Genomic DNA, 72089 nt, shown 5'->3' with positions numbered 1-72089 from the left:
CAACCCTGAGTAATAAGTTAGCACATTTGCTGAGGATTTTGTGTACTCCCAGTAAGATACTGATCTGCTGCTACTGACCTGTTTCCTAGACCTTCTATCTGTAGCCTTGTAGCATTTAGTGGAGGTTACTGTGTGTTTACTAGTTGTTTATCTAACAAATGTAGTGGTTAAGCTGCTTCTTCACACTCTTGTCTCCCAGTATTTCTGGTTTTACTCTTTAAAAGACCAATGACACCATTTATACTGTTCACACTCCTGTACTCTCGGTCTGTAATTCCTGCTTTTAAAATGATTCAACAAAAAGCATTCACTGGACAAGCACAAAGTTCCCTCAGGCAATTATTATGCGTTTTATATTGATTTATGCCAGCTGAAGTTTTGGACTAATATTTTAAATGTACAAAATATGTGTATCAAGATGACGGAGCAGATTGTAGCCAGACTGTGGAGGTGTATATATAGCACAGTGAATATTGCTCAAAGAAACTTCTAAATCTGTCTTGCTGAGGACCAACAACGAGAATCAAAAGCCCCTAAATTCAGCAAGTGCTAATCTCTCACTGATTTTGAGGCACAGTGGGATATGCATTTTCATTAAGTGTTCTGAATACTGGTAAAATAGTTTGAAAAAGGGAAATCTTCCTTAGTTTACAATGAGCCATGCAACAAACACTGCACTTAATACCTGGTTTAGAGGCAAAGAACAGTCTGAGGAGTAAAAATCAATTTTGATTTTGTAGAAATAGCTTTACAGAATCTCGTATTGTATGTGCTGTCTCTGCTGATCTACAGTGCCCTACAAGATCTCTAGCACAAGGCTAGTGTGGCTGCCAAGACTGAATCAGTCTTTTCAGTGGCAACATAATCAAGTTTATATGAATCACTTAACAAGAGAAATGTTTGTGATAATAATAATCCAGTTCCACTGCTTAGGAGCTCTCATTTCACATTGTTGTTATACTTACAGTCTATTACTATTACAGGAAAAATTAATCCAGTTTACAATCCACATATAAACACACATAAAGAATAAAACACATCTAAGCACATTATATAGAACTAGATTTTAAAGACAAAATTTGGCTCTACTAAATGTATTTTAATGTGTATGTGCTGTGTTTTTTCTCCGATAGCACATTCTGGTATGTGTTGTTTCACATGAGCATACAAACAGACTGGGAATGCATCGTTGCGTTAAGGTATGAGGAATTATCTGTAGTCTTGACAAGTTTTCAAAATTTAAGGGAATATAATTCAAATTTTAATTGGTTTGCAATGAAGTAGTTGTTTTGTAATCTTCCTTCTTAATAAATCTGTAGAACAGCTCTCAGAGCCTTAAGGAAAAGTACTTGGCCTTTTCCTTATCCTCAGTATCTTCATGCATAGGTGTACATCTGCATCAATTGTCTCAGACTAATTATCTCATTTACATATTTCATGCTTTCTGCTTAGAATGCTCCATGGTATAGCCAAGATATAAATCATGTGCTGTCAGACACAACTGCTTAAGGGGGTGTACATTTTTATTTTATTAATATTATTATGAATTGCATGGTGCATTTTGTATGAACAGGATGATGTATTATGTAGTGCTTCATATAAAATATTATGTTAAAGAATTGTTGCAAGGCAGAGCTCCCAGAACCTAAAAAGTGCTGAACTAAAGGGGTTTGTGTAATCTTTCCTGGTTACTTCTTCTACCTTCTGATATTATTCCCCATGCCTTTTGAGAGGCTTGAGTTAATGAACTCTTTTATCTTTTCCATTTTCATTTAAGGTAATAGAAAGACAAGAGAAAATGTAGTTAGTTCCCAGCTGTAGATCAGTCCCACCTAAAGATATATCTTTGGTTTCTTTCATTATCTGGTGCTTAAGAAGAATGTATAGTTAAAGAGTGCCTCAATATATGAAATTCTATGGGAATTCGGGACCCTTGCTATCACCTAAATGCTAATCAAAGTTTCTCCTTAAAAAATGGTGACCCCTTGAGGTCTCCAGGGAAGCAGGCATGTTGCTATTGTATCCCTTAAGATTAGGTGCCTTAAGACAAGAGTGCAGGTAGGCTGCTTTCTCTCAGAGATTCCTTCAGGGAATCATGTACTCCTAACTGCTGCAAAGCAGAAACCTTGGTAGTCTGCTTGGTGCAGGCTGTGTGACACACATTCTGCTTTACAGGTTTCTGTTGAGTGAGTTACTTTAGATGCAGAGTGAAGAAATGTCATGGTTCACTGACTAATGGCTGCTAGCCCACTTCCTTGTATAAAGATTAATTTGCTATAGGATGAACCAAATAAGCACCCATGACAGGCAGGATGTGTGTCCTTTCAGTAGCTGAAATGAATAGTTATTCCATTAGTGTTGACCTTTCAGTTCTGTTGAAAGGCAGCTTGGTATTGTTCCTTCATTTGAGGATAGATACTGCTACTTTTCCTCTGCTAAGTGATGCTGAAGAATAGCAAGATATGGCCTCTAATACTGCATCTCCACAGAGATGGTCAGTGATCCTTTGTGGCCCTTTTCTCCCCTGAACTGTACAATCAGTCATTTTCTTAGATCTTTCTTTATACTTTACCACTGATCCATAAAAAGTAGTTTGATGATAAATGAGTGAGAAATTTCTGAAGACTACCTGTCTGCAGACATCATGCATGGATTGATGTCCTTAAAAAGAAAGCCCCATCTGAACAGCTTCTAATAAGGAAATCTCAGATTCACATAAAAGGCTGAGGTCTGTGTGTATAGCTATAAAATCAATAGGCAGTCTCTGAAGACACCACACATAAAAGGCCAAATGTTATAATGCATATTTGTCTGCAGCCCTGGGAAAAGCATTCTGCTCCAAACAGCATCAGTCTGAATAACAGAGGTAATGAAAAAAAACCCCAACACAACCGGAAACAACCAAACATCCTCCAGCTCCCCCCAACAAAACAGAACAGCATTTTGCAACATTGTAGCTCATTGAATCTTCCAAAACCATTTTCCTTTACTCTTGTCAGCACTGTGTAATGCTTTGTATTGCCTCTAATAACAAAGAAGGCACTCAACTGCACTTCAGTGCACTCTTAGATTCAAGGTATGTGGAATTTAAGTATATTTATGGTACCTTCGCATACAGTGGCTTTTTCACATTAAAGAAAAAAAAGTGTTGAAACACACTAAACATTTCACAGCCATAAAATCAGAATCAGTGAGTTGAAATCATTACTGTTCGTTCCTTTCTTCTTTCAGAAAAGATTATACTATGCTCATCCCCGATCAGTTGAAACTATAAATACATTAAACACAGAATCAGCTAATTATAACCTAGGGTATACTTTATTTTAAAATATGTAGGGCCTTAATAAATACAATATTCATTACTTCTGGTATTCACTTCATTTCAGTAATTCCAACCAGCAGCGCTGTTTTCTTCATCTCCATTTTACCCTCACAGTTGTCTGATTCTGACTTCTTTTGTGCTCAGTAATTTCTGTCAAGAAAGAAACAAGAGTTGCCAGGGCCTAATGGCTTTAACTTTAAATGTCCTGTTTAATTACAATTTCCTAGACATTTATGCTGTTCCATATGTGTATTTGGCAGCTCTAAGAAAAAGATATTCATCTAGTAATAGCACTGAAAAGTGTGTCTATTTTTAGACCAGATTTTGTAGATTCCAGTATTTGAATCTGTGAAAGGCTGTCTGTGTCCTGATAAATTTCCCTCTCTGTATTTTAGTTGTTACTTTTCAGTTTTAAAACTAATTCTACTTTCCACATGGCATTTTACCCTTAAAGGACTATGTGGCTTATAGACAGATGATTTTAAATGTTGTTATGTTCAAACCTTAAATGCTGATCTAGTACCATAGAATCACAGAACAGTTTGGGTTGGTAGCGACCTTAAAGATCATCTAGTTCCAACAGCCCTGTCATGGGCAGGGACACCTCACACTAGACCACGTTTCTCAAGCCCTGATCAACCTGGCCTTGAACATTGCCAGGAATGGTGCTTTTTTAGTTGTCTGACATTTCTTTGGACACTTTGTGAAACATGGTAGGCTTCTCTCTGTAGTCCTAGGCATACTAGAAATTACATTGCTGAAACTGAAAGCTGCTAAGCATCAAAGTAATACCTTTTCTTCGTTTTTCCTCAGTCAGGCGTTCAGATCCACAGATCCTTATTTTACTGATTATATTCAGGTACAATTTTCACTTAAGTGGAAACTAAGTCTGCACAAGGATGTTAAAATTTGGCCTGGCACTATCTGCCCTTCTGCCAAAGGAAGCAAACAGTAAATCCATGTTGTTTCTGAAAGGACAAATATAAAATTATTTACCACTAGTTTAGTGCTATCTTCTTAAAAGTCAATAGTGAAACTTGTATTGATTTTAATATGAATAATTAGGTCAATTCTGAAATTCTGAGAATCTAGAGTGACTGGCCTCTGTAATGCACTTTAGTAATTTCCAAAATAAGCATAAAATTCATAGTGAGGTCTTCAAAAGGAGGCTGGATTCCTCTAGCTCCTGTTCAAGGTTAGTAATCCACAATTTTCTAATTGGTATGAACCTGGAGTTCCCTGTAGTGCATGTGAAGAATTTGATTTTAGATTAGGTCATGAGCTGCTGTGCTCCGCTAGTTCAGAAGCAAATTATAATCATACCTATTTTAAAAAAGCACACTCTTATCATTCTGAGCAATCGAGTAAAATTACACTGCTTGTAAGAACAGCTTTGTGAATAAATGCCAGAATACCACGGTAATAATGAGCTTAGTAAAAATGCTTAGACTGAATGTGATCTCACAAATGCAAAATGTGGCATTAGGCTAATTTATAAAATTGTCTCGTTAACTGAAATTATTTGTAGCTTGTCAAACATTAAGTTGCTCAAATAAGTTCCTTGTAATTGAATTTCAGAGAAATTAACTTTGTTGTAGCAATGAATTTAGTAGAATGAATGTCTTATGTATTTTATCTTGACAAATTTTGCCTTTCTTAATACCTAAAACATTTGAAAAGTTAAACTTCTCTCTTACTGCATTACACTTAAAATTAATTTAAGGGTTAAGTGAGCTTGAGAAAACCAAAAGTCATCAGAAACAAATTTTATAGGATGGTGTGTATTGTGATATTCGGTTTGAATATGAAATAACTCTGCCTGATAATGGTTTCTGCTATTTGCTTAGAGTTTGCTTTAAATTGTATTTACTTTACTTTTCTAGTCTAAAATGTATCCACACATTTAGTTTTACCTGACAAATAGAAATTCATAATAGAAAACCCAGTTTTAGCACTGTCCTACAAGACAATCTTCAGTAAATTTCATTATAAGAGTATGGCAAAAAAAGTGGAAGGACACGGGCCTGAGATTTGCCTTTGTAGTGCATGGGTGACTTTTTGAAAGTGCTTAGGATATGAATAATGAGTAATGTCCTAAGTTGCTATTAATTCACAAATACATCTTTGCCAATGATATCTGTTCTTCAAGCATGCATAAAATGTTGCTTCTAGGCTTGCATGTGAGCATTTTAACTTCTCTGTGATGCCTAAGAAAACTGTGTTTGAGATCCATTTTAAGATGTCCCTAGGGCTCCTGTAATGAGTTTGCCTCCCTCATATGTCTGCTGCAGAGCCAAGTATGGCAAAGAAATTTCAGACATCTGCTGTAAAAAGCCCATCACATTGTCTGGATTAAGGAGCTTTATGCAGCATATGAACTTGTGCTGCAGTACAGCATCTTTTAAATAAAAATAATCTAAAAGAAAAAGATAGGAATTGAGGAATTTGCTTTTTTTTGTCCCCAGTGTAACATGTCACTACCCTATAAAAGATACTCTGTTATCATGTGTCGCATGACTACTGATATTTTTTGTTAGCAAGATTAATAATATTTTCAGATAGAATGTCCATTGTTATGTGGTTTATTATGTAATATGGGGCTTCAGTTATAAAATCTGATCTTGTTCAAATACAACTATATATATAGACTAGCATCGATACGACTAGACAGAAAAAATAACCCAGCTCACCTCTGAATAAATAACTAATGCGAACTAAGAAAAGACAAAAGGTAATTGAAAATTATGTTTAGTTGTCTGGGTGATGAAGTGGAACAAATTCCTCCTCAGTGCTATCACTGATAGGAACCATAGGCCTTTGTGGTTAACCAACCATCCTGGGCACACAACAGACACACTTAGCTCCTTCAGAGAGTCTCTAAGTGTATAGCAAGTATCACCCAGGACACTGTTCTGTCCCTAATTGCATCATGGGTGACATCTGTGGTCTGGGATTGTTGAAAAAAAACTTTATATCTCTATAAGTTTAAGTCACAATATGAAGATTGTTATTAATGTTTTCGCAACAGTCAGTTCTTTACTGTTGAACAATATGGTGTAGGGTTCAGTTTTGGAGAATACTTTAATAGCGGTTGACCTTCTATCCAACGGATGCAGTTTTCTTGCTCACCCTATTAAAGCATCATCAAGTTGTTTTATGCAGAGTTGTGAGGCTTTGTAAGCATTTGATTAAAGCTGTAGCCCCATATTTTGAAGTAATGTTTTTCTAATTATGCTCTCCCCTAACTGTCTGTGAAAAATGTAAATGTTTGTGGTTGTTTCTGCAAGTAAATAAAATAGACATAAATAGTAACTATGAGCAGTGGAGGGATGATGTTGTAACTGTTGTTTCTTTAATAATACAATACTACAATGCACAAGAAAAAGTATTTTTGTTCCTGGGTGAAACAGTTTAGTCAAGTTATGCATTGTAAGACAAAACTGAGAGTTGTGTGGTGCTTATTGCCCAGCAGTGAATGCAAGAGCTTGTGACACACACTGAAAAGAGGGAGACGGGCAGGGGGCAGAGGTTTGGAGTCCTCAGTGTTAAAAATCAGATAGGAAAGCTTGGCTAAAGCAAAAAAAAAACAAAAAAATCACTGTTGCTTTAAGGCTATATTGAAAAATTTTGCTGTCGTCTCAATGAAATTCAAATAACATGGAAATAGAACTTTTTGGAGTTTAATATTTCATGTGAAGTTTTCTCTGTACTTCATTGTGAAGCACAGACTGTGGAATCATAGAAATAGTGGGAAATGTACATCTAGATTTATAGTCTTCAAAGAAAAATATTTCAAAACCTATCAAAACTTTAGATCAGCTGAAATATTGTGTATGCATAAATACATAGCATGACTGAATTTTATATCAACATTTTTTTCCTGTAAGTCTACTGTTCCTTCCTATTTGTATGATTAAACATGTAATCAGTTATGTTTTTGCCAAGTGCATTTTTCACATGCATTCTTCCAGGCAATTTAGGCAGTAGCAAACATTTCTTTTTCATTTTCTTGCAGGAAAAATGGGCTAAATCACTGATCTAAAAATGGATATCACCATATTGGAATAAAATAAGATCCTTAAACAGATTATGTAATGAACTAGCAAGATTAGGTAGTAACAAAACATTTTTTGCAATGGTGGTGCTTTTTCAGGAGCTGCTGCAGCTGTTTAGGTCACTGAGTGAATGTAGTAGTGTGTTAATGCTGGAAGGGCTCACTCTCATCTGTTTGGACAGGCGAGGGTCGAAACGGTAGGTGACAAGGTGCATGGGTAGCTTCAGGTCCAACCTTGCATGTGGGCGGACCAGCGCATGCGCAGCTCGAAATCGCTCAGGAGATGACAGTCCTGGTCGAACACTTCCTGATTGCCTAAGCACCCTTTTTTTCCAACCAGATTTGCATATCCCACTTGCACTTGGTCATCGTGCTTGTAGCAAGCGTGGTTAAAGCCCTTCCCAAATCTTCGCTCGCGAAGCCAAGCTATCAATCATTACCATGTACCCATGGTAGCTCAACTCATTCTGCCTCTGAATGCCTTTTGCATGCAAGAGTCTGATACTGCAGTTCAACAGGGAACTGTGGTTTGCAACAAAAAATAAAGGACCGAAACTTCGGTGGGAAAAACATTTGACAAACAAAAGCATTTATGTTTATTGCTTCTAGTAGCAATAAATAAATAATAACAAAATAATAAGATACATAGACAATAAAATGTAGTTTAGTATCATTTTTGTTTTGAGCAGGATGCTAGTGGCCATTCCGGCTGGACAGCCTGGCCAGTATGTTGTTGGTGTAGAGGGTACTACCTGTTTTCCATGCCACATTCAACAAGGAAAAATGCTTTTTGGAAATAAATGTTGCTATTCTGAATTCTGCAAGCTGTCAGACTCTGCTAGCTATCTCTAAGTAATTATCACAGTCCCACAGAGAACACATGGGATCTGTGATGCAGCAGTAGAAACTGGGAGATAAGATAACGATGTGCACTTGAATTGAGAGACTAACCTTTAAACAGTTTCTAAGAGAAGGGTCAGACAGCTGTTTCTTTATAGATTGTCATATGACAAGTGCTGTAGCAATAACTTTTACATTTTTATCCTTTGCTTCTCATAGGACTGCTGGCAGAAAATACTGGACAAACAGAATCCAACTGTTTCTTACTAGCTATACATTTATTATAATCTTTTATTGCACAGTGAGATTTATAATTATTGATCATGAGGGGTTTTTATCTGTTTTTCAGTTTTCTACATTAGATATTCTGGTGATATTACATGTCACAAGTGACTGAATTCACCGACAATTTACCACTGACAGCTAGATAATGGGAGTTTACAAATGAACTAGATAATGGGAGTTAACAATGACACTGTTAAAGAGAGGAAAAAGTATTTTATAACATTATTTGATTGAGACAAAAAATCTGAAACAAAAAGCATTACACTCTAAATTAAAAAACTATTACCAGGGTAGGAACTGAGGTAATTTTTTTTGCCCCCCTTTTTTTTTTCATTTGGAGAAAATAACCTGAAACATGATTTGAAGACAGCTATTAAGCAATTTCACTTACATTACAGAATGTCTCACCTTCAACTCAGAGGAATCCCAAAGGCATTTACTTACTGCAAATTTAATATAATAAAAAATAGTGATTAAAAGAAGGCAGTATGTGCTAATGTACAGTCATTGAGGTTTGTGAAAATTGAGGTAGATGGCTTCAGATTAGATGAGTTCTATGTCATAGAATGTTTTTTACATTTATTTTTACTGTGACAATTCAGCTGATATATCAGAACTCTGCAATCTGTCTGAAGAGAGAAATGCACAGATGGAACTAGTCTTGAGTTTCACCTGAGTGATATTCAGGTTTTACTGGGTCCTTCTGCTATGAAATATTATGTAAGGTAGTTAAAAAAAAATCCTGAAGTTGCTGACTACTAATGAGCCTCATTTCTGAGTTCCCTTGTTAAAAAACACAAAGTACACAAAACAAAACCTAACAATAAAAGTAGCTCAGATAATTTAAAATTCCTCAGGAAACCTTTTCAATTGAAAGGTTTTACACAAGTAGATCTCTAAATGCCTAAAGATAGATGGGCTGTATTAATTTATTCCTCACTTGCTAGTATATTGTCACAGCATACTGACCACCTGCTGTCTTAGGTCTGGCTTCCATTGGAGGCTTTAAGAACCTTTATTGGTGAGAGTGTTTGTACTCCCATGAGGGTAGTTTTGAGGTCAGCATTTATAAGGAAAGACTGCTGAAGAAGGAATACATTTTTTTTCATCAAACCAACATTCTAGTGAGTATGAATAAATAGTGGCTGAACATTGTTCTACAGCTCATTAGGAGAAGGGGAAAATAAGAATTTTAGGATTCTGGACTGTAGAATGCGCAATTTACTATTTCGTCTGCCTTTCAAATCTAGATGGAAAGGGGTGGTATAATAACTGGGAATAGTTCTTTCTGTCCATCTTGGGACTTCCTACCAGTGCTGCGAAGAGTGCAGTCATTAAAATAAAACCATATATAATGGGTTTAATCTCTTCTGCCTGGAACTTACCTTTAGACAGATTCTTATAAAAATATTTAAATAATACTCAGGGTGTTAATCCAGGTCCTTGATTAGGAAGAACCCTTTCTTTTCAAAGTAAATAGCCTTCCTAGCAGTGTTAGGGAAAACTGAATGTTTCACTAATTACTTACTAAAATGTGTTATGTCTCTTGTCACTTTCTCAGGATTATGAATCATGGGATAATTCTTTAAAAAAGTTTTTTTTGATGTATTTTTTCTTATTTATCCCTCTGTGAGATTTAGTGTCACAAATTCTGGTGTCACAAATGCTGATAATGCCTTAGGAAACAGTAGAAAGATTATAATGAAGCATTGGTCTGGGATAGCAAATGAGACTGAAAGAACAAAAAATCATAGTTATAAGCAATCGAAGATTAACTACAAAAGAGTAAATTACAAAAAAAAAAATGTTTATATTTGATAGTGGAAACAATGCACATTGCAGACTTGTATCAGTGAGATATGAGTATGGCTTATCTAATCTGTATGTGTGGAAAAAAAGTCTGTTTTAATAAATTGTCAAAGGACATAGTGTTATAGTTGGAAGAAAAGGAAATTATGAGCAGTGGTAAGAGAAACAAACAGAAATTAAAGACCTTTGATTGAGCTACTCAGTTAATTCACTATAGTTCTTACTGCCTTTTTTCAGACAACACATAATTTGCTAATAAAACCGCCTTGTGAAAATACAGACTTAAGTAAAATGCATCCTGTATTGACAACAGAATAGTAAGAAGTGAAGGACCAGACCCCCAAGCTATAAAGATGTATGTCCTTAAGCTTGACAAAGCTTCTGTACCTACTGCTGTGGTTGTTTTATGACCGATTCCAGTCTGTGCTCCCAAAAAGTAACAAATACAAGCCACTGAAAGGTAGCCCTGCTTACTGCCAGGGCTGAAATGTGAAATTTGTTACTGGAAGCATAGATCCTGACATGCAAAGCAGAGGATTAATTACATTTTGCACTGCACGTAGCTGACCAGTAAGGGTAGATGTGTCTCACTCCCACAGCAAATATCATGGCACAAAATATGTACAAGTCTTAATCTTATCACTTCTACATCCTATACTCAAGACCTAAACCTAACCAAAGCAAGCCTACCATATGTTGGTTTTTTGTTTTGTTTTTTTTCCTCTCCAGTGCTTAAACCGTAACTAATCTTGTTTCTTCTTCTAGATGAGCCCCTTTGCTGTATGAATATAATCTCTCAAATATGTTTCTTAGGAAAGTCAGAAAACAATCCACTTATCTAATGTTATAAATTCCCAAAGATATCACTCTTGTCTTTGTCATTCTAATTTTTTCTAAACTTAATGTTCACATGATTAATATTTCAATTTTGAGGTTCAATCTTGTGTACACTGACTCCATACATGAACATGATCACCTGCAACTCATTGAGGAAAATCTTGAGTTTTTACTGAGATGACTCTTCTTGAGAATATGATACTCTGTGTATTGAGTATCAATTAAGCTGATAACATAGACAGAAGAATTCACTGATGTAAGTGTTTCTTGTTGGTTTTGCCATGATCTTTAAAAATCAGAATTAGTGTACTTTAGAAGATATGCGTTTTTCCCCACACAGAAATGCTTTGTAGTGAGTCATAGAGAAGCAATTAATGATTGCAGTAAAACATTGCAAAAAACCCATCTTCCCCATACAAATACTACATATTTATCAACATATTGCTGAATAGTTGCAGATAGTTAAAGCTATCAGGTTTTACTGAATGGTGTTTGATCATTGAGCTAAATTCCATTCAATAAATCCATGTGATAAAGTTTCTGCCTTTCAAGAAATAATGTGATTCTGCATTGCTGAAGTTTTCAAAACCATGCCCATTTATTCAAATATTTTAGTGACTATAATTAATGACGATTTTGGTTATATTCAGTAACTTACACACAGTTACTCTACAGCTAATGAAGGATAGCATTAGAACTGAAGCAATAATTTCTATAGATTTGAAAGTACAAAGTTACAAAATGTTTGTCGATTGAAAACCCTGACAGCAGAAAATAAAGTGACAAACATGCATATAAATCCAAGAAAATTTAAAGTTTACTGCAATATCAAGTACTTGAAACAAATAAACAGCTCCATAAAATAGTGAATCCTGATCAATGTGAAGTGAGAATCCGACTTTTTGTTTGTTTTAAGCTGATTTTCAGTATTTTTAATAATACTTATTTCTGGCTTGGGAACAGAAGTTGTAAAGAGCAACTGAAAAGCAATGTCTGTCATCTGAGTATGGAGGAACCTGGAGGCTGGTCTGTTACTTTGAGAAAATAATACACCTCCACAAGAGAAAACCACAACTGTTTTAGATTCACCCATTTTATTCCTGCAGTGGCAAATTGAGGTCTTCAGGTGGAAAAGCATGGAGAGTGTTTCATAGCCCACATCTAACAAGTACCTCTATTATTACTTTAATAATTTCAGTAATCACTTGTATATATGAATATACATCACAATTATTTTTACGGTTTCATTTAAGGGCAAAGGTGCATTATTCTCGTGATTATTGTAAAGATATTCAGCACTTTGGGAACAGTGGAAATGGATTAAATTGCCTATATGTTAAACAAGAATTATAAAATAGTTTAGACAAATGTGAATAATAAAATATGAAGCAGAACTATTAATTCCTATATGCTGTGAAAACTTAACAGAGAATTATGACTTCTGGGGTTTCTTTTCCTCATTTTGTTATCACATCGATACATAGCACCAATAGCTGCAAAGTCTAATTCAGGAAAACACCTAAGAGTATTTTTGCATTTAATGACATACTAAAGCATACTGTTATGCTGAAGTGAAATAAAAAAATATTTTATGCCTAGTATGCATGATTTTCCTATGGATATTTGGTAAGAAATGTACCTTGAAATCATATAGTCTGGAATTAAGTGGAGAAAAAGTTGTAATAGGGCACATGGAAACTTCACGGAGTTTCAACGTGATAGGCTAAAACCATGTGATCATTCCTGCTACCCACCTGAGGTCAGTGGCTTATCAAAGCAATATAATCAGCTAAATGTCTGCTGGCCACCAGTGATTTATATGGCCTACTGACAAAGGAAGGGAGAAACATCTTTCTCCAAAAGTGCACTAATATTGGCTGTAGTGAGTTAGGTAAATCAAAGAGGAAAAGGTTTCTCCACTTAAAGATACTTAAATAGAAAGGCAGAATCTGAAGGAGAGTCATCTGGTTTGGGCAAGGCTCAAGAAAAACAAAGTGTAGCAAGCACATTCCCTGTGAAGATATTTATTTCTGTTGTCCAGCATGGTGAGCGAATTGCTTTTTCAAGCTCAAACTCCTTCTTTATTTGCTATCAGTAACTCAGAAATGGAAACAGCTGAAATATAATTCACCCTACAAATTAAATAATGATTCCTTTTCTTGCAGTTTAATGCTTTTGTGTACTGAGATTTCAGCTTTGGTGTCCAGTGAATGAAAACTCAGTAAGAGTTATGTCCCTTTGTAAAAAACCTTTGTCAAGACAGCTTACCTAAGTAATAGACAATACAGAGCATGGATAAGAGTACTTTTTTTATTGTGTTTAGTGGTATTCTTAAGTGTACTGTTCAGTTTAACTTTTTCCATTCTGCTCACCACTGATATCACCCCAGATCTTCATAACACCTCCAAAATCTTCAGTTATGTAAAAAATAGTTCATCTCTAAACCCCAATAATACCTGTTTAAGGTAAAGAGGAGAGAAATTAATCTTTCATTAATTTATAGAGCCTCCACAATGACAGTATATTCTCGGGGCAAGAAATATATGCAATTAAATCATGATACACAGAAAAACAAACTGATTCTGCAGATAAGCTTGTTTGGCCAGCGGAAGTTTCCTTTTAAATTCAGACTTAGGAATTGCATGATCTTTAGGATACAAGCCAACTCCAGCCAGGTGGTGATAGAATTTGGTGTGCAGCCTTAGCAGTTCTTATCTACTTACTTAAAGATTCTCACAGGAACACATAATTATATAGTTTAACTGTTCGTGTTTGTGAAGAAAAGCTTGGTAATATAATCTTAGCCCTAAAGATAAATGAGAATGAAATCTTACCTGTGCTATTTTAAAAGCAGTCTCATTATAAAAATATTTGCTATTTTGGAAAGCTTTGGGAAAGCTGACGTGTCACTTTTGACTGTCACATCTTAGAAAACTTGTGATTTTCATTGCTGTAAATACTCTCCATGTCTCACTAATGTAACAACAAAACACTTATGTACAACTTAGTTCAGTGTGTCAGTGCAGAGAGGAAGTCTTAATATCACAGGAATTCAAGAATTTTTTACAAGGAACTAAGTTTTTTATTTAAGGGTTCAGGTGTCTGGTTGCTTATTCTTAAGCCTAATTGGTACATCGGCGAAGCATCCAAGTATCTTAGACATGTCCTAATTATGTGGTAGTTGATGTTTCTTGTAACTGTTTTCCTATATAAAGCATATTTGTTTATTAAAATGGAACATGAATAAGACAAAAATAAGGACTTTTAAAATTAGTTGTCTATGTTATAAGACTGTATGATACATGAAGGCCAACTTATTAAAAACCTGAAAGAAAATATTAATCTGTTTATCTAGGGAGCAATAAGAAACTCACTATCTAGTTACTACATTGATATGGTAGTGTGAATTCAAGAGGGTTATTGCTTGCCTTCATCTGTTTTGAAGAAGGAGACTATAAATGTAATTAAACAAATCCTAATGATAAATTCCAGCACAGTTTTCATTGTATTCTTATAGCAAAGTGCCCCCAAATGCTGATTTTGATAATATAGAGAATCTGTCAATAACTGCAAAACATTTGAGTGTATACAGTTATAGGCAAACAAATTTCAAATTGCACTGTATTTGTAAGACAGATCATGACAAAAGATCTGTGTATTTCTTTTCCTGCTTGCTTATGTGTCCTTTCATTGGGAGTCAAAACATTATTGCAATTCATGCAGTATTAGCAGTTACAGCTTAGTCCTTGGGTCATATACTTTCCTTTCACCCCTTTTAAAATGAGTGGGTTTGAATGATTTGAGTAAAGAATACAAGCGACTTCACAAATTAAGTGAAACAAATATGAAACACTGCCAGGTAATCAAGAAGCCATTTTGATGTAAAAAATGATGACAACTGCTTATTTGGAATCAGTAGATCAGCTGTTTTTAAGACTTAGAGTTTTTGGAATTAAATTATTTTAAATTAGTAATGATATTTAATTAGCGGCATTGCAGGCATGAAAATGAAGCAGCATGTTATTTATCGAAACCCCCAATTTTTCAGCTATTCAGAGTCTTAATGCTCATATAATGCGTTAAACCCCTGTTACCTTCATTTTATTATCTTGTGGAAACATTGAACTGGAACATCCAGTCATAATCATTTTTCATTTAAATTGATCACAGCTTTAAAATTTTTGCTGTGAAATAATCACATCATAAGAATGACAGACAAAAAAATAGGTCATTTGAATAAAAGGAAAATCATCGTACAACTAGAACACATTCGTATCTCTTTGCAAACAGACTTTCAGGCAAAGTTGCACATACAGCATTTTCATATTCACTTGAATGTTTTAAGTTTTAATGAATTATGAATGATATTATAGATGCTATATAGATGCCTTACACAGCACTTTGAAAAGAGTTTCTAATTATAGTGACCTGTGTCAGTTCTTACTAGTTTGTTGCTCTTGAGTGCAGTCTTTGAAGTTTGAATGTGACAGGGTTCAAATAAATATTAGTAATTCATAATAGAAATTATTTTTTGTTATAATGGCATGAAATAATATTTTCTGAGTGTAAATTTATTTCTCATAAAAGCACAGGAAGATATATTTTCTGAAAATCAAATATCAAAAATAATGACATTGCAAAGCGATATTCTAATTTCTAATAATGAAAATGCTTAGGTCTACTCAGACTTCATCTATAGCAGCCTGTAGGAGGATTGCAGAGAAGACTGATGTCAAAAGAGCCTACATCCCTCATTCTGTGTGATACTTTCTCTTCAGAGCTGGTGCAAAAGGATGCTCATCTATAGAGCCCCAGTTAAATGAAAGGTGAAATTGCCACAGCCTGGTCTCCTAGTAAAATGACATGACAAGATAATACCAAAGACAAAGTGCAGAGTAATTTATCTCAATTAATATATGGTAAAAAGAGTAGCTTTACTCCTGGAGAGATTTGGAAACTTTACTTTTTGCTACATATATTTTGCAGGGTAAAGAATAGACATAATTATATGTCATTTTGATGCACTGTTTCACTGGAGAGTATCCTAGGTTGTGTGTACTGTATTTGTGCAGGCTTGATGGTACATGTTGTCAAGGCTATGAAAAATAGGTGCTAAATTTTGACAGGTTTCCATCAAAACATTTACAGTTTTTCTACAGCAATAAGTTATGTTAAGGCTCTCTAAAATATAAAGAAATACCATATAGTAACATAAAGGTAGCCAACTAAAAAGAAAAAAGAAACCCCTCAAAATGCAAAATATTACAATATTAGGATATTATTTTAAGCTGAAACCAGGACAGGTGTCTCTTTTGAAGAAAATCCAATCCAAGTATTCCCCATTGCATGCTTTCTGAGTTGTCTGATAAATGGACTGTCTAAAGGGAATGTGAGATCTTCAGTTAAGACAACACTCTGGAGAGCTATCATGAAGGGTAAAGGTAAACTTTAAATCTGGATAGCTATGGCTTTTAAATAATGTTCATGTCCTCATACTGAAAAGTTAAGCCATTAATAAATTTTACTCACATGTAAAGATATGTATTAGCATATTATTTTAAGGTGCTTTGGTTTATCCTGCTGAAGGAATAAGAGTCATGACTTTAGAGCAGAATGACCTACCTCGTCTACTTAAGTGGCCTTGACTGCCATGCTTTGAAGCTGAATAGGTCTTTTGTTCACAGCATCATTTCCTCATTGCAGCAAAACTTACTGGCATTCTCAAAATTATCCTTCCACTATATTTATTGTTGCTTTTGCAGCTCTTCTGTTAAATAAGTGGTACCTGTACTGCCAAACAGAACAGGCTAGGAACCAGTCAGTGGCTTTAAGACTTAGTGGCATGGACATACCTACATCCAGCTGGCCTACAGCCAGCTTCTTTTACTGAATATTTTTCTTTGCAGTGATTAGAATATGCTAAAGTGGATGAAAGGGCTGTGCTAGCAGTTTAGCAGTGCCACTACTAAGTGGCCCAGAAACTGGACTGGTTTAATAGCCTTCTTATATTTAACGGTGCTTATGTGGATTTAGTTACCCTTTTCCTCCCAGATTAGCTCATATTTGTACCAGTAATCAGTTGGAAACTGCTTAGCTGTGTCAGCTTTTACTTTTCATCAGATATGACCCCTTTCTTTAATAGAGCCCTGTCCAGAGCAAGACTGTTTATCAGAAAGACCTGTCATTTTCCTAGGGATAAAAAATGGTATAAAGGGTTTTTCATGGTTTGGGAGTGCAGAGGTTGGGGGTTTTTTATTTTCTTATTTTATGTACACTAACTTCTCATCATTAAAAAGGTTAATATATTTCAGAAATTGGGAGGTAAGAATTTGTTCTCTTGATGGGTAGTATTTACTCAGTAGTTCAGATTAATAGTATTTTTATTGTTTGTTTTCCATTTCAGATTCTTACTATAAGAATATTTTGTACCTACAGACCTTAGAAGGGCCTTGGGTTTATTGCATTTTTCCAAAACAGAAGCCTAATGGTCTTATTCCATCTATCAGTGCTGCCAAAATACACAAATTAAAAATATTCCTGCTTGTCTCCCATGACAGTGCCAGCTCAACATGATAAGAATTGGACTGTAGAAATAAGCCCTGCTGCCATCGTGTTTGAAACAAGACTGTCATCGGCATTTGATTTTTTTGTCACTCTCTACTGTCCCATGTCTCACATCAAAATACCAGGAATATTAAGTCTATACTAAATATGTGGAAAGTGAATAATGCCATGTTGCCTTTGTGTAACTTACCTTTACTCTGAACTGTGTTGATATTCTGCTACCTTTTGATATGGCAGTACAGTGCATCTGTTGCACAAAAGAGCCATAGGCTTCTGCCTGTTTACTCTGCGCTCTACATAAATAGGGAAATCCTTGCAATGTGGGAACATGTTGAGAGATCTCACCCTGAACATATTTCCACTATATAAATCACGTGCAACTTGGCTTGTGTTTGAGTTCAGCCATTTAGAGAATAACATTATTTTATTTTTCCCTTCAACAAATGAAATGACAGAGAGATCAAATGAACATGATTCTTAGCTTCCTCATGCACCTTCATCTCAAATCGCAAAAGTCTTTTTTCTTGCTTTCAAAATAACAAGGAAATATCTCTATTTTACTTAATCCCTTGTGTACTAAAAATGGCCAAGAGTAATCCACATGAAAAAATACAAATGTGATGTTTGCATTAAAAAAGAAACCCAACAAGTTATCAGGGATATATTGCTTAAGTTCCTGATGAGGTCAGCTTTTAGAACTTTGTGGTCACAGGTGAAGATACTCTGTACTGAAAAACGCTTCAGTTGTGCAGTAGTGATGACTGCTTTTTACAGGACCAACCTGAGGACAGGGTAGCATCTGTAACTCTGGGAACAGAAATTGCATATTGTTCTCACAATTAAGAAATTAGAATCTTCCTTGTATATTCCTACCTTTCTTGCACTTCGTAACAAATGTGCAGAAATCACCCTTGGCAATTTAATCCACTGTCATATGCTACCTTTTGCTAGCAGCCTTTTAGAAATAAAATAGGAAGGAAAATAAAAATAAAATGCCCGAGAACAGCATTTCTCATCTAGAAATGTAAATAAGAATCAGATACCTGATATGAAGTCTATGTCACAAGTTTTCCACTAAAGAGATGGTGAATAAGCTTTTCCTAGCAGGAGACACTGTCATTGAGCCTTATAGTAGACATAAAATATTTCTTCATACAATGAAAGATTTAACATAATAAAAAGACAGAAGCACTTTCTGTTTCATAACGATAAAGAGTTATAAAAAAATATATATTTGAAGAAATCTCTTAGTTGAATGTACATATTCTGTTGCACAGTGTTATTAGTGTGTTTTCTACTTCTTTGCTTTATGGCAGGATGTCTGCCATTGGTTATTCCTGTTTCTTCACTATAAATCTGTTCATTCTATACCCTTACGGGAACACATGTGGTGTGGGCTCATAATCTGTTAGGGCAAAGATTCTTTCATAACTGGCTGTACAAGATCAAGATACTAATGGCCTCCAGCTGTTTGATATTGCTTTTCTGCTTAAAATTGCTGCTCCTAGATCAAAATTAACAGAAAAAAAAAAAAAGTGGGGATTTCCCATCTACTTAAGTGAAAAATGAGGCAGCCTCATCCACCAAAAAATACTATTTAAGGCTTTCTATCTCTGTGCGTCAAGAAACTATTAAGAGAATAGGAAATGTCACTTGTTACTCTTCTTTAAAGATGACTAAAAGAAAAGCAGGAGTTTTATTTTAAAAGAGCTTGTTTAGTTCTATTTTCTGACCAGTTCTATGTAGTAACATTTCAGAGGGGCTGAATGCATAACAGATTTTAAGCAACCAAATTATAAATTTCCACGCCACTCATACGTAATTGCAGTTTGCTTTTTGAAGTTGTGTGATCGAGGATTAACGTGTGACTGGAAATATATTTTCATTCTCTGAAGTGTAATCAATGATCCTCAACTTTTTCTTCAAATCAGAAAACCTGTGCAAATTCCTGCATGGTATGTGGAAATGCTGGTCAGCATTTGCATTCTGTGAATTTGATAAATAAACATACATCAGTAAGAATGCGTAAAATCAATTAACTAAAGAAACCATGCGTGGCACTACGAGGATGTAATTCTAAGTGTTGCAGATGCTGTCATCTACATCTCCAGTTATGTCTACTAAGATAAGAAAAGTTATTTATGTGTTTTAATATGCAAGGTATTTGCCAAGAGTAAATTTAAGTTTCTGTTGAAATTAATAAGAAAATTCTGGTTCATAATAACTCGTGTATGTTTTGATTAGTGAGAAGTCCAACATTTCCTGTTACTAACATCTACAGTAATCCATAGTTCAAATTTTGGAATGCAATTGGAGAAATTTAATTAAGGAAACTATACCATTAATTGAATTTTCTACATGTGTTATAGGTTTCCATAAATAGAAATGGTAAAAGAGTCTGTTCAAAGAGCATATTAAGGTTTTTGCATACATTTAATAGCGATAGCTATTCAAAACCCATACAAATGTAGGGAAAGAAAAATAAAACAGAGGAAGGTTTGCAAACCAGCAAACACTTCATTGCGGGTTTTTTGTTTGCTGAAAAGAACAGGCATAAGATGTTGATTTCACAGCATGATACCCTCTGACTGTATCTAATGGCATTCTTTAGTTTTGATTCACCATTGTCCTGCATCTTACTTCACATCTATTTTAATACAAATGATTAGAAAAAAAACTGGTTAAACACAGATTGCAGATACTCAGTCTGGAGTTGAGGACATTATGAGATGAGCATCTTTTGTCTTAGGCACTGGAGTTGTTGGTGATAGTGACAAATGCTTTCAATAACCTGAAAGGGAAAAAGTGAAGGGTCTGTCTCACCTGGCTTCAAATCCCAGTGACATTCTTTCATTTGATCCTGCCTTTGTGAGCTGGTGAAGTAACTGCTGTGAGAAAGCAGTTGTCTGTGTGTGTGTCTTCCATGCGTACCTGCAACAGAAATTACCCAGCAGCTGAGGCAGGGCCTAGGCTAGCCATGCTTCAGGGTAATGGTGGCATCACACCACAGCTGAGGTTGCCCACCAGTGTGTTGCAGTATAATGGTGCTGACCAGCAGCCAAAAAGAGAGGAGGGCTCCCAGGCTGGCTCACAGGTCATTGTCTGCTGCAGGGGAAGCAGAGGCAAGCTGCAGTCCTGGGTAGAAACTGAGGATCCCAGCTAAGGAAGCCTGCCCAGCCTGCCCTCATGAGGTCTGAGACTCATGACACTGCATAAAAATAAAATGGTAAGCATTTGGACTTCTCAAATCTAGGAAGAAAATTAGCTCTATTCCAGCTGTAACCAAGACACTCCTTTTTGAAGATTCTTGTCTGTAGTTTATGCCAGTGTCACAAAATGAATGATTTCTCAGAAGTTAGAGAGTTTCACTGAACCCTCAATGCATACCCAAGGTATAATTTAGCTTAGGTCTTTCAGAGGTAAAGATGAGAGCCTATGGAGATTCAAATTATAATTTTAGCGTTTCAAAAAAGGAAGTTACTGTCAACAAATAAAGACATTATTATAGTTCAACTTACATATGTTATATATATATGTAAGATATATAATGATATATATCATTAATATAGTTCAATAGCATCTCTAAAATGTTAACTTTTGTCTTCCCTTAAAAATTCAGGATTCATTATAAGAAAAAAGTTATTATATTGGGACTTCTTGAATCTTCATGTTTTCCTTATTGACCATTCACTCTCTACCAGGGACTGGACACAAGTAGTTGCTATAAAGAATATCTATACTTTTTAAGTATTAAAAATGTGTAAAGGTGTAGGGACAGGGAGAACTCTATTCTTTGAATGATTCAGTATATTTTAGTACCAGTTCATTGTTAATGTAAATTTCAGCCAGTATTTTCAAAACCTTTTTGGTATTATTCTTTCTTTCCTCAAAACTGGTCTAATTATGTTTACATCAAAATTTTGTGCAGGTTGAGATGTGAGAAATAGCTTAAATATGCTTCTTAAATCTTTCAAAACCAAATCTCTGAGAGTCTAATAGTCTTATGTTGATGTAGCAGTATACAGGGGATGTGAACATTCTTTAACTAAATGAATAATGGTCGGAATGACCATTTAATTGGGAAGGGGACCCAGCATATTTCCCAAATAATAGCTATATAAATATTCAAACTTATGGGAGCAGCACAGCAATCTATGTGTCAATGCAATCTTAATTTCCCTAGACATCAGGGTTTAAAATAATTTAGAACCTACAGTAAAAATCAATTTTGAGAATTACCTTAGAATCCTTACGTGCATTCCAACCAATATTGCTTTGATTGAAACTTTCGTTTATAGGTACCCTGAAAAATTCCTTGTTTCAGTGATGCTGTGTTTTACAGGGGATGAAGTTAGGCCAAACCAAGTAGAAAATAGAAAAGTCTTAATATGTACAATTTAAGTAACTTAACATAAAATGTTTCGACAAAAGTGGTTATGGTTAATAGGTTTTGAGATTGGAAGGGTACATCTCCAATGTCTTAACACTCCCCAGTACTGGTCTGGGTAAAATTTCTTGTTCATATGTATGACAGGATCCTCAAGTATTCACTTGTTTGTTTGGGGCTTTTTGTTTGTTGGTCTGTTGGGCGAGGGGGAGCGGTAGTATTTTGTTTGTTTGTGTATTTTTCAAATACATTTAGGACATTTCACTGAGCTTTGCAAGGAGTTGGTTTGAGAGAGGGCTTGGAGTGGCTGTGGTTTGTCTGGAAGTGGGTGTTGCACACAGTTCACTTTAAAATATTGTTTTTTACTTTGAGTCACTAGGCACTTTTCCTTAATAAGAAAGGGATTTCTAAGGGTTTGATTTTTATCAATCTAGGACATTGATAAAAAAAGATTGTGTTAAATTAGAACATTCAACACAAAGATTTTATTGGAGCGGTGATGGAGGCTGCACAGTGAAAATTAAAATATGCTTTAAAAGCAAATAAAATAGGTCCCCAGTCAACATAGTATAAATGAAACAGCAAAACAAATTATATATATGAAAGAATCATGTGGAGGTAATTGTTGTCTTGTTTTGGGTTTTTGCCAGTGCCTTTTAAAAGGACAAAGTCATGTTCTTATGGGCTGGTTTTACCATTGCTTTCAATAATTTTAATCATATGTTTTGATGAAAACCATATATAAACCACAACTTTTTTGTTTTGGCTTATGTGGACTCTCCAATACTTAAGCTTGTTGGAGGTTATTTTAAACATTTTCTTGAACTGTTTATTTTTAACTTATCGGGTATCCTGCTGCTCCCTATCATGCATCACTTCTCAATTTTAAATAAACAACTGCATGACAGAATAAAGCATATCCAATTTGATCAGGCATTGCAGTTCTCTTGCTCCATATTGTCTATCATTTTATGGAGTCTGTTGCTTCGTATCTAAAGCACAGTGTGCTATTAGCATTAATCAGCCATAGTGTTAGATCGTTATTAATCAATCACTGCATATCAGTAAATAATGACTTCAGCCAGAAAGAGCTGAATCAATGAGTGCTTTTTCCTGTATTTATTAAAAAAAAAAAAATCTTACTGTTCATAAATGGGAACTTTGTTGATCAAGTTTGCTTACTTGATTACTGTATCTAAGTGGTTTAGGTGGTTATTTCAAAAGCACTGTAAATGCCAAGTGTACTGTCCTTAACCTGTGGAGTTAATCCTCGTAAATCTAGAATCTCATTAAAGTCTTGATCTTGAAAAGACCCCAGTCAGACAGGCTACTTGTGTCTCAAATCTGAGCAAGCTATGTAATATGTTTTCCCATTTCATTCCCATTTTGTTGATTTAGACAGAGATGAGCAAGCCTACAGATCTGAAGTATTTAAGCCCCTGATGTAACAGTTTGAACCACTCCTTATGCTTATTGTTATTATCCATGGGGCATGAGATAATGAAGTGGTTTGTATCCTCTTTCTGCATAGCTCTGCAGATATAACCGAGAAGGTTTGCAACAATTTTAATCTTTTACTTCCCACACTAAATTAGTAGAAAGTCAGTGTTGAACATTTTATGTATTAAAATTGCTCTTTTGTACTCAATAATCCAATTCAGGAAAATTCTTTAACCATGAGGAATCTATCAGAGGTGTGATATAGGTCTGCTTTTCACCCCCCAGTTCTTTCAACTTGCTGTATGTGTTAGGTCTGTATTATTTCTGGAATTATGCAAGCATCTTATATGACTGTTGGGGGCCATCAGTATTAAAGTCCTCATATTACAGGAAGAACGCAGTCTGTTGATTGCATCTAGCCCTCTGCTTAAGAGGTCTGAAAAAATCATCCTGTAATTGCTCAGCTAATGCCAGTTAGAATTATTATTCTCTGTCTCACATATTTATCACATGATTACAATACACAAATGTTCGTAATTTGCCGGCAGTAGCAATGTAGTCAAGCCGGATACCCTGTATGAATGTGCTGCGTCTTGCAAATGGTGAATACCATTGTATCACTTTGTCTCCATTAACATTCTTTATTTAAAAAATAATAATCTATCCTACTGTTTCAAATTCTCTAACACCAATTCAGGAAATAAAATTGGCCTGAATAATACATGAACTTATTAGCTGCAAATGGTAAAAGATACAGCATGCATAGTTACGATTTACCAGGAATACGTTGACCTTAAGGTATATATAGAAATGATGTTGCTTAGTTTGCTTGGATTCTGGCATCAAAAATTCATTTATTATTGAGCTTTGTTTGAAATTCCTTCAGGTTCAAACTTCTTGGGATTCTGAATATAATCACAGCAGATATGTGTACATCTCTTATTGCTTAGCTGAGCACAGAAGATTTAGAAGCAACCCTAGAGGAAGAAATCCACTCCCTTGATGCATTCTCTAAAATCATTAATGCTTTCTGGCTGCAGCATGAAAGTGGGTCATGCTAGCAGAGCAACGTAATTAACCTTCTTTATAAATTAAATGTGCTAATGTGTTATGTAGTGCACAGAATTTGGATAGAATTATTTCTACTTCAGTGTAGGTTTAGTTTGGAAGAAATAATTTTCAAACAGCTGCTCTGGGGCTTGGGAAAACAGCTTTTGCTCTCCTTAAACCAGCTATCAAGTACCTGGGGCTAAGAATGGCTAAATGTGAAACGTAGTCATATATTATTATACATAGGATCAATATTTCAAAAAGCCATCTAAGCTCTTTGAGAAAAGAAGGATTTGCCATTTTTTCTGTAAACCACAAAAGAAGCATAGCTGGAAATACTTCTTTTTCTCATCACTTGGAGTTTAGCAGACAGGCTTCTGTGTAATGCAAAGATGGCAAAAGAATAAATAAATTATTCATGTAGACATCATTAATTGGGAAAGCTCTTCAGCAATTGTGGAAGGGGAAAAAATCTTGCATAATCCATAAATGTAAAATATGCCATAAAAAATTAATACCTTATATGAAAGGTGAGTATTTGCTAACCATTTGTGCATAAATTTGTGAAATGCATTCCCTTTTCTTTCTTTCCTTAAGGACAAGGGTGAGCACACTCCATAACTTTCTCTCCAAAAGATATTTCCTTTGTTAAGGAAATGTGGTAGTCATTTTGTCTTACCTATTTAAAGCACAGAAACATGATGAAAAGGCAACAGATTGAAATTCTAGGAGCTTTACAAAAGAAATAACGCAAAGTGCCAGCTATAGCTGCCATTAGACTGCTGGTGTACCAGGAAACGGCTGCATGTCCTGAAGGCATGCTAAAACTCTCAAAGCAATGAACTCTGGAAAGAAACTGCAGCTTTCGTAGGTGGTTTTACCTGAAGGGATAGTTATGACCCAAGAGATGGGAAGAAGTTTCTGAGAAACAGCAGCTCATTTATAACATGCCAAAAATGACTCCAAAATAACTGGATGTGCTTATTTTCAGTTGTCCTTAGGTGAGGGCTGGGCAAGCTCCCATATGGGTTCATTTTGTAGCTCAGCCTGCTTGTAAGTTGCATGACAGCTACCTTGTTTGCAAAGACAAAAAGTAATTTGAGGAGTTTGTGAGTGAAGCAAAAGTATAGCTGCAGGTGTGGCAACATAAATAGCTGTATTAGAGACTTCATCAGCAACTGCTAACCAAGTAGGAAATCAATGTAGCTGTTGCTGTGAAAATTCATATGGCAGCATATTGACTGATTTCTATAGAACTCAGTAATGTGACATGATAAACTATTAATTATTGCTCCTATTGTAAATGGAAATAAACACAATTTTCTTGAAAAATCCCTCCTCCAGGTTTGTTTAATATGCTAAATGAAAACTGTTGAGGCCTTTTGTAAAAGAAACAAGCAAAGTGCATGCTTAAAGGAAAATTGTATAAATACTTCAATCATTGAATGTAGAGGTATAAATTTCCTCTAAAAGGGTCATGCATTATATTTTTACTTAAAGGGACATGCTGAAAATGGGTAGGCTTGCAGGAGACAAAGTACTAAGTGTTAGGTATCGTATCAGTCTAAGATCATTTTGTACTTTTCTTCCCTTGTTGCTAAACACCTAAAAATTTCCTTATTTTTTCTTTTCACTTTTCTTTCTTTTTCTTCCTGTCTGCAGTGTGCATGTTGATTTTTAGAAGTCAGTGATTTTTCTCATCTATATTTGTAAACATTTTACACTCCCATTACCTATATTGTGGGACATGGAATTTACTGTTTGTTGAGTGTATGACTAACATCAGAAAACATATATAGCTTGTTGCAGAATGACTCTAAGAGCAGAACCATAGAGTTCTGGAGGACTGTGCAAGCAAGGCAGGGGGTGGCCCCCACAGGTGGTTGGAGACCGGACCTGGGAGGAGAATGTGGAGGAAGCTGTGGGGGGCTAACCAATACTGTTGTGCCAAGAAGGAGTGGCTGAATACCACTCCTATATATGTGTGAACTGCTTCACAAATAAAGCAGAAGTTGCTTATCACCCATATTGGGTTGGCCTGTCTGCTTCTCCTCGCCGCTTACAAATGGCGCCCGAACAGGGACGCGGACTACAGGGCCCTGGTCGCTGGGGACCCGGATTACAGGTCTCCGACTAGCGGGGACCTGGAATACAGGGCCCCGACTAGCGGGGACCCGGGATACAGGGCCCCAGTCGATGGGGACCCGGATACAGGTCCCCGACTAGCAGGGACCCGGGATACAGGGCCCCGACTAGCGGGGACCCGGATACAGGGCCCCGGTTTAACGGGGACCCAGATACAGGGCCCCGACTAGTGGGGACCCGGAATACAGGGCCCCGACTAGCGGGGACCTGGGATACAGGGCCCCGATTAGCGGGGACCCGGATACAGGGCCCCGGTTTAACAGGGACCCGGATACAGGGCCCCGGCCGACGGGGACCCAGATACAGGGCCCCGGTTTAACGGGGACCCGGGATACAGGGCTCCGGCCGACGGGGACCCGGATACAGGGCCCCAGCTAACGGGGACCCGGAACGGCGAGTGAGCGGCGCCGGCGGCAGCGGCTGGGAAGTGCGGGCAATGCTGCTGCGGTGGCGTGACGGACCCGGGTGCTTGGACTAACCGAAAGGAGTCCACCGCTGGGGCGACCCAGACACTGCTGCGTCGGGAGGCTGATCCGGAGACCGAGGTTACAGGATGACCCAGAAGAAGACGATTCAGAAAAGTCTGGCCATGAAAATGGACCGAAAGGTAGCCCTGGACTTATTACAGTGCTTTTTATAAAAGCGGGGAACTGAGCCCTGAACTTTTTACAGTGCTTTTTATAAAAGCGGGGAATTGAGACTGAGACTCTAAAGCAGCTAGCAGGTCTAGTGGCTAGGGAAGGCTAAGGGATTTTATTTTGCAGATCCTAATACAATATTTGAGGAGAGTGAGTGGCAAAAGTTTGGTGATGAACTATTTGACTCAGTGCTGAATGATTATAAAAAGGCAAAGAAACTCGGTAAACCACGGAGGGAAGTAATGAACTGTATAAAAAGATACAAGGCAGAAAAGAAAACTGCCGCGGTAGCAACGGAGAAACTAGGAACAGACGTCCCCGGTCGGTTGAAACCGCGGGAAGATTACAACTCATTTCCCCCAACTCGCGGGAGCACAGGGTTTCCCCTCCCCCCCCCCCCCCCCTTCCTTTTCTCCCCCTCCATCAGAAGGTGCCGCGGAGGAGGTGTAACCCCCTGCTCCCCCACCACCCCAGTTCCGAAAGTAGGGACTTTGAAAAGGACAGAGAAAGTATATTGGAAAGTATATGCATGATAAATGTCGAGGAATCCGAAAGAAAGAGGGCGGTGCCTCGGCGCCGGATCAATTGCGGCGCCACTTTGAAGCACGCAGTAGAAAATAAGGATCATGCGCTACCGAGAGATTTAAAGGAACCGCGAGCCTCTCCAACCCACTATGCCCTAGAGTGAAAAAAAAAAAAAAAATTTTAACTCAGTCACGGAGGAGCCAGGTCTGCAGATGGCTACATACCGAACGAGATACATCTGATAAGAAAGACACAGCTGCGAGCAACAGAGACCCCGAGTTCTGCGCAGGATCAGCCCCCGAATCCCCTAAATCCAATCCAGAATTATATCCTCTGCTTCCAGACCCTGACTCTTCATCTCCCGGGTCGGTCTGCTCAGACTCACTGGCCCTGGAGACGCTCATTTGTAACAATGGGTAACCAAATATGTGATCATTACTGGTGAATTTTCTGCAATGGGCATCTCTGCATATCCTGTGTTTACTACACAGCAGGGGGCTAAAGAGTGGGAAGCTCTTGATCTCAAAATAGTTAAGGAGGCCTGACAAACAGTGACCACGTATGCGTTAAAATCCTCTTATACTCAAGCTGTATATGTTACGATTTTTTCTTGCAGTTGACAGGGGGAGCCCATACAGTTTCTCTGTGATACTCATGTACTAGAAGTTGGTAAATATAAGTATGTCCAGGTTTCTATCAACCCTTGGAGACCTCTGTAGATACTGCTGGCCACTTCTTCCAGCACAGGCTGGCCACCTGTGTCGGAATGAGTGTGCATTTTGGTCAGTATAAAAGCCCAAACCTCATACGATGTGGGGGAGGCAGAGCCTCTGTGGGGACGCCCGCTAAGGTTGAGCCTCCCACCTCGCACTGCAATGATGCTTCTCGGAGCTGGTTTGCTGTTAGTCTCCACAGGGTCCTTGGGTCCTTGTGCCACGTTCTGTACGTGGGACTGTAGTGGGAGTAATGATGGCTTTTGAAGGGAGTAAAAAAAAAAAAAAAAAAAAAAAGAGGGGGGAGAGAGAGAGAGTAATGATGCTGCACTTAACCTGTCTACTTCTGAAGAACTGATAACCTGGGGGAGGGGGTATATTTGTGTCCTCCTGCCTACAGGTCCATGGTGACTGCCTGCAAAGTTTGTCAAGCCTTGCCATGAGCTGGACAGACGAATGGATAAACCTGATGCCTCAGCTACAGGAGCTGACCGTGATTACCCCAAGCAGAATGAGATAGAGGAAGAGAAAGAACAAATAACTGCAAAACATCACTTGGGGGCAACTGAAAAGTAACATCCTGAATATGTGTGCTTGTAAAATAGCTATTATTAGAGGTTGTGATTTTGTGTATAAACCCACCTGTATTTACTAGCTAGTTGCTAATAAGAAACTGCACCTTGTATAGATTTGTCACTTGTAAAAGAGATGTTAGAGTATGGAAATTTGCAGTAGCTGCTAGAACATGCTAAGGCAAAAGCTAGAAAAATTTTAATACAATGGTAGTGTTATAAAGCAGGTGATGGAACAAATTAAGAGGGGGGAGAATTCCACTGGTAAGAAATTTCTTTGGCTAGTCCTTCACTGCCATCAGCATCTTCAACATGCTGCTGCACCCTGTAATAGTTACTCTGCTAATGTAAATTTGTGTGTGCCTTGCTGTAGTAGCGACTTGTTACTGGATGAAGCAGGTGAAACTGTGCATTGACAACAAGGTGCAAGGACTGAGGCTGACCAAATGTCTGCTACCACAATCAAGGGCAAGACTGGGTTGGCTTCTGTGTTTGCCACCAGGAAGAACCTTTAGCTCCGCTGTTGGCTGCAACCCAGCAGGCGTGGAGCGGTGGGGACACATGCCATGCCAGACCTTGATGTGAAGGATCAGAGAGCTATACAGCCTGTTATCAGAGAGCCATACAGCAGAAAAAAGGGGCAGGCCCAGCAGCCTGTAGTTGGCATATGCTGGAAATATAATCTAGCCCAGATCCCCTGCTCAAGTAGGGCCACCCAAACCATATATAAAACATAAAGGGGGAAGATGTGGAGACAGCGTTCTCAGGGGAGAACGCATAATTGGTACATAAACTTTGAATAGTCCTGAAAGATACAGCAAGGCCATGAGAGGCCTGAAGAAGCTTAAGCAAGCAAGATAAGAGACTGGAATTCACCAAGTTAATGAGAACCGTGGACTGTTGGCAAGCTTTCAAGGTTGAGTTCTCACACCTGTGTTTAACGAATTATATGTTAGTCACTAAGGGTCTTCAAAACATGTATCCAATCATAATATGCCAAATCACTGTAAGTGCTTCAGCCGGGGCCTTGGCTCAACTAAGCAGACTGGGTTGCTGAGTTGCTAAGCAGACAATTCTACATCGAAGGCAATTTCTGATTTGTTTTAATGTTCACTCTGTAAGACATGCAACACTGCAGAACCTTTTGTTGTTGGAACAGGGACATGGATCTGAGGAGTTTGTTGGAATGTGTTGTATGAGTCTCTGATTATGCTAATTCGATGTACGCACAGCTGAGAACCCTGGCTCAGCTTACCCAGCAGTAGTAAATGAGCAGTATTCTAAGAATAACTAGATGGTTGTCTTCACGGGGCATTACAGGTTGAGTCAAACACTGTTTAAAAGCATTGCACTTATGTATCATTGATTAGGTTAATCATCGTAGCTATTAGACTTGTTTATAGTTGTGTGATAAAACAGGTGAACAGAATAACCCATAATGCCTTGCTTGCACAAAGGAAAAGGGGGGAATTGTTGCAGAATGACTCTAAGAGCAGAACCATAGAGTTCTGGAGGACTGTGCAAGCAAGGCAGGGGGTGGCCCCCACAGGTGGCCGGAGACCGGACCTGGGAGGAGAATGTGGAGGAAGCTGTGGGGGGCTAACCAATACTGTTGTGCCAAGAAGGAGTGGCTGAATACCACTCCTATATATGTGTGAACTGCGTCACAAATAAAGTAGAAGTTGCTTATCACCCATATTGGGTTGGCCTGTCTGCTTCTCCTCGCCGCTTACAATAGCTTACGAAAACAGAGAATGAATTGAAAGTTATGTCACAAATCTAAAGCTGATTGATACTGACAGCAAATTTAGCAATAAATACTCGGATTGGTTTTGTTTGTACAACAACAGTCTTAGCTTTTTTGTTAAAATTACATTAACTGAAAACCAATTCCATTGGCTACAGAAACTGGCTTGCTTAAACATTGGCTTACTATACCAATGATGATTTTCTCATTATATGGTGAACAGCATTGCAAATGAAGAATGATTTTTGTGGTCACTGTATGTGTGTGCAAGCAGGATGTTTCACTGTTGAGTATTATAGGCAAATGATAGGTCAAGAAAAATCAAGGGACCACAAGTTTATTGCTTTTATCCTTGCAAGGAAGCAAGTCATACCTAATAAAGTATATTTGGCTTCCCAGAAGGGCTATTTAGCCTAGGCAAAACACCTATGTCTAGTTGCATATGCTGCCTCTGGCACATATATCCCTATTCAGCTATGTGCATTTATGTACTGTTGAGCTAGCTATGGTATCTTGAGCAACACTTCATCATGTCATCAGGATAGGAAATACACCTGAACTAACCCTGATTAAGATGTGCCAATAACTGAATGATAAATGTCATAGGAATTGCAAATCATTACCCACTGAGGTAATCATCTACTGTCTCAGCATGATTTCGGGGAGCTCTCAGCCTCTGTTATGCTGTCTTTTGGATCAGCTAGTCTATATCAATTCAAAAGGTCTATATCAACTCTGATCCCATGATATCTTTTGTAAATAGGATCGCTAACCCCAATATGCTGCCCAAATAGCAAGTTCTAGTAACAGTCAGTCAAGTCAAATTCCTCCTCTATTCCAGTGTCAGGTAAAACACTCCTCACTTCCTCCTGTGCTGTTTTCCTCTTAAACCTCATGAAAATTAATGCATTCAGGACTCTAGGAAATCAGAACTTATTGCAAGCATAGTTTTTCATACTTTCCCGTGTTCTTCCAAGAGGCGTTGCAGAAGCTAACTTGAAGCTCACTGCAAACTAATTTCCTATATGGCTAGACTGAGATTTCAAAGTCATTAAGTCGTTTAGCCCTCTTATCCATCACAATTAGAGTTAGACAAACATCTTCATGTCTAGATTTACTGATGGAAGTTATAGTTGCTATTCTCTCAAGGAAGATTATAGTTAATAATTAGGATTAAGGTATTGGCATGCATATTAGAAATCACTGCAGCCGCAGAACTCCTTTATCTGAATCCACAGTACATGCAGTGACAACTTATCAGTAACTGTATTTGCTTCATAAACTGCTTTATGTGGGACACAGCAGCTAATACCAAATGTCACTTTCACAGCAGAGCAGCAGACATCCATTCCAGTTCTGACTGTAAAGTTGAAAAAGCAGCTGAAAAGAGCAGCTGAGTCAGGCTAAACAGAAAATTAGCAGGTCCAGTTCTGAGTTTTGAGCATATCTGGATGTTGTAATAGTCTAATTCTGTGTTTATGCAATACTATGTGTATTAGCATAAGGGTGCCTCATTCCAGATGCATTACTTCCTATCTATATCCCTCTCTCTTTATGACTTTGCATCATAGATTTGAATAAAATTACACACTTGAAGGGCCAAGGCCCAGATCAGTTCCTGCTCACTTGGGAAGCAGGTATTCTAAGATCATTTAGAAACCTGTCCCAGGATAAATATTCTCCTTTGAAAAGCAAGAACTGAGGCTTAGCTTCATGAGCTCCTCTGGAGGCAGAAAATCTGTGAGTTGACAAGAAAAAAGAGCAGGGCAGTTTAGATGTCACATGGCTTCCATCACTCTAGAGACTGTTTAGAACAGCCCAGATACTGGAGGCAAGGACAAGAGTATGAGAAAAATGTTCAGTGATATAAGCTGATTAGGAGCCACCTAGTAAACAACAGGCATCAACATACTCTTAGAATGAGCATGACTCCTAGTTGCAAAACGTAACGTAAGAAATGATCCTGTGCATGTGTGATATGGAGCAGGCTATGGGGTGATTAAAATAGTAATCGGGTCTTGTAAGCAGGAATGAAAAACTCTTTAAAAAAGAAAATCAATTTACAGTGAGTTTGTAGAATTTTCAGTGTTTTTAATGTTTGTTAAAAACATGTTTCAATTATAGCATGTTTTTTTATCAGTATCTTGTAGTATCTCTGGAGCACTCTACTCCTCCCTGAGTTAAATATATATTAAATTTTCAGTGTCTGGTGCCAGTGCATGGTATAACAGCCACTTTCAAAGGTATCATTACAGGACTTGACAGTCCTGGGGTAAAGGTTGGACTTGATGAGCTAAAAGGTCTCTTCCAACCTTGTTGATTCTATGATTCTCTATACAGTCTGAACATCTGTACATGGATGTATATGTAAAAAAAAAAATGCTTCCCAGTGTTGTTGGGAAGTTCTTAGCCTTTCCAGCCAGGGCCAGGTGTTTGGTATGTCTAGCGTTGTGGTTTTGCATGTATCGTGGATCATGTTTAATTCATTCCTCTGTGAAAGACGCCCAGTAATTGGGGTGCTTCATGACTTGCTTGTCCTTCATATTTTTCAGGGTGACACATTCTTATTTTGTTTTGTCTTCAACAGTGCTGTGATTCTAAATTAGTCTCTGGCCTGATTTAGAAGTGTCCCTTCCTGAGTTCTTCAGCTTTTATTTAATGCACACTGTATGAAATACTAAACTATAATAGGGAGAGTATAACGGTATATTGCTGGCTTTTCTTAAGCCTTATGCAGTTACATCTCATAGCTGTACTTTCTCTGTAAAAAGAAGCTGAACTCCAGTAGAACATGTTATACAAAAGTTCATCAGCAGTTTTGCTCTTTCTACATCTCTTTTTATTGTCCATTTTAATCACCATATTTCATGTTCTTGGTTTGATTACCACAAAAAGCAAAACCATTTTTGAAACTCTGTCATGTCTGTAGTGGCAACTGGTATTTTTTGAATAAATATTCATAAAATAGATGATCTTTAAGTTCCCTTCCAACCTAAACCGTTCTGTGATCCTATGGTTCTAAAATGTTTGTTGCATAAAATTTACTGAATATAAACAAAATATAGTGGCAGTCTGAAGTGTCCAGGAATGAACTACATAAAGGGGTTGCACTTTGAGAAGAAATCCCAGTCATTCATCGATTTAACATCTCCAACAGTAAACAAGCAGTACCATGTTTCTTCCTAAAATTTCAAAATTCAACAGTTTAAAAACTGGTATTATCTATGCAATACTGAAGCATTTACCAAAACAATGTCTTTATGGATCCTGCACATTTGTGTTAAAAAAAAGCAAACATTGATCTCATCGTGACAGAATAGGTAATTGGAAAATAAAAATACCAAGCAGTACTCTCTTTTTAACTATACTTATTTACGGTTACAAAAAGTAGCTGCCTAAAAAAGGTTTTAGTCATAGCAATACCCTAAACACGTTTGTTATACTCCATCAGTTTCTTCTAGAAAAAGTTGTTATATTCCACCTATAAAAGAAGATCTTCAAGCATAATAGAGACAAAATAAAATTGAATATATAGTGCAAACACAAATCATGAAAAAATTATTACCTTTGTTTATATTTGAGCACCTTGAGATGTTAAAATGATGTGTATTTTAGATATATAACTTTTTAAAATACCACAGAGGGCATTTAGGAGGAAAACGTATTGGTATCATTAGATGTTCTTGAAAGAATAGATATTCTTTTAGGTGTATGATTCATATCAATGAGTACCTTGAAATCAGAGGGAGGTGGGAATATTCATTAGGGTGACAATGAAACTCTTGATATTCTTTGTTGCTTTGAAGAACCAGAGTGATATGGTAATAGGGAATACAAAGTTTTTACTTCATGCTTGTTTGCGACTACAGCTCTTTTGTGAGATATAATGAGGTAGAATAAAAAGGAAAACAACTGCTGATACTTTAATAACCTGTCCTGTAGGACAGCTGGAATTTCAGAGCTTTATGTCTGTATATTATGCAGAGTGTGAAATTTATGGAGACTATGCCTTTCTGCCCTATTCTTTTATTCCTGTATCTTTTTCTTACATTATCTTCCTGCACCTTTCCAATCAAGCACAGTCCATGTGAAAGACTGGAAATTATCCTCCCTCTCTTAAATGGAATATTACATAGTATGCTGTTGTGCTAGTCATAAAGTTCTTTGCTTAGATTGTCATCTGCAGAGGTTTGTGTAGCTTTTGAAGTTCTCTTACATGTGGAAATGCTTCACATATCTTGCATACTTAAGGTGAAAACACTGGATTTCCTCTTGCATCTCAGCATTTATTATCAGTTCATACTTGCAGAGTAAATATCTCTACAATCTACTAGGCAAGCTGTAGGAGCAGGTATGTCAGTCAAAACCTAAAAAAATAAAAACTATAATAGCAAAAGTTTATGGCTAAATCATCATCCATGAAAGTGGCTCTTGAGTGCATACTGCATTTTCTTTACGAATGTGATATGGGTGTGAATGTGACACAGGTCTAAGATCCTTACAGCAACAAGGGGGGTGCGAGGCAAACTCACTACCCTGGACTTTAGGAGAGTAGACTTTGGCCTCTTCAGGGATCTGCTTGGTAGGGTGCCACAAATACAGGCTGGGCAGAGACTAGACTGGGGGCTGCTGTGAGAAGAAAGAGGTGCTGGTTGACAAGAAACACAATCTGCACCAGCAGCATGCACCTGCAACTCAGAAACCCAACTGTATCCTGGGCTGCATCCAGAGAATGGTGGCCAGCAGGTGGAAGGAGACGATTCTCCCCCTCTGCTCTTGTGAGACCTCACCTGGAGTACTGTGTTCGTCTCTGAGGGCCCCAGCTCAGGCGGGATATGGACCTGCTTGAGTGAGTCCAGAGGAGGGCCACAAAAATGATCAGTGGGCTACAGCACCTCTCCTGTGAAGACAGGCTGAGAGACCTAGGCTTCTCAGGAGATGGCTTAGGGAGACCTTGTTGCTGCTGTCCCATACATTAAACGGGGCTGATAAATCTGGAGAGGGACTTCTTACAGGAGAATGTAGGAATAGGACAAGAGGAATAGTTTTAAACTGAAAGAGGGTAAATTTAATTTAGAAATTAGGAAGAAGTTCTTTACTCTGAGGGTTCTGAGGCCTTGGCATAGGTTGTCCAGAGAAGCTGTGGCTCCCCCATCCCTGGAAATGTTCAAGGCCAGGTTGGGGCTTTGAGCAACCTGGTCAGTGGAAGGTGCCCCTGCCCGTGGCAGGGGGCTGGAACTAGGTGATCTTTAAGGTCCCTGTAAACCCAACCTGTTGTATGATTCCATATAATTTGGCATGTGTACTCAAAATAGTGAAACAATTCTATATTCTTATATTTCTACAAGAAGTAAAATCAGTCTAATGACAAACTAAAAGGCAAGGGAATCATTGCAAATGGCTTATTTGGAACTGTTCTTTGATACAAGAATCTGGAAAGCAGATCAGCACAGAGCACAGATACCTTAGTCCCAACATAATTTTTGGGGTAGACTTTTCACTGTTTGTAAAATGATGCCTTTTTTGATGGTATCAGTAAAGACACTGTCTTGCTTCTGTAAAGCCCATCAGTACAAATAGCCACAAGGGCCAGTGCTGCAGAAAGCCAAATATAAAAAACAATAAATACATAATGGAAGTGGAATGGAGCAGAAAATGCATGGTTGCTTACCTGGGATTGCCATGTAAGATTGAGCTGGACAAATCATTTTACAGCGCAACCCCCAACAGTCAATCTCCTCAGTTTCCCCCTCCGTTCAGCATAGTTCTTGGAGCACAGAGTTGCAGGATATATCTAGGGTTATAATTTACAACGTCTGCCATAGCAAACCTAGTTCAATAAACCGTAAGGATTCATTCTGTTTTTTGATGTAAAATGTACATCCAGACAATTCAGACTGCACTGGTGAGTGAGTCTTAGAGGAGAAACGAAAGTTTCTAAGAAATTGTGAAACAAAAAAAAAGTCAAAACTTCTATTTCAGCTGACTTTTGTGTTGTACATATCTCATTTTGCATCTGCATAACGAGGTTATTATTGTGCTGCAATACATTAGTAAATGACATCACATTTAAGATACAAGAATGAAAGGAATAAAGAAAGACCCCATGTAGATTCCATTTGCAAGAGAAAAACAGTGTAAACAGCACCAGTATAACTGCAAGTGATTGGAAAACTCCAGTAAACATTTAATTCTGGCAAACACAAACGTTGCAAAATGAAGAGGGGAAAACCTAAAGGAAGAGAGAGTTGTATTTAGATGTATGAAAAATTACAAAAGCAGAAGCCTATTTTACATACTCAGATGTACACAGTTGACAAAGTTCCTCGCTTGATTTTTTTTCTCTATTACATCTCCCATTTGAGCTTCTGTGTATTCTTGGGCTTCCAGATACACAGGTTATTCAATAAAATAAATAATATTATGCATTTCTAGCGAGGAAAATTATGAAGATGTGAGTGGATATTTACAGCAGTGAAGAGCGAGACATTAAAGGGACAAAATGGTAGAAGTTTCAGGGTCTTTACAAGTGCCAGTTGCAGTCCTGATGTTCTCTTGCCTTTTCAGATCCAACTAGAAATAGCTCTGTAAAAAAAATTGAGAGCAAGCTTATTCTTACCCACAGATGATATTGTATTCCTGTAGTAAATATGAAATTGCTAATCCAGATGAAATTAATGCAAAATGATGTTGTAGCTATAATCTTTAATAGAATAAAAAGAGATTATTTTGCTGAGAGTCTAAAAATGCTTTGGGGACAATTTCTGCCCTTATACTGCACACACAAAAAATAGTTGGCAGAATTTAATAGAGTTATTTTTCATTTTGTAAATGACACATTAGATCTTGTGTCATTTAAGAAAAAGTACTTTGTAAAGTAATGCTGCGAATATTGCATGGTGTTATTGTGATCTAGCATGACAATGCAGATGTTATGAAAAGGAACAAGAAAAATTGCCTTTTTAAGCATTATTATTCTGACTGCTTTTGAAATTTTAATATTTATTGCAATATAAAACCATTTTTGTCGTCCTTTAGAAAATTTTCTAGCTTTGAATATTTGTTTGGCTTTTTTTTTCCATATTTACACTTCTATTTTACTATTACCTTATGTTGTCCACTGTTTCTGCAGCTATTTGTTCAATGCTAGGAAAAAAAAAATCTTTCTTATAAAAAAAAAAAATTAAATTGAAACCCCCCTTCATCTGGATCTGAGATTATCTCTTTAGGTGGTATTTCATTCCTTCTGCTGCCATGAGCATCCTTTGAAATGTATTCTGAAAAATGCTTTGCTACAGTACTGACACTTTTTATAATGAAGGTAATCTTATTTGTAATAAGAAGAGAAAGATTCTCTTTAACACATCTCACTTCTTTTTTGGCCAAAGATCAGCTTTAAAATATTTATCACATTTAGCCTGTCTCTGAGGTTAAAAAACTCTTTCAGTCTTTCTATCTTCATAAATAATTCTCTGAAGTTTATTTGTACCAAATCAGAGACATTGAACAGATATAAGCAGTGTCTGTATCTATTGTCAGTTTATGAATATTGAGCCTCTCTGGCTGTTTATTGAGCATGCACCTGTAAGTGTGCAGCTCACACTCACTTTTTTCTGTTACACAGATACTTAATGCATGGCCATGGTCTCATTTGCAAGTATCTTTTTCAATATTTTGTTATGGTGCATATAGATGTATAAGGCAAAATAAATATTTTTGCATGAAATTTTGCTTCTCCACCATCAAAGTGCCTGAATATCTGTGTGCATGTGCACACATATTACATAGAGTGTTTATTATTTTACCACAATAATTTGATAACATACTGTTGTTTTAAAGTTGTAGTTGTGATATATAATCAATCAAGAAATAGTAGTCTACTAGTCTCTGTTAAATCCTTGCTATTATATCATTGCATCAACAGTTCGATTTTTAACAGCAAATCGACTTGAACATTTTTTCATATTAATTTCCTCCCCTCCCTCCCAAATTAAAGAAATATTTTGCACTCAGTCTTTTAATTTAACAACAACAAAAAAGCTATCTATGGAATAATTTCATAGACATATTCTTTTAGAGTTTACCAGGACTTTTATAATAAATTCAAGGCAGTGTGTAAATCAGTTTCACAAGAATATCTGTACAGAATTTTATTGTTGCACCTAAAGATATTTCATGTGTCTTCTATTAGCTCTTTGGGGTTTTTTCATGCTTCTTAGCACCAAATTGTATTGCAGATTGAGATGAATCCTATAATCAATTTTGTATGTAACCAGCCACTCTTTTTATTTTGTTATTTATAACATACAGCTGAATTTAAATAATAATCAAGAATAGCATCAGGTGATAGCGATGTCTGCTCATCCTTAGTTATTATTTCACCTTCAGAGACAAAGAAGAAATAGGTATTTGGATTTCTTGTATTAATTCTTTTAATTGGAAAATTGGAAAAGTGCCTTAAAGTTCACATTTTTTCTCTATATAAAATAGCTTCAAAATGTCTTCATAAAATGCCAAATGAACCTGAACCTTTTCTTGTTTCTATGACAACCTGACTGTGGGTATAGTAGTAGGCTAGAGAGATCCATTGAAACTGTCAGTGACATTATTAAATATTTTGTTTTAAGCAGGGAGGATGAAATGGATTTTTAGCAGATGAGCTTTTGGACCATTGTTTTGGTCTTTAGTTCTAAATATGTCACTTTGTAGCATCTTGGCTATCTCTGTATCAAACATCAAGAAAGAGAAAGTGCAAAATTAAAAAGGCTCAGCTCGTGATACTTTATGCATAGAAAAAGTAGTATTTTCACCTGTTTTTAACAAACATAAAATCACTTGTCTGGACACCGGGAGTTGTGCATTTGTTCCTGTCAGCAGAATACTTGCCTAAAGATGGAGGTGATTTTAATTAAATTTCATTTTCTGGGGAATATGTATTGATTCTTCAAGGAGAACAATCACCTGCAGACAAATTTGGTAATAGAAGGTTTTTTATTTGTTTTAGTATGGCCTTACTCTGAAACATTTTGGTTTGGGTTGGGTTTATTTTTAACCCTGCTTTTATGAACATTCTGCCTCAGTCAAACAGGTGAATATTACTATGCATTAGCGAACCTGCAGTCTGTATAAAGAGGCAGTGGAAGAAAGAGCATACTGGAAAGCCACATAGCTGCCAGGTCACTAATGATAGCATTGTTTTGGACTCGGGACAGGTGAATGACAGCACAGGACCATGTCAGCTAGACATTTGTTCTTCATATTAAATGCTGCAAAATGGAATGAAGAGGGAAATTGATTGATAGCTCCATTGGAGTTTACTGTCACTTCCACTCATTTTGAATTAGGCTCCACTTTCACTCATTTTGAATTAGTCTCCAACAGCAAATCATCCCTGTTACATGTGTGTCATGTGTTCCGTCCCCCCCCCGCCCCAGTGCAGAAGTGAACCGACTGGGAATTGCTTGTGTTTCATTCCATCTATCAATGCATTTTTAAGACACAGCAGTAATACTAATAATATATTCCAGCTTAAATGTATACATGACACATTGAGAACAAGAATCAGATGCACAATAGGTGAAAAGCAAGAAAACTTCATCACATTTACAGGTGAGTGTTCCCAGGACATGAATCCTGCAAAGTAGTAAGTTTTCCCAAATTATAAGAACCGTAGAAGCCTAACTCTTTACCAGAACAGAAGAATATTGCTACTCTGTTTTTTTTTGTTTACTTACCTCTCCTAAATTAAGCTTTTTTTTGCTAGATTGGCTTGGGTCAATCTGTGTTCACACTAGATCATTACAAACTGGCCCTCATTTCAGAGAAAGGAAAATAAAATGCTCAGAAAATACTGGAGACTTTTGTTACCAGTTCATCAGGTCTGGTTCTGATGAATCTCATTTCTATTTTAGAAGGTAGTTTAAAGGCTTAGCTCTAAACAGGTAGCCATAATACTTGTACACATCCTAGGTAATTAAAATGCACCAAAGTTTGCTATTAGGAGTATGACAAGAAGAATGCAAGGTTATAATCTGGTATACAATCTAATCACACAGTATCACAGTATCACAGTATGTTAGAGATTGGAAGGGACCTCGAAAGATTATCTAGTCCAATCCCCCTGCCAGAGCAGGAACACCTAGATAATGTTACACAGGAATGCGTCCAGGCGGGTTTTGAATGTCTCCAGGGAAGGAGACTCCACAACCTCCCTGGGCAGCCTGTTCCAGTGTTCCGTCACCCTCACTGAGAAGAAGTTTCTTCTCAAGTTTAAGTGGAACCTCTTGTGTTCCAGTTTGTACCCATTACCCCTTGTCCTATCATTGTTTGCCACTGAGTAGAGCCTGGCTCCGTCCTCGTGACACTCCCCCTTTATATATTTATAGACACTGATAAGGTCACCCCTCAGTCTCCTCTTCTCCAAACTATAGAGACCCAGCTCCCTCAGTCTTTCCTCATAAGGGAGATGTTCCACTCCCTTAATCATCTTTGTTGCCCTGCGCTGGACTCTCTCCAGCAGCTCCCTGTCCTTCTTGAACTGAGGGGCCCAGAACTGGACACAATACTCCAGATGCGGTCTCACCAGGGCAGAGTAGAGGGGAAGGAGGACCTCTCTCGACCTACTAACCACCGCCCTTCTAATACACCCCAGGATGCCATTGGCCTTCTTAGCCACAAGGGCACAGTGTTGGCTCATGGTCATCCTGTTGTCCACTAGGACCCCCAGGTCCCTCTCCCCTACACTGCTTTCTAACAGGTCGTTCCCCAACCTATACTGGAACCTGGGGTTGTTCCTGCCCAGATGCAGGACTCTACACTTTCCCTTGTTATATTTCATCAAGTTACTCCCTGCCCAACTCTCCAGCCTATCCAGGTCTCGCTGGATGGCAGCACAGCCTTCTGGCGTGTCAGCCACTCCTCCCAGCTTAGTGTCATCAGCAAACTTGCTGATAGTACACTCAATTCCCTCATCTAAATCATTGATGAATATATTAAATAATACCGGTCCCAGTACTGACCCTTGAGGCACTCCACTAGTCACAGGCCTCCAACTAGACTCAGCCCCATAGACTACAACTCTCTGGCTTCTCTCCTTCAGCCAGTTCGCAGTCCACCTCACTACCTGATCATCCAGTCCACACTTCCTCATTTTAGCCGTGAGGATGCTGTGGGAGACTGTGTCAAATGCTTTGCTGAGGTCAAGGTAGACCACATCCACCGCTCTGCCATCATCCATCCACTGTGTTATTTCCTCATAAAAGGCTAAGAGATTGGTCAAACATGATTTCCCCCTGGTGAAGCCATGTTGACTGCCCCTCATAACCTTCTTATCCTTGATATGCCTTAAGATGGTACCAAGGATAAGGTGTTCCATCACTTTCCCAGGGATGGAGGTGAGGCTGACCGGTCTGTAGTTACCCGGGTCCTCCTTCTTGCCCTTTTTGAAGACTGGAGTGACATTTGCTTTCCTCCAGTCCTCAGGCACCTCTCCCGTTTCCCAAGACTTGGTAAAGATGATGGAGAGTGGTCTAGCAATGACTTCCGCCAGTTCCCTCAGCACCCGCGGGTGCATCCCATCTGGACCCATGGATTTATGGATGTCCAGATTGCTCAACTGGTCTCTAACCCATTCCTCATCGACTAAGGCAAACCGCTCCATCGACCTGACTTCATCTAAGGTCTCAGGGGTACAGGGTTCTTCAGGACTGCCCGCAGCAGAGTAGACAGAGACAAAGAAGGCATTCAGTAACTCTGCCATCTCTTTATCTTCTGTCACCAGGGCACCCATCCCGTTCATCAGTGGGCCTACATTGCCTCTGGTGTTAGTTTTGTCTGCCATGTATTTAAAAAAGCTCTTTTTGCTGTCCTTGACCCTTCTTGCCAGGTTTAATTCTAAGGATGCCTTAGTCCTCCTAGCTGCCTTCCTACATCTTCTAGCAGCAGCCTTATATTCCTCCCAAGTGGCCAGCCCCTCCTTCCATGACCTGTAAACTCTCCTCTTCCACTTGAGCATACCCAGCAATTCCCTATTTAGCCACGCAGGTCTCTTGGCCCTCTTCCTTGACTTCCTACGTGTCGGGATGCTCCGATCTTGAGCACGGAAAAAGCAGTCCTTGAATGTCAACCAACTATCTTGGGCCCCTTTACCTTCAAGCAGCCCTGCCCATGGGATTTCCCCTAGCAATTGCTTGAAAAGGCCAAAGTTTGCCCTGCTAAAGTCTAGGGTTGCAATTCTACTTGGTATTCTACTAGTCCTGCCACACAAGATCCTGAACTCCACCATCTCGTGGTCGCTGCAACCAAGGCAGCCCTCAACCCTTACTGCTTCGACCAGATCCTCCTTGTTAGTGAGGATGAGATCCAGCAGCGCTCCTCTCCTGGTCGGCTCATCCACCATTTGCAGGAGGAAGTTATCATCCATACACTGGAGGAACCTCCTGGACTGTGGCTGGGTTGCCGAGTGGTCCTTCCAGCAAACATCAGGGAAGTTAAAATCCCCCACGACGACCACGGCCTGTGACTGTGAGGCCGCTCTCAGCTGCCTGTAGAAGGTCTCGTCAACTTCCTCACCCTGATCCGGTGGTCTGTAACAGACACCTACAACAGTATCCCCCTGCCAGCCTGCCCCTTAATTCTCACCCACAGACTCTCAACTCGCTCATCATCTGTCCCTGGACAGAACTCTGTGCACTGTAGTTCCTCCCGCACATAAAGAGCAACCCCACCACCCCGCCTGGCTGGCCTGTCTTTCCTGAAAAGGACATAGCCTTCCATGACTATATTCCAGTCATGTGAGCTGTCCCACCACGTCTCTGTAATTGCCACCAGATCATAATCTCCTGACTTAACACAGGTTTCCAACTCCTCCTGCTTATTTCCCATGCTGCGCGCATTGGTGTACAGGCATTTCAGGGAGCGAGCTGAGCACACCGATTTCACCCTAGGATTGTAGGAGGCCTCCCAGTCTTCATTAATTCTGGAGCGCTGCCCCACTGGGGCAAGCCCAGCTACAAGCCCATCCCCCTTCGAATCTAGTTTAAAGCTCTCCAAATGAGCCCTGCTAATTCGTGCCCCAGCATCCTTTTCCCTCTGTGAGACAAACCTTTCTCACTTGTCATTGTCCAGACTGGTGCCCTATAAAACCAGCCGTTATCAAAGAATCCAAAGCCCTGCCTGTAGCACCAGTCTCGAAGCCAATTGTTCATGAACTGAATCTTCCCATTCCTTCCCACATCAGTGGAAGATGGAAGGAGAGAGGAGAAGATCACTTGAGCCCCAGACTCTTTCACCATCCGCCCCAAGGCCCTGTAGTCTTTCTTCATCCCCCTCAGACTGCGGGAAGCAGCTTCCTCCCCACCTGTCTGGAAGACCAGCAGCGGGTAATAGTCTGTCGGGTGCACCAGGTTGGGGAGCGCCCTGGTGATATCCCTGATCTGGGCTCCAGGCAGACTACACACTTCCCTATGATGAGGGTCAACTCTGCATATCGGGCCCTCTGTTCCTCTCAGAAGGGAATCCCCTACTACAATGACCCTTCTTTCTTTCTTAACAGAGGCAGTCTTGAGGTGCAAAGTCGACTCCCTTTTCCTATGTGGCCTTGTGGGCTGGCCTTGCCCCACATTCTCACCTACCTCTCCTTCAAGATCCAGGGCCTCGAACCTATTACGGAGGGACACCTGGGGAAGCAGGGCAGGAAGGGGGGGGGGTTTCCCACGACGTCGAACTGGAACTCGCTTCCAACCCTCGTCGTCTTTTTGGTCCCCTACCTCTGCGCAACAGCTACAGGGCAGGGGCTGCCTCGGGCCATCCCCCTCTGTGTGAGAAGGCAGGGGGTCCTTCCCCTTTTGGGGGGTATCTCCCTGGAACCGTTTTGACTGGCCCGCCAGGGAGTTACTCCACCAGTCGATCTCCCTTTCACACTCCCTGATGGTCCTCAGTGTCTCAACCTCCTCCTTAAGTCTTGCCACCAGGCTAAGCAGATCTTCTACCTGCTCACACCTCACGCAGGTGGAATGCTGTCCTCCCTCCCCCGGCAGCAGCAGGCTCTGGCACTCCCTGCACCCAGAGACCTGAACAGCCACGGTCTGGGACGGGGTCTCTGTCTGAGTTGCTGTAGTCACCTTACTGCAAGCTCTCTTTCTGGAGGCAACCATATTGGTGCGCAGTCTGGGACACCAGCAACACGACCTGCTTGTTCCTCCCTGTGCCCGGTGGGCAGCGACGTGTCGCTGCCCTCTCAAAGGCTTTTTCAAGGCAAGCAGCAGGGGAGTGGTCGCCGTTGTAAACAAACCATTTTTTTTAAAGTTTTCTGAAATAAAATACATAATAACAGTATAACTGTAATAAAAGATTTTCCATAGGATTTTAAAATATAACACTTATGTTGCTACATTTTTGCAGACACTATCAGATAAAGTCAAAGTTCGGAGGAGGAAAAACATTCCATTTGTTTAATTTTTCTGTGTTCCAGAGAGTTCAGATCCATTCAAGTCCTCTTTCTCAGGACAAGGGCAAGCATCTCTTGTCAAACTGAATTCAGATTTATCACATACACAAGACTGGGCATCTCAAAAGACATTTTCGTGTGACTTTCCAACTACTAAGCAACCCATACAGTCAACCTTACTACAGCCTAGAACACTTCATGATGATAAAACTAGGAAAAAGAGAGTATAAGGAAAGAATAAATACAAAAAATAGTCCAAGAACTTAGTAATGGAAATGGACCTGCATGGATCAATTTGGATTTGAAGAACTGGGGATACATCATTTGAAGAATTTTATTTTTTTTTTTTTCTTATTTCTTTAAGTAGTCCAGTCTGGATTAAGCTGTCTCTCAGGGCTTTGTTTTCTGCCTCTGCTGACATCAAAGATAATGCCAAATGCTTGAACACTGCACAGGGAAAGCAGTTTATAGGATAGCCAACATAGTAGGGAAAGGTAGGTTTTGGAAGCAGTTTAGGTGAATCTTGGCTTACTGAAGTAAACAGCAGAGCTTCCGGTGGGTTCAGCTAAAGCAGAATGTCACCTTTCACTTTTCTACAGCCTTCACTCCTCCCCCCTGCCCCTCCAGAAAGAACCCAAACAAACAAACAAAAAACCCCCAGCAAATCCATTGTAATTTGTTTTGTCTCTTCAAAGTAGCAGGAATCTGAGTTTCTTTCCTGTGTTTTCTCAAAAGGCAGAATGGAAAATTCAGTTCTACTTTGAAAGCTTCTCTCTCTTTTTTTTTTTTTTTTTTCCCCCAAGGAACAAGAAAAAGGAATGGATATTTTTCAAGCCAAGTGAGGATTAATGAAAGTCCAAACCACAAAACACTGTATAAAATGGGGGGTGGGGGGTATTGTTTGGTTGTGGTTTGGTTTATTATTGTTGGGTTTGGTTTGGTCTTTTAATTGGATTTTTGTTAAGGTCATACTGTCAGAAGGAAAAGAGAAAAGAAGCAAGATAGAGCTTCTTTATTTGGAGATTAAAAACACAGCTGCGGAAAAAGTTTTCAATTGGTGTTTAGAGCATGAAATAGCTAAGTGTTGAATTCTGTGGTTATGCTGAAATTCATGGAAAGTATATTCTTTAATTGTCTGAAATGATGAAATAGGGATTGCTGAAACTGACAATAGATTCTATTTTCCTCCTCATATAAATGTGGCTCATTGCTGCCCATTTGGCTTTTGTTCAGGCCTTATTGCAGAATAACTCAGTGATTTTAGAAACACTGAAGTGCTTGTTAAATTAATCTAAACCATCTGAATGTTGTTTTGCTGGACTAGAGTTCTAAGCATGCAAGCACCATCTTTGAGGGGGAGGTAGTGTAGTCTTTTGAGCCTGTGCAGCCATGCTATTCCTGCTAAAATTACCAGCAATTCATTTAAAGAGAAACAATGTTATTGCATGATATAGGCATAATCAGTTTAGGAGTGGAACGCTGCATCAGGAGGAAGCTGCTTTTGGGTGGCCTTTACTTTCAGTTATTCATTCATTAGTTACCTAGTCAGTATTCATCACAGGGCCCTAAAAAAAAAATAAAATATGACAATATATAAAGAGGAGTTTTAAAGCTCTAAGTATAATTAAAGAATTATAAAAAGAGATATTATAAGAGGGTTATATTGTAAGAGTTATTATGGATTTATTAGCCATCACATCCTGAGTCCGTCCTTTGTGGAAGTTACAGCAGCAGGACCAGCTATGTCTGTGCAAATGAGATCAGTTGATTGGACATCGCCTGTCTGAACAGCTGGTGTGCACTGCCACTGGGAAAAGAGATCATCAAAGCAGATAACAGGGCCATAGCTGTCCTTTATTGAGACAGTTTTCCTGCCTGTTTTTTCTGTACTAGAAGCCTGTTCTTGCTGTAATGAACACACATTGTTCCAACAACTGCTAATACTATGCATTGAGTTGCATAGTTGAGTTGAATAAAAGGGTAGTAATAGTAGTATACAAATTACTCTCAGTAGTGCATTTTGAAAGCCATCCTTTAAATTTTTATATCCTTCAGAACACATCATTTTATAAAGTATGCATGTATTTAGTGATTTCTAAGATGCATTCGTAATTTGTGAGTTTAATTTATTATTTTTGTCATGTAGGAACATGCAAGAGTGGGTGAACCTAGATATTTTGTGCATGTTTTCATCAGCCACAAAGCTCAGCTAAAGAATGCAATTGTAATATGTATACTAAAGTGTTGGTAGGTTACATGGTTAATAGCAGGAGTAAAAAGATGTTACTGATCAAGCTTCAGGCTCGTGGCTTTGAATGCTTGGATTTGCCTAGGCTGTATGGGATGTATGTAGTTGATTTTGTTGTTATCTATGCTAGCTAAACAAATGCTAACATGAGTTTGACTTCTTGCCCTATATTTGTTGTATGATTATAGATCATGTTACTTGTTTATAGTCCTAGAAAAGCAAAACTCAAATATGCAATAAAGTAAAAGAAGAAAATTGAATCCAACAAAAAGTAAAGGCACATGGAAGCAATTTTGTCACTTAGTTACAGTACTTGTCATTATAGACCAACAAACATCTTACTTTAGCTTTTTCTACCTGTTCATTTGGCATTTACTCTGGTTTCAGTTTCACTTACTACACTGGTAATGTCTGGGTTCAGGGTTCCAAAGCTGCCTTTTCACTTCATTTTCTCAAATGAGCCAGTTCTAAGTTTTGTTTTCATGGCTTTTAAACTTCTCTTAATAAGGGAAAAACATACAACCAGCCAAACAAAAACCACCCTTAAAAAAAGAAATCTTATAAAGAGGCTGATGTGACAAATACACAGTGGTACAAAAATGTTAACAAAAATCTGCATATTATAAAATAAGCATTCTTGAGCTGCTGTTTCAATAAAAGCAATTCTGCATTGTGAGCATACCTAGGCAGTTAGAATAAAAAAATACAGCCTGAGATATTTAACAGAAGACTTGGGCAGTGATCTTACGCACATTTGTAGTTATGCTTGGATTTAGGGAAGTGAATCCAATTGATTTCAGAGTGTCACAGAACTGTGTCTACATAGCTTGGTATAAAGTCTTTTGAAGTCAACAGAAAGGAAAAAAAGGCCAAGAAGGGGCAATGAAAATTTCGGAGAAGTCACAGAATCAAGCCTTTAACTGTTCCTAGCTTTTTTCAGCGTATGAAAATGAATTACGAAGTTGATGGGTTTCCATACGGGCAGCTACTGACAAACCCTGTTTCCAGGTGTGGCCTAAAGTCAGCAACATTGTCCCTGTTTCACTTAGATCTGTTAAGGAACTTATTTCTGAATAGGTACATATCTATTAGTTGGTACTTTTTTATCTGTAATTGCCAGATACCAATGTGTGCCTTGTTTTATTTTAAAATACTCATTATCTAAGCATTTATACTCTTCTCTAGATAATAGGTGCGTTTTACCAGCAACAGCAACTGGCTGCCCTTTGCTGTTTTTTGACAAATTTGAAATATTCATAGCTATCAGGTGGGATTTCTTTAGGCTGTCTGGTATTTTACAGTGTTTGACCACCATTTACTACACATACTTTAAAACAAAAGTTAAAGCATTGAATTTTTGCTCAGATAAACAGCAACTGTATTTTTAATTGACATGATCCAGTGTCTCCTGAATTGCAGGGAAAAACACCTATATTACATGGCATACAAGTAGTTTGCAAGGTGAATTTAAATGGTACTCTTTCTAAAGAAATACCTTTGACTTTACATATTTGACACAATGTAATCATATAAAATATTTGACACCAGAGTGAATTTTAATTTTCAAACATAAATCTGCAAAGTTTAGTGTGAAGCCCTCATGTTATTCATTATTCTCACCAAAAAAAAGCTATCTTAGAGCAAAGTAAAATGAAACATGTGAATTACTTCTTTTTTTAATACCACACATAATTCATATTTGAGACAGATTGCTGAACAACATAATTAAATTGGCGAGCTCTGGAGGATTCACCAAAGAAATGAATGAGAACTTCCACAGTTACATTAGGTATATAACATTTGCATAAACCTGCACAGTCAAGATCATGCCTTGCTTGAAATTAAGAGTACCTTTCTCCTAAGCTGGTTATTTCATAGATGACAGTTTAAAAGTAAAAATATGTTTTGCCTTCAAGAGCTGACTTTTTGAATGTCCTGAAGTGGTTGGTTTACTAATATAATCTATTGCAATCCTTCTTATTAGTCGGCCAAATAATAAGTTTACAGAAATAAGGACTAAGATGTAAGGGATCTGTGAAACTGAGAGCTGCGAAGCTAACCCCCATCATCTTCATCTGAATACAACAGTTGGTGAAATTCTGATTCTTTGACATAAATTCCAGGATTCTTTTATTTAAGTAGGAGCTGGAGATTTTTATGAAATCTGTGATTGGGTTCATAATTGTATGAATCATTTTAACCCTTCCATCTCTATTATAGTATTTGTATTACAAAAAATTAAAGAAACAAAAAACCCAAACTCCTGACCCCTCAGATGCAACTAAAGGTGGTAATGAATTTAGGTAGCGGTTGTAAGCGTGTTTCCACATCAGAACACCTCAGGATACTGACACGTTGTGTATGGTGCTATGGCTTTATGAAACTAGCGATTTCGTAAGAATTGTCTACTTTATTGATTTAAAACAGGAGAATGTGGTTTGTCCTTCATGCTCCACCCCTGTCAGTTGGACAGGGCCTTGAGTGACATGTTCTAGTATGAGGTGTCCCTGCCCATGGCAGGGGCACTGGGACTAGATGATCTTAATATCCTTGCAAACCCAAGCTATTATTTGATTTTATAAAATGGGGACCCAGATAGCCTGTTATCCTCTGATTTTTAAAGCAGGTGGTTTAAAGAACTGTATCAAATCCTGAAAAACAAATTGTTTAAGAGAGATTTTCTAGATATTAATGGTTTCATACAATACCATTTCTTGTGTTCAATATATTAATATTCTATAAACTTCTGCAGCTTTATAAACAGTCAGCATATGTAGAATCAAAATCTAAACACTGCTCAGCATTCTTTCAGCCACAATTAAGCCATTACAAGTTGAACTTTTGCATTTACTGATGCATTTCAGTTCAAAGGTGATTATTTCTTTTGTGAGATTTGCTGCTTTTGCATAATTTGCATTAATTACAGTAATTAATGGTAAGCAAGTCTTTGCTATCATGTAGCCAAAAGCTGAGCTAGCAACAATTCATTGTGAGTATTGGAGAGGACAGATAATATGATATGAATAGCTTATAAAAACTATTCTTAAGTTTGTCAGTGATAAATTTTAATGGGGACAACTAATTAGAGCTATTACTGCAGCAAAAATGACTTTATAATTCCATTTGCTTCTGCCTTCCTCATTGAAAAATAATTTGATTTTTTCATAAACCATAATACTTTGGCTGTCCACGACTGGTATTGAATGATGACAGACAGAGCTAGAACTGGAGAGACATAATGTATTTTCCATAAATTTTTTTCTCCACAGTATGTTCATGGAGGCTTAAGAAAGAAGTAGGTAATGGAGGTATAAGCACGGCTTGTCTTCCATCTTCTTGGATTAGTATGCGTCAATAAAGGTGTGCATGTGTGCCCTGACATGTCTTCATCCTTATTTACATGTACCAAGTCTATCATACCTAAATATTTTCAAAGTAATAAACTCTCTGACAGTAGTTTTATCAAAATGGTCTCGTATGCAGTCAGATGGAGGTTATTTCTTAAAACCCAGCAAACCTTTTGAACATACACACACAGCAAAGTTGCCTATTCAGTATAGTCAGATTCACACCTAAATACATGTTTACTTTTGCTTTTGTGCTGTCTAAGGCATCTTTCAATCTGTGTTATTTGTAATTAAATGACATGAAAAGAGAGAGACTAACTGGAATATTTGGGTATTGATGGTTTGTACTAGAATCATGAGAGGTTAGAGGAATGTTGAAAAAGAAAATGAAAACTGAACATAAGAAAATAATGAAGAAAACAAGAATGTAAATGAAGTAGCTGAGGAGATAGGGAAAGTGTACAGGATCTGTCCAGCTGGTCCAAGTGACTCAGTGATTACAGTAAAGAAGACAGGTAGTGAGGTAAATCAGAGGCTCATAGAGAGAGTCAAGTTTTTAAGCAGGTAATGAAGGTTGAATGGAAGTCCACAGCCTTGTTTTCTTGTTTTTTTGTCAGTTAAGTTTTTTGACTGTGTTTTTGGGGAGCAGAATATACTGCTCATGGATCCAGAGAGGGAATGAATGCCATTAATTCAAAGAACTCTTTGTTAAGTCTTCTCCACAGCTTCTCTAAAATTTGCTAAGCCACTACATGGTAGACTGTGCTAGGACAATTTAGGTCTCTTGATTATATTTTTCTGTTACTTTTCTGTTATTACATTATAAAGTCATAATAATATCTTGTTAGCTGCGTTTCATTTTCTTGATCTTCCTATGGGTTCCTTCTGCTGCTTTAAATATTTGATACAAACACGTTACCTTGGACATATTTTATGTGATTGTTTTATTCCTTTCAGGAGAAAGGCTGTTGTGTGTAAAAAATCTTTGAAGCCAGCTTTGGCAGATGGAGCCAAGCATGATGGGAGCAGGTGCTCTACAAGCTTTTCCACAGAGCTCTGCCAACAGAGCTTGCTTCAGTCCAACCAAGCTCTTGTCATTTCATTACTGGCTGTCTCCTAGGCAGGCTGACAGTTGGGCCAGTTTTCTTTTATGTTGATGAAGAGCAAATTGGACTAGATTGCTACTATTTAACTCATTTCACTTATGAAATACATGCACCTGGAGTTTCAAAGCGTATTATCAAGGCTTTGAGAGCAGCAGTAAGTCATAAATGCCTGACCAGCCTTACCTGTTCCCCCTTTCATACACCTTCCCCCTCATTTGGAGTTTCCGTTTCAGTTCACATCTGGGGCCCTGGTCCTTCTGTGGTCTTTGTCACAGGTGAGCCTGTTTCTGTCTTCTATATGGATTACAGACCTACACTGTAGTCTTGTCACTAGCCCTGTCTCCTGCTTCTGGCTGGGCTTCCTGGATAGCCCTGGTCCGTTCCCTAACCGTGTCTGGGGCAGCCTGCCACACTCAGGCAATGTGAAATGGAGCCAGCTGGGGAGAGCACAGCTTGTGCAGCAGTCACCCTTGGCTCCTGCTCATCCTTCGTGGAGCTACCCTCCATCTGATGTTCCTTGACAGATATGTCTTTACAGAATCTCTAAAACTTTGCTGTGGTATATGAAAGCTCAGAAATGCTGTAGAATGTACACGGTTATCCTTGTGATCTAGAAAAGCAGAAGAATCTTCCTACAGATAGGTAATTGTAGCATTTAATTGTAATCCCTTAGGTAATTTTAGGAATACATAAATTTAAGTTACCAACTCACCTTCATGAAAGCGCACCGTGGCTCAGGGCAGAAATTCCACCCTAATCCTTTGTTATCCATCTGCTCAAATCTTACGGATTCTTAAGAAAAGACAGGCAATTAAAAGTTGATAGTGTTGGTTGTACAGATAGTACTGAGGACTCATGCAATATCTGCCTAGTTCAGGTTATCTGTATTCACATCTACTGAGAAAACAGACATTGCAGTGAGGAAGAAAAAGCATTACTATCCTGGGCATATGTTTCAGCATCTCTAATGAAAATGTTACCTAATATTTTCCCCTGAAACTTTTGTGAAATTTAAAAAAAAAAAAGGAACTATTAAAAGAAAAATATGTGAAGTATTTACTGTTAAGATAAGCTTGCATTTGTCTTTTGGCTGAAATGACACAGGCTCTTAACTGATACTCATTCACACTCTCTGTGTCCTATTTTCTCCAGCAATGCTTGCTTCCTGTGGCACAGTTCCTTTAAACTTGGTCTATTTTGTGCTTGGCTATTAATTGTAACCTCAAGAAATTAAAAGCCTTTGAATCCAAATACACAGGTTTTTCTCAGTCTCACAAAAGTGTATGTGCTCAAGAAGGCAATCGAAGATTAGGACAGTGCTTCATAGCTAATAGTTTTGGCATCGCTACAGATGTCTTCATAGTCTCATCTTTTGATATGCTTAGTACTTGCAACAGAAAGAAAACAATGAAGTGAAACTCATTTCTATGAATGGCCTTCTGTATCCCATCCTCAACAGCACTGTTGGAGACTGGTGCTTCATAAACTGCATTCACTTTGGTTTTCTGTGAAGCTCTACGTTATTTGTTTAAGAAAGCACAGCCGAAAATCTCCAGTGGTAGCAATTTCACACCTGCTACCCCAGACCCAAGTTTTTTAATTAGCACAAGAACAGTGTTTCTAAATTCAAGTGTTGAGGAGAGCACCGTGCAGAGTCTCTAGCAGGTGTTCATTACAAGAGGTGCCTTAATGATATTTTTTAACTAAGTTCTTTTGAACCATTTTATCTTGAAAATTCTTACCATTATTAATTTCTCATAGTACAGTTTACTGCAGTTCATATGAACTGGTGCCAAAGTAGATGGAAATGCTCTTCTTTTGTCTTAATTTCCTCTTGAAGATTACATTTTTAATCAAAAAATCCTTCATAAGCTCTTATCTGTCTTCCATTTCTTTCCCTAGAGGCCTCATCTGAGGTCCACTGAACTTAAAAGGAAGTGTTTCACTGAATAGTAAAGGCTTTGAATCAGCCTTTTAATCACCACTTTTAATGTGAAAAAACAAATAAACATCGGTACTTTTTTCCCCCCTTTTATTTTTCAGAACTGTCCTGCAGTTCCTTTGAATAATGTGCATTCACTGAGACCATACAATGTCTTGTTGAATTCAGTTATATGTTAAATTAATGAAGTTATTTTTATCAGGTCAGAAAATAACCTTCAGTAGATCTCTGCTGTTCTATGTTGAACTGCTGGAAGTTAAACACTATAAGTTTGGTATTATAGTAGCATTTTACTGTAAATGAGCAAAACTTTTTCAGTAGGAGAGGTTTTGTTGTGTGCTCTTTTTGGTTTGCTATTTAAAAAGGGAACCCTTGGAGCTGCTTACGGACCCTGAGAAAAATAGCTGCACTTGTAACAGCTAAAAAACATTGCACTATAGTACAATCCCTGTTGCAGCACAGTGGATCTGCCATTGTATTTTGTGACACAAGTGGTTCATTTGGAGCAGCTGTTGTGCTAGAACCTTGCTTACGTAGAAGAAGCCCTACATGTAAAAGTATGAATAAATAAGACATGGTGCATTGGGAAATACTGTTTCCCAACTTTGTCAGAAAAATCCAGTTCATATCCAATTCACAACACTTTTGCGTGGACCCAGCAACTACGATGTGGTTGGATTGAGTCGTCTTTCTTTATGCAGTTTTTATCCAAATCATATTTTCAGGTCTAGTTCCATAAGGTAGGACTGCAATGCCCTACATGTTCAAGAGGATCCTACAGCACACCCCAAAAATATGGTGGGGAAGACAGAAAAAACAGTAAAAAGCTATTCAGAACAAAGCTTGGCAGGCTTAATGCAAGATCTAAAATAGTATGCCTTCCTTTTATGTCCAAAAGAGTATAATTACTAGTTCAGTTAGAAGCTTGCTGCCACTTAATTGCCTACTCACAAAGTTATGGTTAGTATCATGTATTGCTACTTACCTGACACCTGCATCTCTTGCTGGAATAAAATGGAAAATAAATTTGAATTATCTAGAGAGATTGCTGAAGTCATAGTAACAAAGAATGTGCCTTTAAAGATCCCTGCTGAGTTTCCTGGCATACTTGAAAAGGAAGAATACTGTATGCACTTACAACATTATTTGATCTGCTTTTCAAGGGCATCTGTTATTTGTGCTGAGATCAGATATTCACTGTGACTGGTAACAGTAGTAGGCAGAGACCATTTTTAGTGTTAAAAGCACATTTTCTTTTTCCTTTTTAAATGTTGAGTTTTGGAAAAAACACGGTAGGGGTTGGAAGGTGAAGGAGATTATGATGACCATTATATCAACTGTTTAACATAGATCGAAATCTAAAGCTTCAGTGTTTAACTAAAATAAAACTAGTTTGCTATCTTGGCTGGGGGTGTGGGTGGGTGGAGAAGAATCTTGAAAATCAGTGGCTGCCTATAGATAGATATCCTGCTGTTAGCCCATCTGCAAAACATAATGTGCACGCTATTGGGATTATCCAAAATGGAGTGTAAGTGGGATAATTTAAAATATTGATTATTCCCCTATCAAGTGCTGTCTTACTCTGCTTCATTCTTTTGTTTTGAGCTCCTTCACAGTGTTAAGCAGCCTAAGTCCTAAACTTTAAATTGAAAGACAGTTTGTTGAGTAGTTTTTAACAGGTTGTTATTAGAATTCATTGATTTGAGGATTCCAGGTCTATTTCAGATGGGACTTTGAATTTGAAAGAAAAAAAATAGGTAGTTCATGTAAGCTGATATAAATGGTTGTACTTTAATGCCATTTATGCATGACAAATATTGACCAGCCTCCTGTCTTTTCATTTGTGCTGTTATTTCACATTGTGTATCTGTGAAGCATTGGCAGAAGTGACTGGAGAAGAATTGACTGCTGTCTCGCCTGCTGTTATGATTTGCATTTTGCTGTTGTGAGAGTTTATTGAACCTGGATTTTATTTTATTTCATCAAATAATTTGATTTCCATTAGGAGATCTTATAGAACCAAAATCATTACTCAAGATATTTTTTTTTTCCCCTCTAAAAATAAGCTGATTGCCTCTGAGATTTAGGAAGTTAATCTTCCTGTTTTAACATGAAATCATTGAAAGAGCAGTGCTGGCTTTCTTATGTAGGGCTGATGGTTCCTGATCCTGACTGGCGGTACTTCTTGGATGACACCCATACAGATATAAATCAAATGCTTTTGCTTGCTAATCTGGTGGCTTGGAGATGCATGTTCCTGGTTCTCTACCTTTTCCTTTTGTGTATACAGAAAGAAGTAATGAGCATTTTGGGAACTGCCTGACATAATCCAGTACACACCACATTCTGGGATGAAACTGTAGGGTGTATAGACCACTTACGGTGTGTCATACAATTACTTGATTTGAACTGAGAATTTTAGCGATCCATAAAGGGGAGTCAGAAATGCTTTGTAGAGACAGTCTTGCATCCTATGATCCTTTATGCATGCAGGCCAGATTTGAAGTTGATTTAACATACAGTAAAGAACAAGAGGAAAACCTGCCCCAGTTACAGAAAAACAAAGAATAATTTCACAAAGGTTTCACGATGCTATTGGCTATAATGCTTATACTTAAGGGTTTGACTTGCCTGAAGCAATTAGTTTTAACAGGCTAGAATCCAGGATGATACTGCCAGCCAGGCATAGGTGGTTTTTTGTAACTCTGAAAATCAGGCAATCAGAAAATCTTATGAATAAGCCTAATAGTGTGAATTGCTTCTTCCAGAACAGGTCCACGAAACCTGGTAGCTCAGAAAGATAAGCAAAGAAACCATGCTGCTTGTCAGAGATGCAAAAATGCATTATATTCCTCCCAAACTTAGGTCTGGATGTTCTTGTCAAACACCATTTTCTCCATCATTTGTTACTTTTAGATTAAGCTAAGCATGCCTACTTTTCACATTCTTCAGTATTTTTCCATTTTTCAGCATACTTTTGATTTTTTGAGGAAGGCCAAGAAATTCTATGTGTGGGTAACTTCATACATGTAGAAAAATGCTTTTCACATTATAAAAAAGTTGAAAAAGAATATTCCAGGACTACTGATTTCTTTAAAGTCTTCCACTGAAATGAGCATTTCAAAAATTTGACATAGTTACAGGTGACCAGGTCCATTAGCATTGATGCTTAGGTCAGGTAGGAAGCAAACTCATTTAGATGAAGCAGGTTACTAGCATGCTTTGTCACTATTGGCTGGATCTTCTAAGGTGAATCTGTGCCAAAGTTTACATGTAATGTAGCAGCAGATGCAGAAATGACATTAGGAATGCCATTTTCCCATCAGAAAATAAAGGCTCTGCAGAATCACTAGTTTAGTGTAAAAATATTGGAAGGGTAAATTTTTCACTGTACTTAAATGACAGTTGCTGTGAAAACCTACCAGATTCTGTCATTTTGTAATTCCACTGTTTTTTAAGCTTGTATTTTGTGACATAACCTCTTCCCTGACAAACACACAGGGTCATTTTAAAGAACATATAGAGAAACTTTAACTTTGGATTATTGCTGAAGCTTCTGTCACAACATGGTTTTTTTATCGGTTGTTATTAATTTTGTAGTTAGAATGTGACCTCATTTTGCACTATTGAATCCATTCATTACTTCTATTCCAGCTGCCAAGGTCATCCAGTTCTTAACATGGGATGTCATTAAGATGCTCTGTATCGAGCTTGTCTTTTACTAGTTAAGAGTAACAGGCAAGTGTATTCATACTGGCTGCCTTACTTTAGATAATGCTTTTACTTGCTGTGACTCACAGGTGGTCCTAGCTTGGGGTAGGATGGTTTACAAGTGCAAGTGGCTTCCTTCCCTTTAGTTTTGAGTTACACAGCATGTATTTTTTTGCAGGAACTGAAGATAGAAACTGACGTTCTGGATTATTGTATAGAAATCAGAATTTAATGGAGATAAAAGCAGAAGAATAAATTCTTAGCAAAATCATTAAAAGGAGGAAATGCTAGAATACAATGACTACATAAAGCCTTGAGGACAGGAAGCAGCAAAAGCCCTTAAGGTGTCAGCACTTCACAGAAAGAATGATATTGGCATGAATCCCAGATGCATAAAACCAAAAAAAATAAAAGGAATTACAAGATACCGATAGGGTTTCAGAAAGAGCCTTGCATACGCTAACAGCCATGTGAGAAAAGCTGTAATTGTTCATAGATAGAAAAACTATCTTACCATATTTTTTGGCTCAAAGATTTAAATTATGAACAGTATAGTAATTGAGTTTTTTTCTTGGAAGTAGCAGGGGTGGGGAAAGCCTTGGAATTGGACTGCTTAACTGGAGTTTTAAAATGATCCAATTCCAATAAAATTCATCCAAGCAAGCTCTTTGTAAGAAATGAGTAAAATGACAAGATACACAATTACACACATTCAGGCACACAAATAAATAAAGAAATCCTTCAGCAATGAAGAAGCAAAACTGATGTGGAATTGCAAGTCATCGGCCTCAAAAGCATTAAATAGTGAAAACCACCACCCTTTAGGAAAATATATCCATGCACATCCAACACAGCATTGAAGGCTGCACCAAAGGTGGGACTGTTACGTGTCAAAACCAGACTGCCAGCCCAGGCTCTAATGCCTCACTCATCTGGAGCGTGTTCCCGAGTTCATAATACTGGTTACAATGTGACTGCAGCCCTTCATTGCTACCACCTCCTGTACTGATTTTAGTAACTAATCACAGATTTTGTCAGTGAGTTGTGTGGTTTTGTTCTTGCAGCTACCTGAGCCCAAAATTCCATCATGACAGATGCCATGCTGATAGAAATGCAACTCAAGACAAAACACGGTCATAGTGTGTGTACAAAGTTCATACTGAGGCCACTGGAAAATTTAATTCATAGAGCTAGAAAACAATTTTTTGCCTAGCTCTGTTGCGTCTATTCACATTTAGATTTAACAATAAAATATGACTACAGCAACGAAGTTATCCTTAAAGTATTTTAGAAGCATGTTGTTGTGTCTAGCAGGGCACTTTGACTTCATTATTCTACAATTGTTTTATTTTGGATTTGTTTTTTTAGGACATGACTGACAGCTTTAAAAATATAGTATAGCAAGAGCAAGTCTATTATCTGTAGTGTAAACGTATTTAACCTTTCCTTCTTGTAGCATTTCTCATCCATAAGTATATTATGGGCCTGTGTTGCAGAATAGATTGGAATCAACAGACTGCAGTTGATTCTAGCAAGTCAACTTTATCATATATATTGTGCTCATAACAGCAAGTGCACATTCACATTCTAGAGGAGAAAGGAATGGGAAGTAGTTTTGGGTACATTTTCATTTGTCAAGCTGAACAATTAACAGATGACAACTTCAAATGCAATTAATGTAGAACTTGTTGGGTACTATATAGCAAGCAATAATCATTGAGCATTGTTCCCACTTTCTATTTTCAAATCTTTCATATGTAAGCCTTTTCAATTTCCTTTGAAGTACCCACATTTCTTTTAAGATTAATTTTTAACAAATATCTTTTCTTCTTTACTTGTAAACTTCTTGCTGTCACAACTAGTCATGTTCATTGCTGGTATCATGGGGTATTGATTTTGCTTCTAGAGTGGTTTACTCAGATTTTTTTTCAATGCTAGAAAAAATACTGTCCTGTGATAACATCTAATAAAAGTTCCTTCCTTAAATAATTGAAAATAACACAACAAAATAATAGTATTTTGTATACCCACTGTTGCTTTCAGAATCACCAAAATCCATATTATTCAAGAATATGGACAATACAAAATTGTCTGTGCCTGCAAACACGGGCAAGGTCTATGAGTGTCTTCAGATCACCTTCTGGTTTAATCAAAGTTAACATGGAATAAATACCATGGGAAGATAAGAGCCATCATTAGAGTTGACCTTTGTGCAATTTCATGATGACTTTTCATTCCTTCAGTTCTAACTATGCAATTAATGGCAAAAGAGATAAAGGGCAATTGGTTTCCCGCCAATAATGTGAGGGTCAGAATTTGAGGCAAATTAGATAATGAACGAAGTCCCAAAAGCAGATCCATAGTGGAAATGGAATTTAGGAACAAATAGAAGATATTCATAAAAATATGTACAGGAACTGGAAGTACTTTGGAAAAAACAGCAGTCTTTGAAATAAAGGTACTGACACTATTAGGAGACATAAATGGTAACAAAAACATCTCAGGGAAACAAAGTCTGCAGTCTGCTTCTGAAACATTTGCATTTTTTCTAGCATCAGATATTCCATACATGTAGTTTTGGGTTATAGTTTGTAAAATCACAAACAACAAGAAAGAAGCATTTTTGTAACAAATCAAGTTAATGTGGTTTCGTGCAAAATCAACAGGTAGTTATCATCAGGGTCTGTGACTTGCAGTGACAAGTCCTATGCACTTGATAAATTCCTTATACAGGATAAGCAGAGATAAATATAATTGCTTTAGCTGAAGTCCTAGGAAATGATGACTTCAGTTTTAAGTTATAAAATACGGCAGTGGCAGAATGTTGGGAAAATACCAATATATTCACTACTTGGTTTTGAGTATGTGTGTGTGAATGTGGGGAGGGGGGGAGTGATTTTTATTTTTCAGAATATATTTCTGTGATTAACAGAGTTTATAATGCAAGGAATAGCTGGTATCATTACTATAGCTGGTAGCATAAGTAACCATTAAGCTGGTTACTTATTGAGTAAAAATAAACTGACAAAAAACAAAGTGTGTAGCAAAATACATTTATATGACCATGACAAAATAACCTTCATGATCAAATTCTTAGCCCAGATGAAACAGAACAGCTCTGTTGTTTCAATGAAAATATGCATTTAACTGCCTGACTAGATTCATGTAACTCTAAAATAAATGATATATGTCCACTTAATTTTTAGTGAAATTTCAGGAAATCAGTAATTTACAAAAAGCCTAATATTTTGTTTATGTAAATATTTTTCTTCCTGTTTATTACAACAATTTTAACAGGATTAGAATAACATTTGTTTGCAGAATAATATGATAGCTGCTTAATAAATTACCTGTGACAAGTTGGTGTAAGTTTACTCAATTCTGCTCTTTCACCAGCAGAAGATATATCAATGGGAAGCACATTGTCATAATGATGTGACATGGCAGTGCTATAAGATAAAGTTCAAACACACCACCAGGGATGAGTCCTGATCATCCAAGCCCTAAATCATTTCATTTAAATTCAGTTCAGAGTAAGTCATGTTATTGGATTTCTAACAAATGATAGGATGGGAGGTTTCTTTCAAGTACCTGAGACTTGAAGGTCAGCTGTTGTCCTTCTGGTTTATACATCTATGAAATATTTTACAGTAAGAAGAAAAGTTGTCCTTGGGCCTGAATCCAGGTTCCTTTTCCTTCTGTGGAAAAGGGACAACGTAGAAGGGAGAAAAACACCTCTATGCTGTCCAGGGACCTGGGCGTATAGCTTTACTTGGTCTTTATTCTTCATTCACCACCCACTGACATCTATGCTAGAATACTGCATTAACACTTGCATTTACTCCCTGAGCTGAATGCCATGCACCATGGAAAACTCACAGGACTTAATCAGCAATCAAGATGTATGCCAAATATATGGAAAGCCATTATAATAATAATAATAATGCAATATAATATATTAAGGTCATATTGACTACAATTAATTTGAAATATGGAAATGATCTTCTTAATTGCAGTGAAGTTTTTATTGCAGTGAAGCTACAGAAAACAGATTTATACTGGTCATTATGAATTACAACAAAGTATAGTGTACAGGATAGTTTCTCTCTAAGTTAATATTGTTAACAAAATAGAATTCAATATTTTTTTGGAGTACCAGCAATATTTTTAATAGCCTTTTTCTGTTTGTTTTGCTTTAAAAGTAAATAAATAAATGAAAGTCTCACAGTTGCCACTAAGGCAAAAATAAGCAAGAAGAAACAGTGATAGTATGGTTAATGACCTAAACAGAGAGTCTTTATTCAGCTGAGGTCTTTGATATAAGTTTCGTATTTCTAAGGGTCTGACTGTGTTTGGGCCTCAGGCCCTCATCTGTAGAAAGGGGATGGTACGCTTTTTCCTGAGAGGTTTGTTGTTTTTTTTTATGTAGGCTGCTTCAGACAGAGCTTGTCATTGTGTAGTACTGCTTAAAAGTGGTCCAATTTGGCTATTATAGTTTGATTAAAAATGAAATATACTTTCTTCAAATTTCTGTAAAATTTAGATCCAGGTAAAGAAAATGTATTTTAAAAATTCTAGAAAAGATAAGTTGTTGGACTGACCCTGTTGTAGTATGCCATTTCTGTGAAGTTTCTGACACAGAACTGTGTTGAATCATTTTATATTTTGCTCTCAAGAGTGGTATGTGGACAACAGTAGGTATCTCCTTAATTAAGCACTTTGGAAAGTTCATCAAGATACTTAGTTCCTTGATTTCTTTGCCAAGACTTTGGCTTTATAATTGTAGATATTGTAATGGTCAAAGAGTTGCCCTTTGTCATCCCAGGAGTAGAAAAATATTAATATTGTTTCCACTTGAATTAGAGTTAAAGGAGGAAATTGCTATAGTTTCAGACCTAGGCAGACATTGATCCTTGGGCATTTGTTTTATGAGGTTTGCTATATACAGCTTAGTAAGGCATAACATCAGAATAATACATTCTGTATAAAAAATTCATTTTTGGTATTGACTTACGGAAACCAGCTTAATAAAATGAAGTTCAGTACGTGAATTTTAATTACTTTTTACAGCTGCATGAGATGCTGCATGGATAGCAGAACTGTTGTAAACTGTGAGCTCTGTATCTATCCCAGTAAGTGAAAGTGTGCACAGCTGATGTTTCTGAAATCCATAGAGAATTGGAAACTCTGAGAGTATATGAGAGGAATATTGCTTCCAAGCATATGTCTCTAATGATTCCATTATTAAAAAAAAAAGGCAACTAGAAAGATGTATTTGCCTTAGCACTTATATCTGTAGTTGAACTATTCAGAAATCAGTTTTACATTAATTTTAAGCACAACTGACATTTGTAATTTGTTATTTTTCAGGATGCAAATGTATGAAACAGAAGCCATATCTCAAAAGAGCATAGGTCTAAATATGCAAAAGAATATTTTGAATATTAAATTCATGCATAGAAAAGTTAGCTGACCTCACACATTTGAACCCTCATCTTCTGTACTCCAGCCTACGTTTAACTACAGCACTCTTATCCTCACAGTTTTTAGAGGTATCACCATTTGATTGTTACAATATGTTCAGACAGTGGAAGTAAACCCAAGTGTGAAATGGAGGCCTTACAATCCCAAAGTCTACACCGGTTTCTGGTGTAGGTCCCCTGTAAAGTTCAAAGGTATCTTGGGGAAGTCTTGTTCCATTTCAGACTATATTGTGAACTACAATATGAAGTACTTCCCACGGATATTTGAGTACTTAAATTTATTGTTCTTTAAAACATATTGCAATATTTAAATTTACTTTGGAATGTAACTATAATACCAGTGTAATAATCAGGAGTTGAGAGTGCATTAAAAAAATATTAAAAATAGGTGTTGATCTAGACATTGTGAGATCTCAAAGGCTTTCTAGATTTTAAGTTTTTTGAGGGACAGAAACTGAACACTTACAGCAGAGATTTTAATTTTGTTTTAGTTTTCTTTTTGAATTAGTGTTATGAATAAATAGTGGAGTAGAAATTCTGAGATTTTCATAGTCGAAGCTGACTACGGATGGTTAAGAATAGCAAGTGTTTTAATGTCAGTGTCAGCCGATATGACATTGTCATGAAAGAGTAAATGTGTTTATGCATCATCAAACTGTCATTTTAAATAGGATTCTCTCCCTCCTTCCCCTCCCCCCCTCCCCTTAAATGTCATGGTAGGAAAATACATGAAATGTACCTTAAGTTGCTCTGCATGATGGAATTTTCAAATGGAAGTCTGTTAAGTACTTACAAAAAAACTTACAAAAGCACTGCATTTTTCAAATGGAAGTACTTAACAGACTTGTTAAGTACTTACAAAAAAACTTACAAAAGCACTGCAAGCTCTTTTCAGGAACCTTGACCTTGCAGAATGTTTTTCTATATACAATTGTACAAAATATACATACCTGTATTAAAAGCAACTCAAATAGAGGACACAGATATCTGAAGAAAGTCTGTTTCCCAGGTTAGAGGTTTTTAGATCTCTGTATAATCAGACGAATCTGTTATCTTTGCCAGCCTTTAATTTTTCACCTCATTTGTCACTATTTTCATTTTACTAACAGTGTTTTCATTTTCTTTACTAGGAATGTTATTGCTATAAGAACAGTTTGCACTGGTGTTTATGATGGAAATACGCAGTAGTAACACGTTTCCCATTCCCTTTTTAATTATTTAGCTCTTAGTGACTTTTTATATTTGTAACTCCATACTAATAATTGTATACATGTCTACTGCTTTGTGCAGCCACGTTAAAACACAGTTCCTATATAGATTACACTTTGTTTTCTTTCTAAATTCAAAGCAAGGTGAAGAGTACATCTAATAGATGACTTTGGGTAAAGACAAAAAGCAAAAATAAGTATGTTCCATGTAGTAAAAAACAATCACCTTCTCTGGATTTTATTTTATTTTTTTTTTACTTTTTTATCTAACATGTTTTACTTCTCAAGAAAAAATAACTGCGCCATGTTCTGATCTCTCTACAATATGTAAGAGGGTTTGAACTCCCAGCAATAGAAGCAGTTACTTAAATGAAGAAATTGCATGTTTAAGTTGTCACTTGATCTAATGAAATTTTGAGTTCCATATCAGTGCTGACAGTCTGACAGCACTATAGTGCTACTGTCTGAGACAAACCTCCTTTACAATTGGAGGGAGAACATCAGATAGCGCTGTCATCTATCACTTACTGTGGTAGATGTAGTAGAGTAAACTAGGACACATTTTTTTTGTGTTATCGGCTACTATTTGACAAAAGCCACAGAAATTCTTTGCAGATATGCATAAATTCTAATCCTGTTGCATTAAAAGCACTCTTTTCCTACTTTGAAATTTTGTTTAACAGGATGTGATGAATGACATATATTGGTGTATCAGATGTGCTTCTTGGGAGTGTGTATGTATATGCATTAGAATATTTAAAACAAACATTAATTTGGATGCCATTTAGAATTATTGGAATTAAAGCTGTTTTCATTGGGTTTGGAATTTCAATATTCTAGATACAAACCCCAAATATTTGCTATTGACAACTGTCAATAGCAAATATGAACAGCAAATGAGATATTTTTTTGTGTGTGTGAGCTAGGAATACACAGCAAATAATGGCTACTATCCTTGTAGCCTAAAGGAGGAAAAAAAGTAAATTAAAAGTCATTTGGTGAATGTCACACAGCTATTAAGTACAAATGAAGTGATATGGGGAATTCTGTAGCTGTGTATCTTTCACTATCTAATATGCAGTATTTGGTGATTAAATGTGACTTGAACTTTTTTGGCCTCAAACACAATTCTGAAATCCAGAAGAGAATTTTGGCACAATCCAGTGTGCCTACTTAGCTCAGTGATTAAAGGAACCCAAGCAAGATATGACAACAGAGGAGAACTCATGTGCTCTAAATATGGGTCTGTTCTGGAGCTGATCAGACACAAATTTAGCAAAGAATAATATATGGGATCTTGATATTTTTATTTTCTTAGTTACTTTAAGATTGTGTTATTTTCAGTCTACCTTAGGATAAAACTGAAAGGGTATATTCATTAATAACATCCCAATTTTATGAGTTAGAAAAAAAATTTTGGAAATCCTCATGTGTTTAGTCCACAGAACAAAATATTTCCCAAATATTCTTGAATATCTGATCACACCTTTTTATTAAGTATTTACTTAACTTTAAGAATCTGCTCAGTGCTTTAAAATATGCTTCCCAATAAAAAATGATAGTCAAAATAAGTTATTCTTTTCAATTCTGAGCCAAATAACGTAGGTCATCACAGGTGATGATTAATAGATTGTGGCTGCACTAGTAGATGTGTTGTCTTAAAAGGGGCAGCTAGTTCAAAAAGGAAATGAGCTTGTTACTTTTCATGCAAGAGTATGATACTTTGATGTAAGGGGTTCATGTTTTAATTTTATCTGACAGTCTGTTTAAAGGTCACCTAAAACTCTTGTATAAAGATATTGCCTTATACTGCGGTGACATACTTATGCAAATATAACTGAATGAAGACTTAATTTTGCTATAATATAGAAGTCATATAGATGGTTGAATTGCTGAGGTGAGTAGCTCGAGAGAGGACACCTTCAACACCGGAGCGGAGGGGAGATCAGCGTCCAGGAGCCTCAACTCGGAGCGACAAGAGCCACCGAGGGAGCCTCAAGTCCTCGACAGGAGCTGCCCAGGAGCCGGCAGCTCAGCTGACGAGAGCGAGCAGCTGACTCACACGGGGCGGAGCCTGAAGCAGCGGCACCAGCCCTGGCTGGGTAAAAACCTGCGCCAGGGAGCGCGGTGAGGCGGTTTGTGTGGGCAGGCGAGCGGGATGGTGAGCACTCGTCGTATGATCAGGGCCCGGTCCCGCAGCTCTGCTCTGGCTGCCCCGGCGGTGGGCAGCGTAGGCACCCAGACAGAGCCGGTGAGAGGGGAGGGTGCAGTGCAGAGCTCGGGGTGTAGAGAGGAGAGTGCCTGCACTGGTCTGGTGAGGGGAGGGTGCACAATGGGCAGGGCTGCACTCGGTGCTCCCTGGTGGAGGTCCTCCTGCAGCAGGGGCTGAGCTGCGGGATGCTGTTAATAGACTGCGAGATGTCAGGGAAGCTGAGAGGAAGCAGGAATGCTTGCTCCTGGCCCAAACTCTGCAGGGGCCTCGAGCTTCACCTCTGCCTCATGAAGGAAAGAAGGAGGCCGTTAACCTGGGAAGCTGAGAATTGGTGACAAAAAAAAAAAAAAAAAAAGAGGAGGAAAAGGACAACCAAAAGCAAGGGGCTTCCCCCTAAATCCCCTGTCACCACACAGAACCGCTTTGCTGTCCTGCAGGGGGCTAATGAGGAAACGCACTCGAGCCAGAAGCAGCCGGCTGATGCCCTGGTAATGAAGATCTCTACTGGTGCCGCTAGGAAAAAGCGACGGGTCGTAGTAGTAGGGGACTCTACACTGAAAGGGACAGAAGCACTTGTCTGCTGTCCAGACCCCGTCTCAAGGGAGGTGTGTTGCCTACCGGGGGCACGGATCAGGGATGTGGCAGGGAGGCTGCCTGCTCTAGTAAATCCCACGGATTATTACCCACTCCTGGTGATACATGTGGGTGCTAGGGATATAGATAGTAGTAGCCTGGGGAACATAAAGAAGGACTACAGAGCCCTGGGGGAGGTGGTTAGGGGCTCTGGAGCTCAGATAGTCTTTTCATCAATTCTCCAGGATACAGGGGAGGACTTAAAAAAAGCTAGGAGGATTAGCCAGGTTAATAACTGGTTAAAAAGGTGGTGTCATAGTAAGACGGTTTGGGTGCCTTGAACACGGGACCCAAGTTTGTAGGCCAGGTCTAGTGGGGGCTGGTGGAGCTGGTCTAGCAGTTTTGGTAGGAGGCTTGCCAGGCTGGTCAAGGAGGCTTTAAACTGGATGTGTTGGGGGAGGGGGGCATTGTTCCATCCCAACACACCCAGTCAGTTGCCAGAACCTATAATAAATGCTCGGAGCAATGTAGAGTTATCCCAGCCACTCCAGCCAATGAGCCAGCTTCATCTGGAGCTCAGCTCAGATGCCTCTATACAAATGCCCGTAGCATGGGGAACAAACAAGAGGAATTAGAGATGTGTGCATGTCTACAGGGGTACGACATAATGGGCATCACAGAAACATGGTGGGATGGCTCCTATGACTGGAGTGTTGGAATGGAACGTTACAGGCTCTTTAGGAAGGACAGGCCTGGCAGGCGGGGAGGGGGAGTTGCCCTTTATGTTAAGGATAGACTGGAGAGTATGGAACTCTGTCTGGGGACAGGTGAGCAGTCCACAGAGAGTTTGTGGGTCAGGGTTAAAGAGAATATAGCTATGGGAGACATTACTGTGGGGATCTGTTACAGGCCGCATGATCAAGGAGAACCTGCGGATGAAGCACTCCATAGACAGGAAAAGCCTCACGCTCGCAGGCCCTTGTTCTCATGGGTGGCTTCAACCACCCTGACATCTGTTGGAAGGACAGTATGGCCCAGCACAAGCAATCCAGGAGGTTCCTCGATTGTGTGGAAGACAACTTCCTTCTGCAAATAATAGAGGAGCCGATAAGGAGAGGTGCCATGCTTGACCTTGTGCTCACCAACAGGGAAGGGCTCGTTGGAAATGTGACTCTCCAGGGCAGCCTTGGATGTAGCGATCACGAGATGCTCAAATTTGAGATCCTCAGGACAGTGAGAAGAGCGTGCAGCAAGCTCACTGCCCTGGACTTCAAAAGAGCAGACTTTGGCCTCTTCAGGAACCTGCTTAGTAAGGTTCCATGGGATACAGTCCTAGAGGGCAGAGGGGCCCAAGACTCTTGGTTGATATTCAAGGATCACCTGCTACAAGCTCAGGAGTGTTGCATCCCAACCAGAAGGAAGTGCAGCAGGAGGGCCAGGAGACCTCCTTGGATGGATAAGGAGCTGCTGAGGAAAATTCAATTGAAAAAAGAGGCTTATAATAAGTGGAAGCAAGGACAGGTGGCATGGGAAGAGTACAGGGATGTTGTCTGGGAAACTAGGGACCAGGTTAGGAAAGCTAAGGCTCAGTTAGAATTAAATTTGGCTAGAGGTATTAAGGATAACAGGAAGGGATTCTACAGGTACATAGCAAATAAAAAACAGACTAGGGAGAACGTAGGCCCCCTCAGGAAGCTCTAGGGAGAACTGGCTACACAGGATTTGGAGAAGGCTGAGGTTCTGAATGACTTCTTTGCCTCGGTCTTCATTGGCAAAGGCTCTGACCAAACCACCCAAGTCTTGGAAGGCAGATGCAGGGACTGTGAGAATGAAGACCCTGGGCCCACTGTAGGAGAGGATCTGGTTCGAGACCATCTTAAAAATCTGAACGTGCACAAGTCCATGGGTCCTGATGAGATCCATCTGCGGGTCCTGAAGGAGCTGGAGAATGAAGTTGGGAAGCTGCTGGCCATCATATTTGAGAAATCATGGCAGTCAGGTGAAGTTCCCAATGACTGGAAAAAGGGAAATATAACCCCCATTTTCAAGAAAGGGAAAATGGATGACCCGGGGAATTACAGACCAGTCATTCTTACCTCTGTGCCTGGCAAAATCTTGGAGCAGATTCTCCTGGATGGCATGCTAAGGCACATGAAAATCAACAAGGTGCTTGGTGACAGCCAGCATGGCTTCATGTCCTGGGTTCAGCAGTAGCAGTCATTTTTCTCCTTCTTGGTAGCTGGTGCAGTGCAGTGTTTTGACTTTCGGCTCGGGAACAGAGCTGATAGCGATGTTTTGGTTTGGCCAAGGACTTTGTGAGCCTCATGCTCTGCCAGGGAGGAGGGGAAGCCGGGAGGAAGCAGAGACAGGACACCTGACCCAAGCCAGCCGAAGAGGTATTCCATACCACAGCACGTCATGCCCAGGATGTAACTGGGAGTTAGCCGGAAGGGCTGGGAGTCTGCAGGGTTGGAGGAGGTATCAGTCAGTGCTTGGTCAGGCTGGGGGGGGGGAGTTATCAGTTGGCTGGTGCTGAGGTGTTGTATTCTCTTCCCTTGTTATTTCCTTTATCATTATTATTATTGGTGGTAGCAGCAGTGATTTGTGTTATACCTTAGTTACTAAACTGTTCTTATCTCAACCTGTGGGAGTTGCATTCTTTTCGATTCTCCTCTCCATCCCTCCAGGAGTAGGGGGAGGGAAAGAAGGGGGGGAGTGAATGAACGAGCCCTCTGCATGGTTTTAAACCACAACAGTTCTTTTTGGCGCCCAGCGTGGGTCACGAGGGGTTGCGATAATGACAGATCTGTCCAGATTAATAGTCGCTCGTCACAATGCTGATTTATTGGCTCTTGGAGTTGTTCCTCTTGATCTCACAGTTTCAGAAAGTAGTACATTACTTGGACCCGGTATTCGCTGTGTTAGTGTTTATCAAGTGTGGGGCTTGGGCTAAGGTTCTTGTCTCACTGTACTTCATGGCAATGACTTGTAACACGGGCGGGCTCCAGCAGCAGGGCGGGACGGACGTGGCCGTGGACTTGTACCTTCACCGTCCTGGCCCTCGCCCTCGCCTCCATCTTCGTGAGGCCGCGGGGAGCCGAGGGGGAGCGGCCCCGGGAGCCGGCGGCAGCCGAACCGGCCCGGGAGAGCGGCCCCGGGGACCAAGCGGCGGCTGGAGACAGGGCCGGAGGCCGCGAGGGGGCGGCTGCCGGTGGAGGAGGTCGGGGCGGTCGAGGAGAGGAAGGAGGCGGCTGCAGAGCCGCGGGAGAAGGCGGCGGAGGAGCTGAGCCCCGCGGAGGAGCCGAGCCCTGCGACGGCCGAGAGCATTCCCCGGCAGCCGCCCGCCGAGCCCCAGGAGGATGCAGAAGACCACGCAGCATTTCCCAGCAAGGCAGAGGAGGAAGAGCTGGACTCAGGAAAAGAGAAGCTGGCGGTGGGAGAGCCGGCAAGCACAGCAGCTACACCAGCCCCAGTGACAAGTACAGCAGCATCGTTTGAGAGTTCTGAAGGTTTTGAATGGCCTTTGGGTGTCCTTGGGACCTGCCTGCTGATTGTGATGGGGATCAGCATGTTGGCACACACACAGACTGTGTTTTACCCACAACCAACTGACCGAATACTCTTTGTAGGTTAAAACTTGGTTTTGTCTGGTCAGCTTGGATGACAGGTGGTAAAGTAACATTCATGACCTTACTCAAAACATGATTGCAGAAATGTATTCAGTGAAAATAGTTTAGGAATAAGGGTGACTAGAAAATAGGGCTTCCTTTCAGGGAAAACTTCAGTGTTCTGATATTTATTTTATTAGAACAAAAATGAGCCTCTGACAGATTTCTTGGACATAAGGCACACAGAATAATTAAGAATACTGTGTAGGCAATAGGGACTCTGCTGATTCAGCTTTGTGCTCGAGCTGATTCAGAACAGGACCTTGAATCTGAATTGCAGGTATAAAGATGTGCTAACTAAGAAGTTTTATTTTCAACTGACTTTTCCCAACTGACAGAAGGCTTTAGGTGACCAGATCTAGTAACTCCAAGAGCAGAAAGGTTTTTAAGTTACCACTTTAGCCTCAACAGCAACTTGTTTCCTTGGCCTGTCTAAAATTAAGAATGACTTGCTTTTCTCCATCAGTCCTGAGCTCACAGCAATTTATCCCAGTAATACTGAAATAGTCTTTTTTTTGCTGATGTTATTGTCACACAGAACAGTAAGATGACTGTTCTTTTGTGGCAGCTTACTTTTAAATTCTGAAAGCTTCTCTTTTTCTCTTCTGCCATTTATTACCATTTTCTGCATTTTAAAGGGCAAACCCTTATCTAGGAATCATTAGACAAAAAAGCGAACTTTCTATCACAATGCAAGCAGCCAAATTATCCCCCTCAACCCCCTTTCCCCCCCTTTTTTCCCCCTTTTTGGGGTGTGGGGTTGTTGTGGTTCTTTTTATTGCTTTGTTGCTTTTTTTAAAGCTGGAGACAAAGGCCTTTTGTCTGTCAATGTCATGGAAGATGAGCTCTGACAATTACATTCAGATGTCTTTAATCTAGCTTCACACTTCGGTACCAGTTAATGCTTTGAAGTCTGCCTTGGAATTGTAGTAAATAACTCTAATGCTGGTCTGTTCTTCAGCATAGTCACAGTGTTCCAAATAGTCTCGTCCTAACAAGGGTTTGAGGAAGCCACTTCCCTGCATGTAATGCACAGATATGTTATGCAGATTGATTGGCTGTTACCACCTGGACGACTTACTTATTTGAGTTTCTGCCTTTATATTTCAGCCGGTTGCAAATACTATTATTTCTATATTTCTGTAATTTGTATTGAAGCATACATCTTCCACTTTCAAGTGGCCACAAATAAAAATTCATGGGAAACCTAGGTTACA

The sequence above is a fragment of the Pezoporus wallicus genome, unplaced genomic scaffold, assembly GCF_028554395.1.
Source record: "Pezoporus wallicus isolate ANWC-B61680 ecotype Strahan unplaced genomic scaffold, APGP_CSIRO_Pwel_v1 contig_360, whole genome shotgun sequence".
NCBI classification, from domain to species: Eukaryota; Metazoa; Chordata; class Aves; order Psittaciformes; family Psittacidae; genus Pezoporus; species Pezoporus wallicus.
The sequence above is the reverse complement of the archived record's forward strand: the minus strand, read 5'-3'. Positions refer to the sequence as shown.